Genomic DNA, 71,707 nt, shown 5'->3' on the forward strand with positions numbered 1-71,707 from the left:
AGATTTAAAGTCTTTATTTTTTATTTTTTAGTCAGAGATAGGTGTTTCGCTCTCTAAAAAACCATTCTAACATTTGAATGTTTGTTATCGATATATCTTTTCTTTTAATTTAACAACATGTGAGAATTCGAACCCCGACATTTTAATTGGAAATATAGTGTTACTAGTTGAAGATAGCTCAACTTATCGAACTTTCTCAAGTATGTCTATTGGACAATTTGAAAGCTCATACCAAGGTGAATAATTTTGAAATTTGAATATATATATTAGCAAAAGTTGCATGCAAGTAGTTGTGTGCAGTAGTAATTTAGAAATATTTTGAGAAGAAACTGAGAAAAGTTTGAGAATTTGATTTGATTTTTGGGGATGGAGTTTGAATTTGAGACCTTCTTTTGGCAGGTGAGTCCCAATGGCTTCAACTCTTTGTTCACCAAATCAATCTTCTTCCGGATGAACGATACTTCCTTCCTCATTGGATCCGCCATAGCTTCAAGTTCCTGTAATTTCATTCCATTTTCCTTCATCAGTTCAAATCCAGAAACCCTAAACGATGAACGATGATCGATGCAATGTAGCATTGAATCTTACTTCGCGAATCTCCGCCAATCGCTTGGTGGCTTCCTCGGCTCTTCCAAGGCGTGCCTCCACCTTGTCTCTCATCTCCATCTTCTTCCTCTCGATCTCCTCTTCCTTGGCGCGGAACAGAGCGAACGCCGATCGCGAAAGCTCCTCGTCTTGATCCTCCTTCAACGGACTCCCAATCGCATTCACATGGCTTATCATGCCCGAGTTCCTCACTCGCTGCATCTGCGATTGTTGCGCCTGCGCCTCCCAGCTCTGTTTCTGCGTCGTCATGCCCTGCCCTGCTGATCGATCCTTCCAAATGATGATTCTCTTTCTCCGTTAGGTGGCCATATACGCAAAGCGCCGCAAGGGCTTTAAAGGTATGTATCCTTATTACTTTATCAACAGACATCGTAATCAATCTGAAATTGACCTAATTGTGTCTAGCAATAGAGAGATTTCACCTGCGCTGTGCACTCTGCTGCTGATTTTGTTGTGAATTTTGAACCAAAATACACTTATCTTTACTCAAACGCCTAATTGATTAGAACTGAATTTACAGATTTTTTTGAAGTTTTTTTCTTATTTTTTTCTGCCGTTTGAAAAGAGTTACCAAATTGTGATGGAGAGTTTACTTTTGCTTTGGGTCAAAGAAGTGGAATATTTTAGTTTTGGCAATGATTTGTGGGGGTCTCTTAGGAATTGAATTGGAGGTGCTTGGGATGGAAGTTTTGTATTGGAGTGGTGAGTAAGCTGTTACCTGCACTGAGTATGAAATGAAATGAATTGGGGAAAACCTTAAGAAGCAAGGCTGAGTTGGAGAGATGGGTAACAGCAAAACTTTAAAAAAGGCTGCTTCTCTTTTTGTCCCCATATCATTACTTTGCTTACTTGCAAGAAAGATCACTCACCTTTTCCTTTCTTTTTCCCATTATTTCATTCCTTTTTGTGGAGCTTTCTTTAGCAGTTTGCAAGGAATCAATTCTTTCCTCTTTCCTGTTTTGAAAACAGTTTTCTGTTTTTGAGAACTGTGATAGTAAGAGATATGTATATTAATATTATTGTGTACCTTGAACTCAATATTTCAAGATCAAGAATATAGCAGATGGAGATTTAAATCTTTACCTATAAAAAAGATTATTGATGTCTTTACTGTTTTAATGACTCGTGTTGTGCCACTAAATTTAGATTAATTATTTTTTTTATAAAGAAAAAGTTTCTCTCTCCCCTCTCTACATTTCTCTTCTTATGTGTAAAAAATTTAATGGTAGATAGCAAGATATTCATGTTGCCCACACATTAAGGAAGCACCGTCCAAAAGTACCCAAAACACGCAGCAAGAACTCTTAATAATAATTATAAAAGAAAATATAGAAAAAAAAAAAGAACAAAGAGGGTGAGAGGGTTGTGTAGAAAACTGTGGTAACTGGTAAGTAACTGTTACCTTTAGCATTTTTTTTTAATATGTAAAATCTGTGTGAATAGTAAAATTTTAAAAGTTATTCTCGATTGAACGAAAGTTGGACATCTTATGAAATTGTTCTAGAAACATACACTCTCAAACAACACCTAGTTTCCTTATATGCAAAAAGAAATAAAAGCTCTCACAATTTAACTCAACTTTACAGGCATTTTTCTATTTCATAGTCTAGGGTGAATCCTCTCCAAACTTGATAAAATTAGAGCACCCAAATCAGAACCCAATGGAGACTAAAGCCAAGAAATCTTGTAATGCCTACTTTTGAATGCATAAACTTTCCATACAAAAGTCAGTGTGAAAACATCTCATTTTATGTTTTGGATATAAATGGAGCATGCACTTCTATCAAAACCTAGTCATTCTACCTTTTCTCTTATCATATATTCTAAAACACTCTTCTCAATTTTCAATCTAGTCAAATAGCCACTAATTTTCAACTTTTGGTATCATTTTTACATGAATTAACAATACCCACTAATTGCTGTCAGCCAAAGCCATTAAGAAATATTGAAATATTATACGCTTGATCATGGGAAGTTAGATGCGCTTTCTCTAACGTTAAAGTGCCTTTCCCCAATTTAATGACTTTATCTTCTTTCCCTTTATTGGTGATATCCATTGGAGAAGTAAAGTTTAAACTACCACTTGGATTTACTTGGAACCAAACTGAGTTTTGGGTTATATAATTGCAAATTGGAAGAAAAATCCAAATTTTTGGGTGCTAGATCTCTGTCTCAATAAAGCTGAAAGAAGAAAATGAGAAAAGTGTTGCAAAAATAAGGAAATTTTGCATGATAAGTGATCATTTTAAGAACCAATTGCAATCACCTCTCACTTCATATTTGGAATGAACTTTTCAAATATGTATATTTCTATATGAGATGATAAGATGAAATAATTATTTATTCAAAATAGAATAAGGCTTGATCCTGTTCATGAGGATTTTCTAAAGTAGATGGATAGTCCTCTAGTTCCCCCATAGATGGAGTGCTCTTTACATAATATTTACAACTGTGGTATCTCTGTTTCCATTCAAGAATCGCCTGTTTTAAGCATAAAGGTCATCTCTTTGGACAAAATCAACCACCAGTTCAAACTTGTCTCAAAATGTAAAACCCGAGAAATTCACTTTGAAGTTCCTAATCAACAGCTAACAATCACCTTCTGGTGAATTTTTTGGACCTATAGTATAAAACTGGCATTCTGGTTTCCCATTTCACCAACAGAAACTAGGCCTCTTATATTTTACATCCCTTTAGCAAGTTATCTTTAAACTTAGAAATCAAAAGATGCTAGCAACCTTGTCAGCCATCAAGGCTCTTGGGCATGGAATTTCTGAATTCTCAAGAGTTGAGTTGAAAAACTATTTTTTTTATTTTCTAGAACAAGTATTTATTAGAAACATGTTAGGGTAACTGTTTTCTAAACTTATGCAGGAAACTAAAAATCATGCCATCGAGAACTCTACAAGTCTGTTTATAGTTCAAGGTCCGTTTACTAATTAATCTTATACCAGCTTTAGATCCAGAATCCAGAACAAGTTTGAAAATCTGCTATCGATCGACCTTCCTGGGCAAACAATAAACACTGGAATCTTGTCTCATACAATACAACGAAAAAGACATCTGTAAATGCAAAACCATTCTGTTACCTATGGAAGGTACAAAGTTGGACACATATCACCGGTTCCAACTACCCAGAACAAGAATCCATGTTACATAAAAGGACCCTTCTACCTGGGACAAAAGATTTGAGAGTTGGAAACACTGCACCCTACATTTATTGTCTATAGAAATTGGCTGCCAGGATGATATTACATAATGATCAATCCAAGCTCCTGCAATGTGAAACAAAATCAATCCCCACTGGCACAACCCCTGCAACCACAATGCACACACTCCACAGCTTTCTCTTCTCTCAAGTGTTTCGGGACTCGGCAGACGCAAGTCGTCCCGAAGTTATGGTCCCGGGGCTGTATGCAACGGAGGCAACATAGACGCTCATACCCCGGCTGTAATTCAAATAGAAGTTTGTTTAAATGCTATCCTGGACTATCACAAGAATCAGAAAGCACCAATGCAGAACTGATAACAAATGAAGGATAAGCATTGTTGTCCAGCAAGACATGTATGCAATGCAGCAAACTGTGGAGGAGAAACAACAGATTTGTTTTTTTCTTTTTAATAAGAAACTTCACTTTCATTGAGAAAAATGAAACAACAGATTTGTTTGTGGTAGTATGAAATGAACAACCTTTTTCCATTTGGCAATGAGGTTGGCATCAGCATAGCCTTGTTCCAAGCAGAAGTCATAGAGCTCCCTAGATATTTCAGTTCTTTTATGGAAAAGGTCAAAAATGTATCGGCTCCTTTGATGGGAAATCTTGAAAATAGGCCACAGTGCTTCACACTTGCGCTTGCCATCCTGTGGATCATTCTCAGCTGCAAAAAGAAGCCTGAAAACATCAGAAAAAGAAAACCCAAAAGGGAAAAGAAATCAGAAGAAGCCTACCTTCTCTCATCTTAGCATCAAGCTCTCGTAGAGTTGGCTCAATCAACTCCCAGCCATTAGGGTATTTGAGATTGCTGGTCTTCACTTTAGGCATTTCTCCAGCTCCTGCCGAATGAACTAAGAACAATAAGCTTCTTCAACTCCTGCGAGTTGCAGTGAGTGGAAATTACAGACGAAAGTTCCAGTGGAAACCTGATGGAAAGCTTAGGGTTTGGTCGTGTATCAAAGGATTAGAAGCTAAATCAGAGCACTGGAGAGCGATTGGGCAGTGCGCACCCTGGAGTTTGAGGTATACTAACACAAGGACTGGACCAAAAATAAAAAACAAGGCGAATTAAATTTGTTTTTTCTTTTTTTGGTTCTTCGTATTTGGGTAGTTTGTCTATTTCGTCGAGTTTCAAAATCCAATACCTTGTTCCTACTTTTACTTTAAATAATGTGACGTGGAGTATTAATAATTTTTTTTAAATATAAGGATTTAAACCTCTTACAGCTCAATTATATCATCGCTTTGGTAGCATAGTGTATTAGAAAGCATTTTTTAAATTAAAGAAATAATAAAAAGAAAGAAAAGAAACATTGTCCTCCTTCCCTTCCCTGCAAGGCTTACTACTGCTACTATCTGACCTCGTACCTTCCATGAAACAAAGAAGGAAGTTTATCATTTGTTTTAGATCTGGAAAAATTTGGAAAAGAGAAAGGAGATGAACACCCTAACCGGTAGCAGAGATAGAGGTAGCTAGCTTGGAGAGTTGTGGGGGTGGGTGGGAGAAAAAGTGTACGATTTTGCCAAACCTCGACGATCAAAAAAGTATTTTTTCTTTTTATTCCTTGATATATAACTAATTCTAATAGTTTAATCTAAGTTTAAGTTGGACTGTGGTTCTTGAATTTTTAATTTTTTTCCATTTTGTTTTTTTAATTTGTAAAAATTTAGAGACCAAAATCAAACAAACCTAAAAATTTAGGAATAGGCAAAATTTCAAGGACCAAAATAAAATAATCTTGAAAGTTTAGGACCAAATGAGAAACTAAATATATGTTTTTCAACTGAGTTCATATTGTTTAAGAAATTTCACTCTGGTTTATTATGCGTTTACACTTTTCAAATTAGCTTAAATACATAATATTTAAAATGTTAAAAAACACATTTGGTCCTTGTATTTTTACTAAAGTAATAACTCAGTCCCAAAACTTTAGTTTGTAACGGTTTAGTCTCTGTCCTTTCATTAAAGTAACAAATGTAGTCTCTAAATTTTAGCTTGTAATGATTTACTTTCTGTATTTTAAAATTTGTAACAACTTAGTCCCTATCGTAACACAATTTATTAAAATTAAGCGTTCAATTTTATCATATAACAATATAATCTTTCTAATTTATAAACATATTTGGTCCTTCTTTAGTTTATCAATCTATATATATAAGAAACTTAACAAAAAAGATTCACGATAATGACTAAATCGTAACCAACTCTAAATTACAATGACTAAATTGTTAATATTAAAGTTTAAAGACTAAATTGTTACCAATTTGAAAGTACATGAATTAAATTGTTACAAACTAAAGTTAAAATGACTAAATTGTTACTTTAACAAAAGTATAGGGACCAAAAGTGTTTTTTAACCTATTTAAAATTGGCATGGAATGATAAAAGTTCTATGAAATAATAAAATTTACGTTTCATCATTCAAATCTCTAAGATATTTGTGGAAATTAAATTTCGAGTTTTCTTATCTTGATGACATTTTTTATCTTTTAAATCCATACCAATTCACCAACTTTTATGTCATATAAGTTTTATCATCGATCAATTTGATCGTTCATGAACAACATGAGGCTAGGTTATGGGTGTTCGTGGGTTGGGGTAAAGTACTTTTTAGATCCAATCTAATTGTTTATAGTAGGTCATATTAATTTTACGAAATGTCTATTTTTTAAAAATATTTACAAATCTAGATTATTGAGATTTAAATAAGCTCTTTGTTCATAAATTATCCTTAATAAATGTCATTTTATTACATTTATTATTATATTTTAAAACGTATTTTTTACTAATAAGAATAGATGATAATTTAATGCAAATATTTCGACAGTTCTTCTTTGATGGAATATATTATTTTTTTCAAATTTAAGGTTTGAGGTTTAGGGGACATGGTTTCGGGTTTTAGTTCAAAAATTATTTATAGAGGATTTGGTATTTTGGTTTAGAATTTTATTTATTTACTAAAAATATATGAATATATGTAGCTCGATGGTTTTCACATGAGCCATCATAATCTGATTTTTAGTTTTGACAAATATGTAATATTATAATTTTTAGACATTTATGTAATTAAGTGCTTAAAAACTCCGGTTGTATTGTTATCCCTAAATAGCAAACTCAAGTTAATCATAAAATATATCGATTCGATTGGTTCCACTTAATTGGGTCACTTATTCAATGTATCATATCACAACATCCACAACCTTTATTTATTATATTGTTTACATTGATAGAAATTATTTATATGAAAATGTACACTAGAAAAGCTTAAAAAATTGTTTTTAAAGGACGTGGTAGAACAAATAATACCTAAAGAATTATTGAATCAAATAAAAAATATATATAATTTGTATAATGAGGAAAAAAATAATAATAAGTTTTTGTTGGTTGAATTCAACTTTTAACCCACTAGATCTATAGAATTTTTATTTATTTGAAACCAATATTAAAACACTGTTAATGAAAAAAGATTCAAATATAGTAATTGATATATATACTTATAGGTAGTGAATTTTATCTCAATGAACCTGCCCACGTCATTTGCTAAAAAAAACCCTAAAAGAAAAAAAAATTGGAGAGTATTGGTATTGACTAATTTCAAACTTTTGGTCCGTAAGTGAATGCCAACCCGTCGTGGGCTCGTAGACTGTAGTTGCAGCTTCACACAACAGCCAGCTCGAAGAACCCTAGGAATACACGAAGATGGAAGATCCTCTGAATGGCAATGGCAATGGCACTGGCAATGTCGATTCCGCAGCAGCAAAGCCACAGCCCGACGAGGAGGCAGCCATCGGCCCCGGTCCGGCCCCTCGCGCGCGACCCAAACGCCCCCTACAGTTTGAGCAGGCCTATCTAGACACCATCCCCTCTGCCAACATGTATTTCTCTCTCCCTCTCTCACTCTCTCTCTCTCTCTCTCTAGGTTTCTCCGAGATTACCCGTCTTGAACTGTTCTAGTGATTATAGGGTGTACTTTAATGAAATGGGAAGTTTAGGTATTGAGCTGATTCGATCAGCTGAATCCGGAGGAGAATTTAATATGGGTTTGTGGGTTTCTGAAGTTATAGTTAATTCCTCATCCATTGTTGTTTTTCCTTTGACAGGTATGAGAAGAGTTACATGCACCGGGATGTGGTTACTCATGTCGCTGTGTCTTCTGCAGACTTTTTTATAACTGGGAGTGTTGATGGTAAAATTCTAATAATGTTATCTTCCAACATGGCTAATTTGCATTCTGGATTTTGGATACTTGTCACTCTGGCACACGCTCGTGTATGTTTGATGTTCGTTGGGACTATCATTGGCTGATGGCAATCTTGATATGCTTAGACAGAAGGATTATTGTTTAGAAGTTGTTTTCTTAACTGTAAAAAATGCGTGTTGGATAATTATTCGTTAAAAGTCATCTTTTCCTACTCTTCTCTCCTTAATCCGATGTTAAGAAAAATAAATTGTAACCACTGAACCATGCCAATGTACTAATTTAACGATCTTTCTGATTATTTCGTCTCTTTCTCTCCCTGCCCACCCCACATAGGGCACTTGAAGTTTTGGAAGAAAAAGCCTATTGGTATTGAGTTTGCCAAGCACTTCAGATCCCACCTTGGTCCAATTGAAGGCTTAGCTGTGAGTAATTTTCTTGCTTTCTGTTTACATGCTTCAAAATTTATTTTCTTTGAGTTATGATATTCTACCATTATCAGTTTCATAATTTGTTTCAGTTTTGCAGGTTAGCATTGATGGTCTGCTTTGTTGTACAATATCAAGTGATCATTCTGTAAAGATATATGATGTAGTTAATTATGATATGATGGTCATGATACGGCTTCCTTTTGTTCCTGGTGCTGCTGAGTGGGTCTATAAACAAGGGGACGTCAAAGCCAGGCTTGCTATCAGTGATCGAAACTCATCATTCGTGCACATATATGATGCACGATCTGGTTCAAATGAACCTATTGCCTCTAGAGAGGTTTGATGGCATCTTTAATCATCATAGAAAGCTGAAGTAAATAATGTTCAATTAGGGAGGGGGTGGGGAGCAGGATTGTAACGCTTTTTAGTACAGTTACACATATGAGTCACCTTATGGTGTGCCTGATCTCAACTACTAATTTGTCTTATTTTGCTTCCAGGTACACTTGGGGCCAGTGAAGGTTATGAAGTACAATCATGTATTTGATGCAGTTATATCTGCAGATGCCAAGGGAATTATTGAATACTGGACCCCTGACACACTCCAGTTTCCAGAAAACGAGTATGTTTTTCTACATGGTTTTAATTTTAATTATATGTTATTGATTAAAATAAACTAGAACAACAATCTTCGGCCATTGGGATGAGAGAATCCTATGCCAAAAAGACTTGTGAAAAGACTTGTGAAGAACACTCTAATTTGAGGCTGTGGTACACGACCATAGATAAAAAAAAATAAAATTATATGTATCTTAAAATGTTATGGAGTTCCTTTCTTTCCAAAGGACCAAAGGATCGCTTGGCTTGCATTGCATTGCATTAGACCAGAGAAACCTAGCATTGTCTTTAAACCACCAACCAGATGACCATCCAATGAGGCCATCTTCCGCCATCTTAGGAGAGCAGCAGGCTAACTCAATACACATTTCACTTTTGTTATACATGACACATAAATGCGATCATCTAATAGTCATAGAAAAGCCCGCCTCCATGGTAAGAAGAGAACTCAAGAATTCATTAAAATAAGCTGATTGAAGATTAAAAAAAAGGCTTGAAAAAGAAATAACTTATTAATTAAGCATGGTGAATCAATACATGTCTTCAATTTTTATGGTGGGTCACTGGGTTGCAGTGGAATAAATTCTATGTTATTTGCAAGCTGTGCAGCCTCCAGTTAGATGTGAGAGTTACAATTGTTTGAAAACCCGAGAGATATAAGAGATGTGTCGGAAAATTGAGTTTACAATGACGTGGTCAAACATAACTTATTCAGTAAGCAAGGTGAATCAATACTTTATACATGTCTTCACTTACGATGGGTCATTGGGCTCCATTAGAACAAATTTTATGTAATTTCCGAGCTACACTTGGACACAAGAATTTATATAAAGATCATGAGAAGGAAAAAGGAATATTGAAAACAAAGGGAAGAAAACAAATTGCAGGTCATACAAAGATTCAGTTCTTTTCAAATGCTGACTGGGCAAAATTTTGGGAAGATAGAAGATTAATTTAATGAAGTTGTGTTTTGGTTGGAGCCGGAGGTTATTTGGTTTCATGGAAGAGTAAGAAGCAGGATATGGTCTCATGCTCTCAATTGTTGAATTGAAATATAATAAAGTCATACAGGTTTTTGTTTCTTATTAAAAAAAATAATAATAATAATAAAGTCATGCATAGTTTGTATGTGAAATAATGTGTATACATCAACTTTTAATTGAGTTAGGTTTTAATATTGCAATTCTAACTAAATTATGCTGTGAAGATCAAGCTGCTCATCCTGCTCTTCATTTTACACCCAACCTAGACAGATACGTAGTAAATGCACTAAAATAATTTCTTGAATGGAAATCCAGTGGTGGGGAGGATATTTAACAGTTGTTGGATCATTGCTAGATTTTTCATGTTTGGTATCTGTCTTTCTGAATTCCATGTATATGTGATAGTGTTTTATCTGGCTTTTGCAGTGTCAACTTTAAATTGAAAAGTGATACCAACCTCTTTGAAATTGTGAAATGCAAAACAACTGTTTCTGCTATTGAGGTAAAATATTGGTGTTAGTTTGTATATAAATTCTCCTACATAATAATAAAGTAGCAATTGTGGATGCGTGCACGGCGGGAATCACTCTTTCACTGTACTACTTCAGGTCAGCCCAGATGGTAAACAGTTTTCTGTTACATCACCTGATCGGAGAATACGTGTATTTTGGTATCGGACGGGTAAACTAAGACGAGTTTATGATGAATCTCTAGAGGTAATATTAAATTATGGTGAAATTTTTGTAATACCCTTGATGTTGGACATTTCTGATCTTTTTAATCCTTCATTAATTAGGTTGCCCAAGATCTACAACGAAGTGATGCACCTTTATACCGATTGGAAGCAATTGATTTTGGGAGGAGAATGGCTGTTGAGAAGGAAATTGAGAAGACAGAAAGTGCTCCACAACCAAATGCTGTTTTTGATGAGAGCTCTAATTTTCTCATCTATGCGACTCTTCTTGGAATAAAAGTAAGATACTAATGTTGGGTAAAGTGATCTCCGCAATTCTGTAACCATCAGTTATCTTCCTCAATTCTGCATCCAGAAGAAATATTTAAATATTACAGCTGGGCCAAAATACAAATTCTTTTGATAATAAGGGACATATGGATATATATCAATTTTAAATTTCCTAAAAAAAATACTACTCTTTCTTCCTCTTCTAAAAGGTTACTGTATACTTGTGTGGACGCACATATATTAGGTAGTAAACTTGCACACAAACAAAGTTGCTCGGATCCTAGGGAAGGTGGAGAACAATGACAGGTTCTTGAGAATTGCTTTGTACCAAGGTGACAGAAGCAGTAAAAAGGTTCGAAAAATCCCCTCTGCTGCTGCAAATGCTAACGAGAGCAAGGAGCCGTTGACAGATCCCACTCTGTTATGTTGTGCTTTCAAGAAACATCGGATATATCTTTTCAGGTAAGAGGTATTTTTCCTAGGACATATTGCTGTGCAGGCGGCATGCAAAAATGCCTTTTACAAGTATTTTTAGCTTGTTAATATCTATGGTTATCTCATCATATCGAAGGTTCACTCTACTCTTTTTTATTTTAATTTTTGTCACACCGTGAAGTTTTGTCCTTTTATTTTTTTGGTTTAAGAAACCATTTCTTTAAAATAAAAAACACTGAGCAAAAGCTAAGCTGCACAAAAAAAAGGCCAAGACTCAAAGGAGGACAAAACAAAAAGAAACGTTAAGTTTACCTCAAATTATTGGTAATCAAGGGAAGACAAATGTCATAAAAGCTGGATACAAAAGTTCATGAGGAGGCATTGAAGTGTGTTAGCACTCCAAACCTCCTCTCACTTATGTTTGTATTTTTTTTTTCTTTTGATACAACACGTGGGGATGTGGGTTTGAACTCATGACCTTTTGGTCAGAGATAGGTGTCTTAACCATTTGAGCTATACTCGGTTTGACACTTATGTTTGTATTGATGAGCATTGTTTTGAAAGTGTGCAAGCGATGTGTGCACTGTTGATACCTCGCCTAATGTTAGGCCTAATTAAGTCACTCTAGCAGTGTGCTAGTTGGGTACAAATTATGTTGAGGTAGATCAATTGAGGAATCAGAAACTCAATTGTAATAAAGCTTGAGGTGTAGACTGTAGAGAATGGGCCATCTAAACTATGTCTACGGCTAAGGAGTAGTAGGTCAAGGCAAGGTATATTTTTATTGTAAAACAAACATATTCTTGATTTGCCAAATTAAGAATGAAAGTCGTGATGCAGGTCTTAAAATTTGATGATGGTAGAAAGTTATTTGAAGATGTGTTCTATGGAAAACCAAGAGTTGACAAGAACACTAGTTGACCTTGAGGAAGGAATTTTACAGAGCGAGTTGACAAGAACACTAGTTAGGAGCTAGTTAGCATTGAAGTTCCTAGCTAAGAGCTTTTACTTGGTTTTTGATTAACACCAATCATGTGCATGTATTCTTCATCTGCTGTTGGTTGGGGAGGACGTCTCATTTTCCCTTTGACCTTTTATAGATGTTTCTTTCTTTAATGTTGTTATACGTTCCTTATTTAAAAGAAATAAAAGGGAAAAAAATTGCGCTGATATATAACTTGACCTTGGAGAGGTTTGAATGAATAACACAGCATTTCATGTTATTTTAATGAGAAATGCCCTCTTCATATTCATTTCTTTCATAGTCACGAGTGTTCTTGCACAAAATATATTTTTTTCCCTTTCTTATTTTGATATGAATTTATTTTATTTTATTTTATTTTATGAAGTCGAAGAGAGCCTGAGGAACCAGAAGATGCAACAAAGGGAAGAGATGTATTTAATGAAAAGCCTCCAGCTGATGAACTGTTGGCAGTATCAGATATTGGCAAGTCAGTTACAACGTCTCTTCCTGATAATGTGGTAAGTGTACTTTTTCTTATCCCTCTACACGGAAGTTTTCTTGTCGCAATGAAACCCTGTTCAAAAGTATTGTTAGAACAAGGTCTTGTGTCATGTGAGAGTCCTAATAGGGATATATACAGAGCAGTGTTATTGAGGCGCACCTGGGCGCTCGCCTCAGGCGAGAGGTGAGGCGATTTTGCCCAGGTGCGCCTTGCAAGGTGCCCAGGCGAGCCCCTTAAATCAGGCGCTCGCCTCGGTGCGCCTCTCGCCAGAGGCCAGGCGATCACCTCATTGAAGCGAGGCGATCTGCCTTATATTTTTTTTGTTTAAATTTTTAGTGTGTTTTTTTTAAAGAACCTTTCTCCCTCGCAAAATACCTCGTCCACAAACCCTAACCATTCTCTTTGCCTCTCCACATTCACCTTCACCACCCTCAATCTCTGGCTATCGCTTGCTCCCATCTCCGACCATCGCTATTGCTGCTTCTGTCTTCGACTAAACTTATTGAATTTGGTTGTTTTATATATCTTGTTGACATTTACTATGACACTATTTTGGTGCGCCTCGCTTCACTCAGGCGTCGCCTTTGTATCGCCTCTCGCCTCAAGCCGATCAAAGGGCTTGTCGCCTTGAGGTGCGCCTTGCACCTTGAAAACACTGATAGGGAGTATTGCTAGTATGTTAGGGAAGGGGCAATATGGTAATTAGTTAGGGGTAAGTTGGTTATAAATAGAAGTAGTAGGGAGGGAAGGAAGGCATCTTGGGAAATAGTTAGTGGGAGGAAATTGAGAGAGTTCTTTGGGAGAGAGATAGCCCTCTCGAAAGGCTACCGATACTGTAGTTTCTATTTGAGATTGCAATATAGTTATCTAGTTAGGTTCTTGTATTTGGGATCCTAACCTGTCATTCCTTCTTTACTATGTTATCGTTAAGCCCATTGTTGTATATAGTATTTTTGTAGATTTTTCTTTATCTGTTGGAAAGATTTTGCCTTTAGGTACACAACGACACTACACATGGTATCCAACTATGTTCATGTTAATATCAAGTGTCATTTTCGAACACATTTTAAGTAATTCATTTATATATATACATATATGTATCTAGTCTCTCGACTATAAAGAAAACTGATTTGTCTGATTCATGCTTCCTCAGATATTGCATACCACGATGGGAGACATCCATATGAGATTGTATCCTGAGGAGTGTCCAAAAACAGTGGAAAACTTTACAACGCACTGCCGGAATGGTTATTATGATAATCTCATCTTTCATCGGGTCATCAAGGGCTTCATGGTACAGACAGGAGATCCTTTAGGAGATGGAACTGGTGGACAGTCTATTTGGGGAAGAGAGTTTGAAGATGAGTTTCACAAGAGGTAACTATATTGATAGGTGGTTATTTTTATCCGTCCTGAGTTACTTTAAATGGTTTAGTGCAGTTCCTAGTGGTGGTTCTGATACCAATGATGCATTTGGGCATGGGTTTTCTGGCAGTAGCAGTGCTTTCCAATCCTTATAATGGAGTATATTCTTCTTGCATAAAGCATCATCATCTTTATTAACTCCTGGCTCCCTTTTCTCCTATCCCCGCAAAAACCACCAACATAATTAATTCTCCCTTTATAACCCAACAAAACGGACTGATTTTTAATCCAATCTATAGTCTATAGAAGTTTAGATGAACTAACAAATTGTAGAAAAGCTATTATCTCTAGTGCCTTTTTATTTTTTTGTTGGATAAGGAAAAATGCTAATATCTAACTTGGAAGTTGGGACCTCTCACTACGTAATTTTATGGTTTTTTAGTTTTGGAGCTACTGCTTAAAGCTTGCTTGTTAATCATATGGTTTGGGCATCTTGTTTCTTTGCAGTTTACGGCATGACCGGCCTTTCACTGTTTCAATGGCTAATGCAGGCCCAAATACAAATGGGTCTCAGTTTTTTATCACAACAGTAGCCACTCCTTGGTTGGACAACAAGCATACAGTGTTTGGAAGAGTTATTAAAGGCATGGATGTTGTACAGGTATGGTTTTGTTGTCATGACCGTTCATTGACCTATCTTTTTAGTGTGCATGGGATTTTTGTTTGTTCGTTCTATTTATTATACTTACTGCGTAGTAACGAAATCTATGAACATATATATGCAAATGTTAGTTAGATGATTTTGAATGACATTGCAAAACTTCTGATATTATGTCTACTAAAGATGAACTAATGAAAACCAGGGAAAGTTATTAACGTTTTTGTTGATAATTCAGTAAAAATGAATATCTATGATGGTAAGTTGAGGCTACCGACAAATATACTGAAGATAGATTATGGTAGAAATATTGATGCGGTCTCAGTCCGTGCTTTTGTTTACATTTATGTTATTCGAGTTTGTGCCCTGCATCTCTTTGTTCATGATCATGGTGAGAGCTGAGAGCTGAGAACTAAGAATATTGTTTAATTCTTCTGCATTTATCTAACAGACAATTGAAAAAGTGAAGACGGACAAGGCGGATAAGCCATATCAAGATGTGAAAATTTTAAATGTATCTGTTCCGAAGCCTTGAGGTTCCGCTCTAGAGATCGTCTTGTCAGCATAGTTGCTAGGCTCAGGACTCTTTGCCCCCCCTGCAGGTGTGGAATTCAGGTAAAATATATATCCGTGTTCATGGTAGTTAGATGTGGTGGGCTAATTTTATCCGTTTCCCCATTTGAATGAGTTGGCAATAATCCACGGTTGCAATTCGATCACTATTTTGTTTTTGTTTTTAGTTTTACCTTTTTAAAAACTATGCTTGTTTTTGTGCAATTTCATTAGTAAATTTTTACCTTTTTTGAAAATATTTTTGAATTCTTAGTCAAATTAATTTTTTTTGAAAACTACTTTTTTTGGCTTTCAAAATTTGGCCCTTTTTAGAAAAAACTATATAGCAAAACAAAGGAACACAATTTTCAAAAATAGAAAACCAAAAACAAAACGGTTATGATCTTAAATTTTAGTATTTTTTGGTTAAACATTTCACTGATATGTGAAATTACAGTAGTGGGAAAAGAAGCCCCAGTGATGCTTAAGATAGTTTTCTCATGAAGTCATATTTTCAAGAATCAAGCTGACTCCTCCCTTGAGATAGTCTGATTACCATTTTGGAATTTAAGCTTTAACAGCAGGCAATGGGTGTGGAAGTTTGAGCTACCCTATCTATTTTAGGAGTATAACAATATGGGATGCAACCCTCGGAGGGATTGAAATATGTAGGTGCCGTTTGATAACGATTTCGCTTTACTTTTCTGTTTTTCAAAATTATAATTGCTTTCTCACAATTTCTTTAATATGTTTTTAACCTTTCTTCTAAACAAATTTGGATTCTTAATTTTTAAAATCTGGCTTTGAGAATGTATCTTATTTTAATTTGTCGTCTTATTTTTTATAATGAGTTCTGTTATCTGCAGGATTGCTGATATATCTCCAAATTTCTACTTCTGAATTGGAAGGACCTGAAAATCCGTCATCCTGCAGGTTTTTTTTTTTTCGAAATGTCCCCGCGAGTTGGAACACGAGATCTTTTGGAGCTCGCGACTCTGAGTTATCTAAAAAGTGAAATCTGAAAGATTGTCTATCTTTTGAGATCTCTCACCCAAAGAATAGAGTGATTTTAATGCACAAGTTAGTTGGTCATTATAGTCATTTTCCTCTTCATATTGTTCATACCATTCCCTCATAACCCTTGAGCTGAAAATTGTAGACTAGTTTATTTATTGTTGTTTTTTTTTTCTCTGCATTATCTTTTGAAAAACATGTGGAAGAAGGAAGATCCGTTTTTTCTTGTTTCTTTGTATTATATAAACCTGAGATTGAGGAATGTATGATTTGAGTAAGAAGAAATAGTAAAAGATGCAGGCAATGTACTATTATTATCAGATTATTTATTTATTTTAAATCATGAAAACATTATTATTATTTTCAATCATATGGTAGTTTAAGTTATTTAATAATTGGTTTACCAATATTTTGTTAGCCAAACTAATCAATCTGTTTGCCTTTTTTTTTGGTGAAAGAATCATTAATTAATTGATCAATAATTAGTAATAAAATTATAAGTGAAAATATTTGCCTTAAACGAATATCAATTTATAAGGGAAGTAAAAGTAGAAAATAACATTAAATAAAGGTAATTTGCTAATAAAAAAAGAGTTCAAACAGAAAATTAAAAATATAAATAATTAAAGAAATGGACATTTAAGAAATATTGATTGTGAGAAGATGACATGATTTATGTGAATTTAATCTCATAAATTTGAAACAAAATTAGATATGTGTGGGGAACATGTCTTGGTACCAACCCTAGCGGATTTGTCTAGTTGAGTCATGTAAGTTTGACACCGAACGTAAATGGGGAATCGACATTTCTATTGTACAGTAAAAAATCAAAGTTCAATTACTATTTTGGTTTTTGCACTTTCAATTTTGGTTATGGTTAGTTTTGGTCTTTGTACTTTTGAAATGAGAACGTAAATGGGGAATCGACATTTCTATTGTACTGTAAAAAATCAAAGTTAAATTACTATTTTGGTTTTTGCACTTTCAGTTTTGGTCTTTGTACTTTTGAAATGGGATTTGTTCGGCCTCTTCAATTTCATTTCTATCTTACTTATTTCGATCATAATTTTAGCATAACGTTTTATTCACAAAGTTAATTAAAACGTAATTATAAATTTGTATCAAAATGCTTTCCATCAAGTATAAAATTTGTGTTAAAATTTTGCAAATATACATAGACTATGGTCTTTTTAGAAGTACAGAGATAAAAACAGACATTTTTAAAGTATAGGGACTTAAAATGAATAAAAATTAAAAGTGTAGAGTTGAAATACTAAAAAAATATAAACAAAATATCAACGCCAACGTCCATCTTATTTTAAAGTTAAATGATTACTTATTAATTTAGTATATATATATTTTATCAATTTCTTGATTTTTATGATTTTCTAGAAATATCCATCTATATTTACCTAGACATTTTTGTAAAATTGAGATATTGACATTTTGGAGGTATTTTGAAGACGAACTTTTGTAATTGAATATGAAAACTACTTTCCTTTGTACATTTAACAGGTGAGATCCCACTTAGTAGTTAACATACATTATAGTACAAACGACGTAAGTTACATCGGAGTAGAATAATGGTTAAAAATAATTTGCTTCGAAACACGTTGGGACGAGAAATCAACCAAATATCGAGGTGATTACGAAGTACAAGGTCCGCGATATTACTCCTTTGTCCTCCTTCCAATCTCCCCTCTCTTATCATATGGAGAGTTGCCTTGCACTACCCTTAAATATAATTTCTTCACCTTTCTCCCTTTTTTTGAATTGTTTTTTTTTTTAAATTTTTTTTATCCCATAACAACACGAACGACTACAAGCATAGCTCCCTCCTGAACGTTGTACTAGAAAAATAATCTATAGAATCAAATTAAAAAGGAAAAGAGAAAAAAAAAACAAATATAGTGATTAAAATTTAACTAATAAAGACTTAAACAATAACTGAACTTTTTCCTCTTTTTTGTTTTTGAATTTTTATAATCCCTGCGAAACCGTAGTTTTTCAGTATAAATAGGAGTCCCCTCCCCTGAATTCTCTGCAACTAATTCTCGTGATTTCCAGAAGCAAAAATTACACGAACAAAAATCGATCGAAAACTGAAACTGAAACTCAAAAATGGCGTCGATTCATCCTCAGAGACTGATGATGGAGCGGTTCACCTATGCCTTGCGCGAACAGGTAATCAATCCTTTTCACTCTCTCTGCTCCGATCTGTAATCTCAAGAACCGGAATCAAGATTGATTTCATGAATCGCTGTGTTTGTCGCAGGGATTTCTTGATCGCACCTTCGATAACTTGACGAATTTGCACCAGAATGAAAATCCTCTGGCGATCTTCTGCGGACATGCCGAACCTAATCTCACGCAAATTCTACCGTATCTGTAATTAATTTTGATCCGTTCAACTAATTTTGCTATTTCTGTATGTCCGATTTCGTCTAATCTGAATCCGTTTCGATTTTCTAGGCAACCGAGTACTTTGAATTTCGGGAGAGTGCTAAACGTCATCGAACAGGTCAAGGGAAACGCCATCAGGTAATTTTTGGAAGTTCGAAAGATTTTTGAATTCCCCGCCAATTTCTTGCATATAATTTGTGAATTCGAAGTCGTATTCATTTCTCGAACGAACTCTCTGATAACTGATTTATGTGAGAAACCTCTGTTTATATGATTCTTGTTCTCTGTTTTGAAGAAATTAGAGAAATTGAAATGTTTTTCATAGTTGTGTTTTATATGATTCTTGTTTCTGATCAGTGTTGGTGGTAGACGAGTGGCCATTGCTTGTGCTGCGCTGCAAGAACGTTGCAGAGCCTATGACTGTGAGGGGTAAATTTGACAAACAAAAATTAGAGCTTTAATTTTTGACACTGCCAAAAAAAAAAAAGAAAAAAAAATCTTCCTATTTTTTGGATAAATTCTTTAAAAGTCATGATGGTTTTTTGTGTGTAGTGCCAATGACGCATATCGGAAGGTCCTATGGGAATACTATATTTTGCGTGACTGTTTCCATCACATTCTGCAGGTAATTATTAATTTGTTTTTGTTAATTCCAATATTATGTCTATTTAGTTCATGAATTTATAAACTTTTAATAACACTGTTTATAAATTTTGAAATTTGGTTAAGATGGTGTGAACTTGTTAGTTAACCTAATCCACTTATTTCATCTAAATTTTGATTGAGACTAAAGATAAATGTAGTTATGAATTAGAGCATCTAAAATAAAAAATGTTAGATTTATTTTATTTTATTTTTGTAACAGGCTGAGAGGACAATCTTTTATAGCCGAGGTTGAAGAAACCAAGTTTAGGAGTTAGAAAAGTGTGTGTGATGTGATTTTTCAGAGTTCGAACAAGCTTTTTTTTTGTTTTTTTTTTTTGAATGTGAATATTCTCTTTCTCTCTCTCTCTCTCCCTCTTTTTTTAGCTTTGTTTTTGTAAGCAAGCTTTTTTGGATTCTAATTCAATTGTTTTTGAAGAAATTCTACTCTCTTTCTCAAATTTTAGTTTCAAGATTGACAATATCCTCCTTTTAGAGTTAATCTTCAAACTATGTTAATCTTTGCAAATAAAAAGATCTTGTTTCAATCCATCTTCTACTGGTTTTTAAAATTCTGCTTAGTTTAGTAGTAATTGGCATCTCTTCTCGATCAAGATTCAGGAATTAGAATCTTCCATCCCTTTGTTGTACTAAACAAAAATCTTGCAACCAAAGTAGATCCGGTCCAAAACCCAGATGGATAATTAGGCAAAACAACAATGGCATATTATAATATACTTGGAATCACAGTCATATATTCATGTGGATTAAAAAAGTCTAAAAGCAACTAATAAAATAGTAGTTAAGAAGAATGGATAAAAAAGGTACTTATAATAGTAGTTAAAACTAAATTATTGATCCAAATATTCACTTTCCAATAATAGGTACTTATCCATGCATGTTTATATTTTATTTTAGCTAGAAATTTGTGCTATAATCACCTGTGGAAAATTATAAGAGTTGTACTTCTCAACAAGAAAGAACAACTTTTGAAAAAATATTGATTCAAATATATATATATATATATATATATATATATATATATATATTTGTGTATCAATAAATGTGGAAACTTGATGGAAATTGGAGATAATAAATAATAAAAATATAAAATAAAAGTATCTATTTAGATCTTAAAATTTAAAAAAGTTCCAATTGTGTTTACAAAATTTTTATAATATTTTTACTTAGGTCTCGAAAATTGACAAATCATTAATTAAATACGATGTTATGACATCTTCTTTTAGATAAATTAACGTATGTGTTTTGTTCATTAATTATAATGTTAAGTTGAAAGACTTTGATAAAAACCTATTCTAAAATTTTGAGACAAAAATAAATGGAGACCAAGTTCAAAATTTATAGACATAAGGTAAAGGTGATTCTCATGATTATATATGAAAGAACAAAAAACCAACCTTACAATTACATCCTTAAATTATAAAATTACAAAAAAATAAATTGTTGGTTAAATATATGTTTGTGGTTAATTAACGTTTGAACGTTTTTTCAATTTAGTTTCTATTATTTAAAAGGGTTTTAATTTAGTACCTTATGTCTTTTAACATTTTTCAATTATACTTTTTCCGTTGATGAAATTGGATGATGGCAAATAATTTGATAGAAAATTTGGAAGAAGAATTAGTAGAAGAGAGAAAAGTTTATAATCTCTCCTCCAAATTAAGACGAAAGCTAAAATATTTTAAATCTGATTTTAAGCTTTTTAGTTATTCTTACTTTATACTTCCAAATTTTTGAATTTTAACAAATTTAGTCTTGATGTAGTCGTAACTAGGTATATCAGTTACAGCTAATTTACCTTATACAAAGTAAATCAATATAATCATTCCCTTTGATTTCTCTCTGCCTTTCCCTTTCATTTTACACATACCCAGCAATCGGACCCATCCTTCCCTTCCCATACATATAGGATTTTAGAAATTTTGACGGTAGAGGCTAAATCGTTACTAATTTAATGTGATAAATTATTTATTTTTTTTGGTAAATCTCATCAAATTTGGGATATTAAAGTCACTATTTAGACTAATGATGAAACATAATTGTTTTAGGCAAAACCCTTGCTATATTTCATTAATGTTAAAGGTCAATATATCACTTCAGCTTCTTTTATTTATTTATTTTTATTATTACATATCACTTGAGCCTTTTTCTAGATAACCTCTAATTAAATATGTATAGCCGTAATTTTGAATAGGAGGTTTCTTAATTCTAAATTATAGAAAATGACAAAAGGATCCTTCCTAGAATAGTAAGAGGGAAATACTTTTTATGATGCTATCTAAAATTTCTAATTTTTAGTAAAAATACACCTTCAACTTCTATAGAATTCCAAATAAAATTTCCCTGTTGATGGGATATACAGTATATTATTGATATATCAAATATCAATATTTGTATAAGGTATATCTATGGTATATCAATATTCAAATTAGGTATATCATTTGTATATAAAAACAAGTCTATCAGTGGTATATCAAATGGGTATGTGTTAACACACACATATATTAATAACTAAATACAATATATTAATGGTATATCAGATGTTCAATGACATGTCAACACACATATATCAATAATTAAATAAGGAAAAAATAATTGGACTTTGTAAAAAATATTTGAAATTTTATTTTCGATTTGTTAGGACCCGTTTGATAACCATTTCGTTATAAGTTTTAGGTTTTTTGTTTTTAGTTTTTTAAAAAACAAGGTTGATTGATAACCAATTCAATTTTCTATTTTTTTTTAAAAACTATTTAAAATTCTATGTAAATTCTAAAAACAAAAATAGTTTTTAAAAATAGATTATTGTTTTTCAAAATCTCATTTTCTTCGACATATTTATCTTTAACAAAATTTTATCACTCCAATCTTTTTTTTTCATACATTTCTCTCCAAAAAAATTATTTTTCTATCTAAATATTTATTATTTTTATTAGATTTTATCCTTCTGTTATTTGTTACTTAGTCAGTCGTTAGTTTTCATGTAACTGTACTTTCTTGATCTATATACATGACCATCTGTTGTAATGCAAGTTTTATTTACTATGTTTTTTCACATTCTCGAGAGTAAATTGAAGGAATTTTTTTTCCCTTCGTTGCCAGCTGTTTTTGCACTTTCTTCAGCCTTGGCGGTTTCTTCCTTGCTAACCGCGATCTGTAGTCCATTTTCTTGCATCGTTCTTCCATGGCCGACGATGAAAATCTTAATCCTACTGCGACTATGTCTTCATCGATGAATCAGCCGCAGATCTCACTCGAGCACTACATCAATCCTTACTTCCTTCATCATTTTGATAACACGACTCTGGTTCTTGTATCAAATTTACTTACCGATGAAAATTACACATTGTGGAGTAGGTCAATGCTCATTGCTCTAACTGTGAAGAACAAAGTCGGCTTCATCGATGGTTCCTTATCACGACCTACTGGTGAGCAATTACATTCTTGGATTATCTGCAACAATGTAGTAATTTCTTGGATTCTCAATTCTTTATCGAAAGAAATTTCTGCACGTGTTCTTTTCTTCGATTCTGCATATGAAATCTGGCTTGATCTAAAAGAAAGGTTTCAAAGACAAAATCGCCCTCTTATTTTTCAATTTCGAAGGGATTTGTCAAATTTGGTGTAAGATCAGCTCTCGGTTAGTTCGTATTTCACTCGTCTGAAGACTCCTTGGACTGAACTAACTTCTTATCATCCATCTTGTACTTGCGGATGATGTACTTGCGGAGGCGTCAAAGATGTTATCAAGTTTCATCAACAAGAACATGTTATGTGCTTCCTTATGGGCTTAAATAATTCTTTTAACCAATTGCGTGCTCAACTACTTCTCATGGAGGCCCGAGCCATCCATCGATCGTGCATTTTCTTTGGTTGCACAAGAAACACAACAAAGAGCGATTACTTTGCCTGTCTCACCTTCGCTTGCTGCCTTGCTTGTTCGCAAAACTTCGAATGGATCTTCTCGCTCATCAAATCCTTCAAATTCTTCCGGTTCTCAACTAAAGAAGAAGGATAAAGCGGTTTGTGTGCATTGTGGAATTGTTGGACACACTGTGGATAGATGTTACAAATTACATGGTTATCCACCAGGCCATCAGTTATACGGCCAAAAGACTAATGCTTCCAACTCTTCTACTGCCAGATCAAGTCCTCTGGATTCGCTTGCTTCTCTTACTACGGATTAATGTCAAGGCCTGATGACCTTGCTACAGTCTCACCTTTTGTCTACTCAACGAAACACTGATGCAGACACTCACACCCCTCATGTTGCAGGTATTTGTCATGTCTCTTTATTGACCACTGATTTAATTCACCACTGGGTTATAGATTAGGGGGCCTCAACTCAGGTGTGTTTTAATCTAGATTTATTCTGATCCATGAGACCAATTTCGGGAGCAACTTTATATTTGTCGAATCTTTCTTGTATATCAGTAGAATTTGTGGGAGATATACAGGTTACTGCAGAATTGTTGATCAAAGATTTGCTGTTTGTTCCATCTTTTCGTTTTAATCTGCTTTCCGTCAGTGCTCTAATGAAGTCTTCTTCAGTTTCAGTTCAATTTGCTGATTCGTATTGTCTTCTTCAGGACAGGTCTTCTTTGAGAACGATTGGCAAGGTCTCTATCTCTTTCCTACTGGAATAGCTTGCACACCTCGTCAATCCTCTGCTATTGTTTGTAACACTGCTGTTATTTCCTCTTACAATACATGGCATGCTCGTCTTGGTCACCCGTATACAAAGCATTTGTTAGCTCTTAAGGACAAGTTACATATTGGTTTTATACCTAAGCATGATTCTGCTGATCCTTGTTCTGTTTGTCCATTAGCTAAGCAAAAACATCTTAAGTTTGATTCTGACAATAATATTGCTGATCATTGTTTTGATCTAGTGCATTGTGATGTATGGAGACCATATTCTTCTTTTACACATTCTGGCTGTAGATACTTTCTTACTCTTGTTGATGACCATTCACATTATACATGGACTTTTTTGATGAAACAAAAGTCAGAGGCTTTGGTTATTATTCCTCGATTTTTTAAAATAGTTGAAACTCAGTTTGGTAAAGTCATCAAAGTCTTTCGATTTGACAATGCACCAGAGTTGTATTTTACTGAGTTTTTTCATTCCAAAGGGGTCCTTCGTCAGTTTTCTTGTGTTGGTCGTCCTAAACAAAACTCCATTGTTGAACGCAAGCATCAACACCTACTTAATGTGGCTCGATTGCTCCTATTTCAGTCCCGTGTCCCCATTCAGTTTTGGGGAGAGTGTGTTCTCACTGTTTCCTTTTTGATAAATCGAACACCTTCGCCTTTACTTGTCTGGACCACTCATTTTGCTTGGTTATATGGCAAAGATGTTGACTATTCCGACCTTCGTGTATTTGGATGTCTTTGCTTTGCTTCCACCTCTCCCAATCATAGATCCAAGTTTCATCCTCGAGCTACACCCTCTATTTTTCTTGGCTATCCATCTAGTGTAAAGGGATATCGTCTCTATGATATTGAAAACAAGAGTTTCTTTCTTTCTTGGGATGTTGTCTTTCATGAGAAGGTCTTTCCATTTCACACAATTACTGCTGATAGTGTTAACTTGGATATATTTTCTGATATTGTCTTGCCAAAACCCATTGGTTATTCCGGATTGCCTTCTACTACTGGTTTTAGTGGTATTGCACCTTTTGATGTTGGTTTGTCTGATGAATCTTTGCTGCTGATCAGAATAATGTTGTGCCTTCTACTGTCATTTTTGATAGTCCAGTGGTTAATAATGAGGTACCTAATGGGACACCTATTTCTGTTGAAACTTCTGTTATCCTACCTATTACCATTAATGAGTCGGCTTCTATTGATGCTACTTTTATTTCGAATACTGAGCCTAGTACTAATGTCAGAATTGATGGGGCTGTTCCTAATTTTCAACCATCTACTGCTCTTGTACCTCGTAAGTCTTCTCGGCAGTCTCACCCTCCATCATATTTGCGTGACTACCACTGTGGCTTACATCATTTGGGAAGTTCTGTTCCTGAGGTTTCTACCAAATATCCTATTCATAGATATTTGAACTATGATTGCTTCTCTTCTACATATTGATCCTTCATAGCCACAATTTTATCATCAAGCTGTGCCTTACTCTTATTGGCGTGATGCTATGGCCTCTGAGTTGCAAGCTATGGAAGTTAACAAGACTTGGTCTGTGGTCCCTTTTCAATCTGGTCATCACTCTATTGGTTGTAGGTAGATATATAAGATTAAACACAAGGCTGATGGCTCTGTTGACCGATATAAAGTCAGGTCAGTTGCTAAAGGTTATACCCAACAGGAAGGGCTTGATTACATAGAGACTTTCTCACCCGTTGCTAAAATGGTCACTGTTAAGGTTTTGTCAATAACACCTTCTTACATGGCGATTTGATTGAGGAAGTCTATATGGAGTTGCCTCTTGGATATAAGCATAATGCGGTTGCTTCTCAGGTAGAGCGTTTAATTTGTCGTCTTCCTAAGTCAATTTATTGTCTTAAGCAAGCTTCTCGAGAGTGGTTCGATAAGTTCTCTCATGTTTTGTTGCTTCTTGGCTATCAGCAAACTAAATCTGATTATTCCCTTTTTGTTCGAGGTTCGGTGTCTCATTTGTCGCTTTGGTTGTATATGTCGATGACATAATCATCACTGGAGCCTCATCTTCTGTTATTGATAGCTTGAAGCTTCATCTTAATAGTGTTTCAAGCTTAAAGATTTAGGCCCTCTCCGGTATTTTTTGGGGCTGGAGCTTGCTCGTTCAGCTGTTGGTATATTTCTGTCTCAACGAAAATATGCTCTTTCACTTGCTTGAAGACACTGGTTTTCTTGGTTCTAAGCCAAGTTCTTTGCCCATGAATCCACATTTGAAGCTTTCTATGAATGATGACACACTGTTGTCTGACCTTATTGTTTATCGTCGATTAGCTGGCTGATTATTATATCTTACGATCTCTCGGCCTGATATCACATATGCAGTCCAGAAGCTCAGTTAGTTTCTTTCACAACCTCGTTCTTCACATTTAAATGCTGCTCATCCTTTGTTGAGGTATTTGAAGGGTTCCCTTGGTCAAGGCATTTTGTTGAAGCCTACATCTTCTTTTCAGCTTAAAGCATTCTCTGATGCGGATTGGGCTTCTTGTCTTGACTCACGTCGGTCTACTACAGGTTTTTGTAATTTTTTGGGAGACTCTCTTGTTTCTTGGAAAGCAAAGAAACAGACACTGTCGCTCGGTCCTCGACAGAGGCTGAATATCGAGCTCTTGCTGGCACTACAAGTGAAGTTGTTTGGCTTACTCAGCTTTTGAATGATCTTCAGGTTTCTTGTTCTTCCCCAGCTTTTCTCTCTTGTGACAATCAGGCGGCGCTTCATATTGCTTCCAATCCTATGTTTCATGAGTGTACAAAACACATAGAACTTGATTGTCATTTTGTTCCAGACAAGGTTGTTGATGGTTTAGTCAAACTGCTTCCTGTTCGTACAGAGTCACAGCTTGCTGACATTTTCACTAAACTGTTGCGTTGTAAATCTTTTGAATTATTGCTGTCCAAGATGGATGTTTGTGGTGTTGTGCCTCCATAGATGGAGGAGTATTAGATGTTATCCTTCTGTTATTTGTTACTTAGTTAGTTTTCATGTAACTGTATTTTCTCCTTGTATTTTTTTTTCCTTTTTGTCCTAACAGATCACACTCTATTTTTTTCTCAAAAAATTTAATATTTTTTTAATTTTTTTTTTCTCAATTTGGTCTCTATAATTAATTTTCTCTCTTCATAATCTATTTTTCCTCTAAAATTATATCTTCTTTTCTCGACTATAACTTTTATTTATTTGTTTTCTCTAAAATGTATATTTTAAATCTCGTTTTTATCTCTAAATTTTTTTTACCATAATTTTTATTTTTCTTTCTATTTTTTTATCTTTAACATATTATTTCATCCCAACTTTACTATTTTTCTCTAAATTTTTTCTCTTTTTTGTTTTTTAACTTCTCTTCTACTAATTTTTTTAAAAAAATATTTTTCTTTATCATCTCTCTTTAACTCACTTTCAAAATTTATTTCCATCCATCTATTTTCATGTCTCTACATTAGGGATGACAAACATTCCCACAAAGTTGGTCTCACCTCAAATAATAGGAAATGCATGTCCCGACCCCGTTTCCGATTCCATTTCTTAAATAATTAATATATTTTTTATTGACATATTTACTAAATTGTGAACAAAATATTAAATATTTTTTTAAAATGAATTATTTATACTAGTAAATAATAATTCTAAAAATTATTAATATATTTATTACACTTTTTTTTTTATCTTTTAAATTCTAAGAATAGTTAAAAATAATTATAAAATCAGTAATTTTTCCCACGAATGTCCTCGTCCCCAAATAATGATTATTTAACCTGGAACTTGATCCCCGAAACAAAAAATGAGGTGGAGATGAGAGACTTAAAATGTTTACCAACACGAAAATGGGAGAGGACATTATCAAATAGAAAAATAATTAAAAATAGTTACCAAACAGGTTTGATTTTCAATTATCAAACATATATGAATTTTGTTTTTTAAAACTAGAAAATCAAAGACTAATATAGCAGAAAACAAAAAACCAAAAATAGAAATCATTATCAAACGGACCGTTTCAAATTTTTTAGATATATCAAATCGGGTATATCGATGGTAATATTAAATAAGATATATCATTGGTACATCAACATTTGAATAAGATATATCGTTGTAACTAATTTACCTTGATGTACTATATATTAGATATATCAATTATAGCTTATTTAACTTGTACGAAGTACATCAATTATAATTGTGTTGAGTTGAGAGTTATTTGAGGGTAAATTGAACTTTTTTCTATATTATGCATGGGCCGAACCCCAAATTTTGCTATTTTTGCAAGATTGAGATGTGGTTGCTAATTTTACAAATAACTATTATTTTTTTTTCTACTATATTTATCTCAAAATTATTGACCTATTATGTAAATAATTGTAATACCCTAGAAATAAAGTGAGATAGTCATTTCTTAAAAAATATTTGAATCCCGAGTTAAAATCTAACATGTACATAAATAGAAGGATTAAAAAAAAATAATATTGAAGTACAAAGTCTAAGATTCCTTGTTTTACTAAAATAAAGAATATTTAATTTAATGTTTTAATATTGTCGTCCTTGGCGTTTTTTTATCATCTACAATTACTATTTTTTTCTTCTCTTTATTATATGTCTTATACATAACTTAGATAATTAATATAAAATTAAGATTCAATTTGTTTAAGATAAATTAATAAAATATTTTATTGTATGATTGAATTTTTTTTATAAATTAGTTTTATAACAAAATTTAATCATAATGTAGTTTTATACCATGCTTAACTTGCATCTCTATTATTTCTTTCTTAAATAAAGGATTATTGAGCTAATTGTTAATTCTGTGTCGTCTCGAACACATTGAGAGCTTATTTAACCTCCTTTTCAACAAATTATTTATCGGAGCACGCGGTTAAGGATCCATGTTGAAAAGAAAATGGATCTTACAATGGTTTATAATAGACATGGGCTACCCCTCTCCTTGCCAATTGGTTTGTAGATGGAACACCTCATGAGTATTCATATAGTATCAGAGTCCAAAAACGCTCAGACGAGTTACCGGTCCAAAAATAGAATCCGACCAAGATTGATGAGCCAAAAGAGCCACGATCTTCTTATCTAATATAGTTCTATTGCATACCACATTATTGAGAATAACTATTTGTAATATGGTCTAGCAATACCCTCGACAAAATTCTTATTGTATATGTACATATAATTGCTTTGCTTCTCATATACATTTGGGGCATCATTCCAAATTAGCAAAATCCCTAGATTGCCCAACTAATTAATACATTCTTGCCTAACTAAAACTCAAAAATAAATTATAAAAACATTACCTTAAATCAAATGTTTGTAGGAAAAGGAAAAATGGGGTGGAAATTGGAGTATGAAAAAAGACACCAAATAAAACCTAACTTAGGAATACAATTGATGTCTCCAAAATATATTATTAATGCAAACAAAACTCAAATGCTTGAAAATGAAGCATAGTGTTTGGTGTCTCGAGAGACTAGGTCAAGTCAACCCCATCTATATTACATAAAGTTGGATAGCATTACAAAGTAAATTAAAGTAAGTTGTTATTAATTAATCCTTCAATATTTAAGGTTAAATTACAAGTGTTCTAATCTAAGTAAAGTTTATTCATAATCCTTATACTTTAAAAATTCATAATGAGTCGAATATATCTCCAACCAAGAGATTGTGAGTTTGGATTCTCTTTCCAACATGTTGTACTAAAAAAAAAAAAAATTCACAAATGAGTCTTGGGTTTTAAGGTTGTCTATTTAGTCCAAGAGTCCCTAGAGATCTAGTTTGGTAATATTTTTCGTTTGTCATTTTTAGTTTTTAGAAACGATATACACATTCGGTAACGGTTCTTATTTCTCCTTTTTCATTTTAAAGAAATGTTTCCAAAATTTTTTAGAAATTTTAGAAACAACAAAATAAAAAATTATTGTTTCTTGTATCTTATTTCAGTTTCTAGCTAGTTTCTAAAATTTCCCAAAAAACATAAATTTATTATTTTCACTTATAAGATGCATAATAAATATTAAAAAATAAATATAACATAAAACTTTTGAATATTGAATTAAAAAAATTTTAGAGAAGGAAAAACAAGAACATTCTAATTATTTGTTAAATAAAGAAATAAAAAACAGGAAACAAAGAAACAATTACCTAATCAAGTTTTGTTTTCATTTATTAAAAAAGAGTAAAAAAGAAACAAAGAAAAGAAGAAAATAAGAAACAAGAAATATAAACATTACAAAACCAACCTTAAACATTCAATTCTTTGCCTATTCATGGCACCCTAAAATTTTATTATAGGATCTCCCCGCCCTTATTTGATATACTAAAAAAAACATTTTATTCTAAGAATTATCGACAAAATGATTTTTGGTACGGTAGTTTATGTCTTTGGATAGTATTATTGTTATACTTGAAGTTTATTTTATACAAAACTGAAAGTTTTAAAAATTTATCAGTTAAGAGACCAATAAATTGCTAAAATGAATATAGCTCAGTGGTAATTGGCATATACTTCAAACCATGAGGTTGAGAGTTCGATCCCTTATCTCCATATGTTGTACTAAAAAAAAAGGGATTTTTCCATTTCCCCATTGCCGAAGGTTGCAGCAAAATGCTTTAAGTTTACAGCAATATAGAAGTTGACTTTAGGAAAGGGCCATGTGAATTGCTTATGAATTAACAACCAAGTAAAGTTGATTCAATGGCCACCCAAAACAATATAGCTAAATTTCAGGCCACACTACTTTGGAAATTCATTCCAAGTTCCTATAAGATGAAGAAGTTTCATGCATTTGATTCAACACAAATTCTTAAAAAATTTTCAATCGTCTTTGTATTTCACTATGGCACGAATCGCCATAGCTCTCTTCCTCTTCATTCTCCTCCTTTCGGCTGCCGTAGAGGCAGCTCCTAAGCCAAAGAAAGAAAAGCCCAAGAAAGTTAAATGCAAAGACAAGAAGTATCCAAAATGTTACAAATCTGACCTCTATTGTCCAGACAATTGCCCTCGAACTTGTGTCGTTGATTGTTCAACTTGTCAACCCGTGTGTATTCCGCCTCCGCCTCCACCGCCATCCCCTCCTCCACCGCCACCGAAACCCCGCAAGCGCAAGTCTCCACCACCCCCATATATTTACTCTTCACCTCCACCCCCGCCTCCCTACATTTACTCTTCTCCCCCGCCTCCTCCATTCATATACTCTTCGCCACCTCCTCCTCCACCAGCTACGGCTGAGCCTACACCACCGTTCCCTCCGGCTCTAACTCCCCCACCGCCGTCTCTTTCTCCACCACCGTCGTCTGAAGCGTCGGGGCAGAAGAGAGTTAGGTGCAAGAGTAGGAGCTTCCCACATTGCTATGGGATGGAGCTAAGTTGTCCAAGTGATTGCCCTAGCCAATGTGAAGTTGACTGTGTTACTTGCAGCCCCGTTTGCAGTAAGTTTCTCACAACTTATCAGTTAGTTAAGCCTAATCTTGTGAAAAATAAAAGAAGGTTAAATTATCATTTTAGTACTCTTGAATTCATTGGGTTCAATTTCCGTCATTGAAGTTTTAAAATTTTTGTTATATGCAGTTCTTAGAATTTGGTTAAATCTTCTCAATCGTTACTAGATGTTAACTTTTGTTACCTGATATGTTTCTTTAGATGTCATAAAGATACGTCACGAACGTTTAAGCTGATGTTTTGGTCACAATCTTCTCTATATTGCGAACCCTAACCCCAAAAACCCACCCTTTTTCTACGTGACAAAATTTTGCAAATCCACATATTTTTTTTCTCTATTTTTACTCAACTCTCAAACCCTAATATAATTCACAAGTTTAATCTTATATATTCAAACACAAGCTGATTACCATCAACCACCCTAAGAATTTCTAGCTTTTCCAACGGTTTTTTTTTTATTACCCAAGAGTCGGTGGCCGCCTTTTGGCCTTTTCGCCTCTATACCTAGGTGTGTCCCCATACCCGTATAATGAGAGTTGCATTCCATGTGTCTTGAACCAAGACCTCAAAGATATTTTTTGAAACTCCAAACCACCTAAGCTATCCCTCGGATACTTTCCGACGGTTTTATTGTCGACACTTAATAAAATAATCCACTCCTTTTCCACACAACGTAATTTCTCTTCATTAGAAAATTCCATTTGATTTTCTTTATTTTGTACTCAACTCAAATCTCAATCCAAATCAATAAGAAAAAGGATTTTGGTTCTTAAAAATGGTTTATTTTGCACATATACACAGATTGCGACCGTCCGGGAGCAGTGTGCCAAGACCCAAAATTCATTGGAGGGGATGGAATCACCTTCTACTTCCATGGCAAAAAAGACCGAGACTTCTGCATCGTCACTGACTCGAACCTCCACATCAACGCCCGCTTCATCGGCCGACGAAACCCCGACATGAACCGGGACTTCACTTGGGTCCAATCCCTCGGCATCCTCTTCGACTCCCACAAGCTCTTCATCGGCGCCCGCAAAACCGCAATATGGGACGACGCGGTCGACCGCCTGTCCCTCTCCCTCAACGATGAAACCATCCTCCTCCCCAACAAGGATGCCTCAACATGGAACTCAACAGGGATCGCCATAACCAGGACTCGGAACACGAACGCTGTCGAGATCGAAGTCCCCGGGAATTTCAAGATCAAGGCGGTCGTGGTCCCGATAACCGAAAAGGAATCGAGGATCCACAAGTATGGGATCACACAAGAGGATTGCTTTGCCCATTTGGATTTGAGCTTCAAGTTCTATGCTTTGAGTGGGGATGTGAATGGGGTTTTGGGGCAGACTTATGCTACAAACTATGTGAGTAGGGCAAAGATGGGAGTGGCAATGCCTGTTTTGGGTGGCGATAAGGAATTTGCTTCCTCAAGCCTTTTTGCTACCGATTGTGCTGTGGCACAATTTAGTGGAGAAGAAACTTCTTTGGAGGCTGTGGCCTATGCCAATATGAATTGTGGGAGCGATTATTTGGGAGCTCAAGGAGTTGTTTGCAAACGATAACTTGTTTCATCTCCAATTGGTGGATCCTTGGTTTGAGGATAAATAAATTGTGTTTGTGATATTTTATATTTATTCATGAAAATATATATGTATTTGGAATAAAATTGGGAAACTTGAAATGGGGAAGGTTTCTTGATTCTTTTTATGAAAAAGAAGAAGTGAAAAGGGTTTGTTTCTAATATGGTTTTCCATCCCGGTTCTTGTGGTTACTTGTAAGAGAAATTGATACTAAAGTTAATTGTATGGTGTTTGATAAGTATATTTATTACTTCTTCCTCTTGAATCAAGTCTCTTCTATTTAACTTCTATTTTTTATGGATTTTCATTGGACTTCCCACTAGGCTTAATGGGGTATATAAGAAAGAGTTTATATAAAATACTTGGAGTTTTTAAGGCTCATTTGGGTAATGTTCTCGTTTCTTTGTTTCTAATTTTCTTAAGAAATCTAAACATTTTACAAATAACTTTGTTTTTTGTTTCTATTTGTAGGAACAATATAGAAATTTTGGAAACAACTAAAACAAGTTTGTCATTTCTTGTTCCCATTAATTTGTTTCAAACGTAAATAAAAAGATTATTTTATCATACTTGAATTATTGGATGTTGGAACCATGCAATTCATTTTTCTTTTTTAAAATTAAAGAAACATAAACAAAAAACACGAACGTTACCAAACGGGCCTTAATTAAGGATCACTGTTCCCGTTTCTCGTTTCTAAATTTTAAGAAACTAAAGCATTTGGTAGTTGTCTATGTTTCTTGTTTATTATACTTTTTACGAACGTTCAAAATTTGTATAGAAAAATTTTGGAAACAATAAATCAATGACCCATTTGATAGTGTTTTCTTGTTTCTTGTTTTTGTTTCCTCCTTTTTATTAACAAAAAAAATATTGCATGACCCCAACACTCACAAATACAAGAATGACACAACTATATTTATTTTTTATGTTTTGGAACAAATAGGAAACAAGGAACAAGAAATTAGCTAGAAACTTGTTTTTGTTGTTTCCAAAATTTCTACACAATTTTGATAATGTTTCTAAAAAATGAGAAACAAGAAAAATAAATAGTTGTGAAATGAATAAAATTTGAAACAAGAAATAAGAAACTTGCATTATCAAATGGGCCCTTTTCTTGCTTCTTGTTTCGGATTCCATGCATTTTGTTCCAAAACATAAATATATTAGCTGAAAAAAGATGTAGAGATTGCTATGGTAGAGTTCATATTATTCCAGCTATCTTTATCAAAAAGAGGAAACAACAAACAAGAAAGAAAGAAAATTATACCACACATGCCCTAATATACTAAACATAGTTAGTTTTATGCTAGCTAGCCCCAAGGGGCGGCTCCGTTCTCTCGGTCACACCGATTTAGAAGGCTTTAAATTCGAATATTCGAATGAGTTTAATAAGAAAATTTTTTAATATCTCCTAGGTCTGAGTCTTGGAGCAGACGTGGGTATATCCGATTCCAGATCATAAAAAAATAAAAGAGAGTTAGTTCTGTTGTTTTCCAATTTCTAATTCTTTTGTGTATTTAATTGGGGAAGATCTCTCATACATTAAGTTATAAATCTTAGATATATCGCTCCTCATTTGTTATTGATTTTAAAAATTTAAAAAGTATATGAGATCAATGGGATTTCGATTTTAGATTAAGCATATAGTTTCATTCAAAGTTTCTTCACTTTTGTAAAGCATAAAGTCTTTTCATTTTCTTATTTTTCCAACAATTACTTACTTATCTTTTATCTTTTATTACTGTTCTAGATGAGTTTAATATTTGCCTTTTTTTTTTCCTTCTTTTTGGTCTTATCATTTTTAGAGTTTTAGTTCAACTAGGATTGTATGATCGAATACAGTTCCTTCTTAATAATTCCTTTTTACTGTCCATATCTGTCTGTATCCTCGGAAATCGTTGAAGGCATTGAAATTTCCTCAACTTTTTGCTTTGTTTTCTTGGTCTGTTGGGGATGTCAAATCTTGCAAGCTATGGTTTTCACGAGTTCTCCAAATGATTGAGTAAAGCCAAATTAAGTAGGTCTATGGAGGCAACTTCAGCTATATCCAAATGGGATGAACAAGATTTTCTATTGAATATATACAATTCAAGGGTTTTTTTTTTAATGTGGATGTATGAGTTTGATATCTATGATTAGAGCTTATAGCTTTTGATGCACGATCCTCGATCAGGTGATAAGTCAATTTCGTATTCGAGGTGGATGTACGTTGAGTACTTGCGCACAAAAATTTTTGCACTGGTAGGGTGTTCGGTCACTTACATTCCAAAGCTTAAGTTAGAATTTAATTATTCCCAGCTAGCGTGGAGTCAAGTTTGATTAGGTTTACTTTTGAGAAAAAGAGACTCCACTTTTTTATAAGAAGAAAGCTTTGGGAAGCGTGATATCCAATTACCTTGGCTTCGTATATATCTGTTGTTAATGATATTTCTGTTAGTGGCATTTGTTTTCCCCATATGTCGAGGATGAGTTGGGTTTTCGTTGGGCTGGTCATACATAGTTCAACCTATCCGACTTTGTCTTGACCGGTTCACGTTTAAGCTATTGAACACTTATTTTTCAATAGTGTGGTCTGTGTGGCTAAGTAGACCCATTCCCTCTAAATTCTTTAGAATTTAACTTGGCGTCATTTGTCAATGAACTAATCTGTGACGGTTAAAGAGTTAGTTGATATTGATTTTATATTGCAATTTAGATCAAAAGAAATAGGCCCATCTTAACTTATCTCGAAACAAAAATATAAAAAAAATTCAAATATTGGACGAAAACTTTCAAATTTATAAATTCACAAGAAAGGAAGAAAGAAAAAAAGGAAAAAAAAGAAACATAGATTAATCTAACAATTAAATAATGGGAGATGACTCTATAGGTATAGAGACAACCTTAGAACTGACCTAAAATATATATTTCTAAAATTAAAGGAAAAAAACTCAATAAACTATTTAAAGTAAACCCCACAAAGAGGGAAATTAATTAATATAAAATTAAACACAATTAATCATGAAACATGGGGCACCGCCCATGCCCACATTATCCATCCATGGCATATGGCCAAACAAGGGCATAGAGAACTTTAATTTGTGTTTAAATACTTTATTATTAATTTAATATCATATAGTATAATCATTTATATTATATTATATCATATTATATAGTTCATGGTTCATATCACCTCAAATTATGGAAAACATGTGAGTTCCCTAACTCCTAGACACCAATCTACGCCCTTCTTAATCACACCCATTATTTACAATTAAAAATTAAAAAATGGGCAATCCTTTTTTTTAATTGAATTTAAAATTTTCTATAGTTGATTTCAGTTGTGATATTTTAGTTAACTAGTTAAATTAAAAATATGTAAATCATTTATCACTAGTTTACTAGTATATTATATGTCTATCAAAATTCAATAATCACATATATTTTTTTTAAATTTGTTTTTGGATCTACTATTTTTCTTCAACTTCATACTTTTGACAAAGGTTATTTTGGCAATCAGTAATTTAAAATCTAGTTTAGATGGTCTACAAAATTTATTTATGTCAAATTTTATTCTCACACAATATACCTCTACTTTTATAATTTTATATTTTTAGTCTTTTTTTTATTGAAAAAAATACATTTAGATTAATGACAACATGGGGTAGTGAACATTAAACCCTCCATAAAAAATTAAATTAATTAAATTTTGTCAGTTAATCATACCATGATTAGTAGATTTCTGTCTCCATCCTCAATCTTTGAAATGTGTAAAAGGTATAAATTTTACCATTCTTGACAATTTTAGTTTTTGTTTGGATCCCTTTGTTTTTTTTTTTCCCAAAAAACAAATCCATAAAATAAGATCAGTAGAATCTAAGGCAGATATTTTTATTAAAAAATGGAAAATTCATAATTGAGGATTATGAAATTGAATTAGGCACATGGAAGAAAGAAAGTAGTAGTTGCAATTATTGAGGATTCAATTCAAGGGGCTAAAGGAATTAAATATTGGGGCTTGGGCTTGCATTTATTTATTGAGAAATAAACAAAATTAAAGCCTAACTTCTACACCAATAAATAGATAAAAAAAAATATATTGGTGTCAGTGTGATCACTTATTAATGAAATTAAAATTAAAATATTATTTTAATAGCTGCATTTTCAAATTTGGCTTATGATCGTCTTTTAAGTTCCTGATAATCTAAGTATCTTGTAAAAGTATCTATTTTGATTCTACTTTCAACTCTCGTTAATTTTAATCTATGTACTTTTAAAGCGTTCGTTTTAGTCTTTTAAAACGGACTATTTTGGACAATCAGGTAAATTTTGTTCGAACATAAAATAAAGATTTCAAAATATAAATTACATTTGTGATGTATACTAATTAACTAGAGGAGGATTAGGTCAATCTATCTTGACCCATTTGATCTAAAAAGCACAAAAATGCTAATACCCCATTTGAAATAATTTATAAAGGTATGTAACATTAATTTGTACATTACAAGTTAAATTTCCTCAAACCGGAAATTAATTTGGTGTTCTTTCTTGAATTCGAACGGGCAACCCACCCCTCCAACTAGCCGTTAGACCGGGAGCAAATCGGGCAACTCGGTCGGGTTTGTCCAACCGGATTTGAAACTTTCGAACCAGAGCCACCGCGACGCTCTTAATATCCATCACCGCCAGTTCCTTGCCCAAACAGACCCTTAGACCGGCCTGGAAAACCGGGAACTTAAATGGGTTTTCGGGAGAGAAGCAACCATTGTTCAACCAACGGTCCGGGTTGAAGCGGAGGCAATCGGGTCCCCAGATCCGGTCCATCCGACCCATGGCGTAGGGGTGGTAAGTTACCCTTGTGCCCTTGTGGACGAAGGTGCCGTCCGGGAGGACGTCATCATCGACGGCAAACTTGGAGTCGAACTGGACCGGGGGGAAGAGGCGCATGTTCTCGTAGACCGCCGCGTGGAGGTAGTGCATGTCTCGGAGATTCTCGAAACTCGCCGCCGCGTCCCGGTCCGGACCCATGACCCGGTCCGACTCGGACAGAATTTTAGCCTCTACTTCCGGGTGCTGGGCCAGGAGCCAGAAGAAGCTGGTCAACGCCGACGCCACCGTGTCCCGTCCAGCCAGGAGGAAGCTCACCACTATATCCCGGAGATATCTGTGCAAAACAAAACAAAATTGTTAATTTTTTAATTAATGGCAGATCTTAAATTCCGGATTTTTTTTTCCTTTTTTTACATTTGGTCGGTAATGCGGAAAATAAAATAACAAGGGTGAAATTGAAAATTTACAAATGTCAAAAAGAGTATAAAATTTAAATCAAACTTAAAACTAATTATAAAAGGCATCCAACTCGAACATAAGTCAATTGGTTTAACCACATACTCTAATCAAAAGGTCGTAAGTTCAAATTCTCACACGGTTATCATACTAAAAGAAACCAATCACATACATTTATTGAGTTTTGATTTTGCTCCCTAACCTATATATTTGGTTTCAACTTTACTTTTCAACCCATGCATTTTTGTTTATTTTGTCCCTAGTATTATGTTTCACTTTTGTCCTTTTTAACTTTTAGAATCTTATAGACAAAATATCAACCTACCCCACAATAGTTTCAAAGGGTACATTGGGTAAAAGTAGTTTGGTATCCTTTCAACATTATTTAACTCTAACTTCACTGTTATAATTATAAATTTGACAGTTATTTAGGGGAAAAAAAACTTATTTTCTATATTTTTCTCTCATGCTTATCCAAAATTTAACCATTGTATATATTATTTGTATTCCTTTTTTATGCTAACGACCATTTTCAATATCTACGTGCTCATCACTCAGCATCTACCATTCAATTTTTTAGTAGGAGAGAGATGTTTGAGAAGAATTTTATTTTTGTCCTATTTTTCTAAAATTGTTAAATTAAGAGAGAGAAAAAAAAGAAGAATGTAAGAAATTAAAAAGGAAGTGATGATTGTTACCGATCATCATGAGTGGAAGCCATGAATCTTGAAAGAAGATCATTCCGACCGGAGAAGCCAATTTGGCGGCGGTGGCGAATGACCTCTTCAGCTAGCCCATTAACAATCTTAATAGCTTCCTTCAGCCTCCTCTCCGACCCCAAATTAAGCGCCCTCTTAATCCTCCACATCACCGGCCACGTCCCCATCGCCCTCTCCGCCGACACCCTCGACGCCACGTCGAACGCCACCGCAAACTCCGACACCGGCATCGACAGCCGCAGACATCCTGGGTCCACCCCGAACGAGAATCTACAGATCACGTCGAACGAGAACCGACGGAACACGTCCTGCAAGTCCACCGCCGTCGCCATCGCCGCTGCAGACATCACCGGGATCAGCCTTGTTCGAATCTGGGCCCACACGATCTCGAAAGCGTGGGACCGGACTGCCACGCTGCCCAGCTCCAGGCTGGCCATCTTACGCTGGAAGCGCCACGTGTCGCCATCCACGTTGAAGATGCCGTGGCCGAGGAGGTCGCCTAGGAGTGAGGAGAATGGCTGCCCCTTTGGGTAGTTTTGGAAGTTGGAGCTGAGGATGTGCTCCACGTTGTCCGGATTCGCGGTGACGAGGTTCGAGAGGACGTGGAGGTGGATCGTAGCAGAAGGTGAGCGACGTAGGAGGTCTGCGTACCAGTCGGAGAGGTTTGGGAACGACTCCGACCAGGCTGAGGAGAGATAGGAGCGGCAGAGGTCGCAGTTGCACCACGGCCTCAGCCGCAAGATATAGAGAGAGAGAGAAAAGATGGAGAAGATGAAGGTAAAGGAGAAGAACAAGAGGGAGATTGTGGATGGCAAAGAAGAGGATTCTTCTGTAAAGTTTAGATCAAAATGAAAATCCATTTTCAATGTAATAATAGATTGATAAATTAGAGAGAGAGAGAGAGTGAGAGGAAATTGTGAGGGAAGGAGGGAGGAAGGAGAGTTGGATTTTATATCATTTGAAGGGGACTCTCATGGAAACCTACGTGGATATAATTTTTTGGGAAATAAAAGATTTTCGTCTTTTTCTTCTTGATGCAAGTTCAGAATCTATCTGCTTTTAATAATACTTGTAATTGTATATACGACGGTTTATAATTGTTAGATACATTGTTCTAGAACCGTTTCAGGTGATCTTCGTGTAAATCGTTCTTTTTTTTTTCTCGTCAAACCGAACATAATTCAAAGAGTTAAAGTACCTATTTCTTACCAAAAGGTCATGAGTTCGAATTCCCACCTCCACATGTTTTACTAAAGAAAAATCGTTCTTTTTTTTTAATTAGTTTCTTAGAATGAGGATTCGAACCTCCGATGTTTTTCATCGAAGATATTGGTTCGACTCTAATCAATTGAGACATGTACAAATCAATTTTTGGTTACTACACTATAGAAATAGTCTTTTTTGTATTTTATTCTTTTTGGAAAATACTTATGTCTGGCTATTCTTGAAAAATAGACAAATAAGAGAGGAAAAGGTGTTTATAAATTTTCAAATTTTTTGGATAAATAATGAATTGTCAAATTTTCAATAATGATGAACAAAAAGTGTTCACGAATTAACACATAAGTATTTTCTTTTTAAGGAGATTGTTTTTGGTTTCTAGTTGAAAAATATATTACATAAATAATGGTACAATAAAAATTCTAGAATACAGCATCAAATGATGACGTTTTAAGGAGATCGAAGTAATCCTTTTATAAAAATACAAAGGTAAAGTTGAGATTTTTAAATAATAGAAATAAAATAAGTTGGTTAAGACACATACTTCCATCCCAACTCGGAAAGGTAAGTGGGAGGATAGACTATATTATTTTTCTTAATATAAAAAGAGTTTGCGTGGGACCCACTTCTTTTCTTTTTTTCATTTTTGTGGCCGCTGTTTTGACAGAAGGATTATTGATGGGGACAAAAAAAAAAAATAAATAAATAAATAAACGGCATAATTAAAGCGTGCAGAAAATGAGAAAAAAGAAGGGGTTGGCGATGGATGTGGAAGAGTTCAAATTTTCACCGATCAATTTGACCATTTACACCACGTGCTTTTTTCTTTTTTGTTTTGTTTAAGTTATTTTAAAAACAGATACCCCAGTTTCTTGAATATTATATTATATTGTTATTCTTATTTCTTTATTTTCAATATTGCTTGGGGAACTGGAGTCTATTAAAAACAATTTTAATTTTCGCCTAAAATTAGTATACATGGAGGACCATTCTGATTTGACTTTCTTCTTTTTTTTTTAATAATATTTTCACTTAATAGTTAATACAACCATCTATTTATGTCATTTGACATGACATCAACATGAGTTAAATAATATTATTTTCTTTACAAATTGAGTCTAATTTACGTCCAATGTTCTCAGCTTACTGAAAAAATAAATATTTAAATAGGGAGTGAAATCAATATCTTTAATTAATTAATACCTGGTCTAATAATTATTTTAACTTTCTACTTTCGAAAAATAAGAATTGTCAAATAACCGTTTTTTGTTACTAGAAAATATAAAACAATACTTCTTGATAGATTAGATGTATTTGGCTTCTACTTTATATAAAAGTAAAAAAAAGAAAAGAAAAAAATACAGAGATATATATTAGAGAGAAAAAATAGGTGGGAATTGTCTTTGACAAAATATTATGATTGAAGTTTGTCCCACATCGAAAAGATACAAGGTGGAAGGGTGCTCCAACTACTATAAAATAAGTCCCATGACCTCGGGTTTGATTCATGCCAATTAAAATACTTTAGGCCTTGTATACCAGTTCTAGTTTACTGAACGGTATTTATTTGAGATAGTATTTTGTGTAATTATGGCTGGGGAGAGAAATCAATGTGACTGTATTAATTTTTTATATAGTGGATTCTCCTCTACCGGTCGTGATTTTTTATTGCCTGCGGTAGGAATAAGGGTTTTTTTTTCTCATTAAGTGGTATTAGAGCTTTAGGTTTGTAGTTTCTTGAATTTCTGAGTATGCTATATGATTGCAACATTGTCTGGACTTCCAAATCAGAAAATATTTCTTGAAACGAGTTACAATTTTGTGAATAGTGTGTGTGAAGCGGATATGTCATTCTTTATGAGTCTAGTGAAGATTGGAATGATAAAATTTGACAGAAGGATCAAATGACATCTCAAATAAGTTATACCTAAAAGAGCAGTTTCACATACTGCGAATGGAGGAAGGTACAAAAATTTCAAATCATCTAAGTAATCTCAATAGCAGCATCTTTGAGCTGAAGGCAATCAAAATGAAGATAGATTATGAAGATAAGACACTGAGACTCATCTTCTCACTTCCACCTTCTTATGAACACATGAAATCGATCTTGATGTACAAGAAGAATGCTTTGAATTTTACTGAGGCTACTAGTAAACTGTTGTTATAGGAAAGAAGGCTGAAGAGTGAAGGACGTAATTCACATGAAGATTCAGCACTGGTAGTTAGCAATTGGAAGAAGAAGAAAGACTTTGTGTAAAAGAAAGGTTGTAGGAGATGCAAAGAAAGTCTGGGCACAATAAAGAAAGATTGTCCTAACAGAGTCGTTTCGTCAAAGGGCTTTGTATTGGATGCTGATAATGTTTCTCTCGTTAGAGGAGAAGATGATCAGTTCCTCTGAAGAGAGATAGAATTTGTCCTCATGGTATGTCTCCTTTACCAGGATGTGATATTAACGGTTCCACAAGATTATGCATGGACATTTACTTGACGGTTATGCAGGGTGTGTATAGTGAAAGTTATGTGGATAGCTGAAGAACTTCCAGGTGAGCAAAGTAGGTGGAAGTTGCACTATAAATTTCAGTACGATTTATCGACATGTGACAAGGAAGAAAAATCTTAGAAGACAACAATCTAAGTGGTTTATTTTTGTGGTGAAGTAAGTTATAGTTCTCTGAAGACAATGAATATAGTAGAAGCTGTGAATTCTTCCATAAATGAATTCATGTTTAAGATTTTACACTTTTGTCTTAAAATTTACGTGCATAGAGTAGAGCCCCTTTTAGAACTTTGCAAATTTGCCTCTTAAATATATATTTAATAAACACATAAAATAAAAAATCAAATTTACAAAACCGATATCTTGGGAGATATAAAGCAAATATCCCTAAATAAACTGAATATTTTAAATCTCTTAATTATAGTAAAGCATAGCTTCTCATTACAATGATGGAAACCCTAGGAGCCACCTTAATCCCTTTCTCTCCTCCATATCCACCACCATCAACCTCTCCACTTCCTTCTTCATCTCACCCTAAATCTCTCCCTCTTAAACTCACCCACAAGACCTAGATCGGTGACCCGAGGGCAGTGAACGGTGGGTGATCGGTCTCTCATGGCGTCCATGAGGTCCAGCGGCAACCATGAACTCTAACGGCAGGGCAAAACCCTTCGGCGGCCACGAACTCCAGCGCCAGCATAACCGATGGTGTTGCAGTAGATTTTTGACGGACCGACATTGCATGACTCAAGACCTTCTTCTCCATGGACACCGATGACCAGCTGCGTGCAAACCAAATTCGGTAACAATCTTCTACGAGTAGTGGCGGCCGACGACCTCAGACCAACAGCGACGATCAGATCTACAACGGCCCAATCGGACCCACAACGATTACTTCCTTCTGGCTAGAACTATGACGACCGTATGAGTTTTCTTCAAAGAGAAATTATACGTTGGGTATATATTTAGGTATATGAAGTATATGTTTGGTATATGTTTCTTTTAGTTAAATAATGTATATGCAACATACATTGGGTATCTTATGGAGTATATGTTGTGTATATGTAACGCATTGGGGGTAATTTATTATAAAACTGTAAGTTCGATAAAAAATTATATTATATAACCTACGAGATTCATATATAACAATAAAAAATATATATTATATAACATTTTGGGAGAATATAAGTTTATCATACTGTATATCATAAGATTAGAATGAAAATATATTATATAATTGTCGTTGGAATATATTATATAATCTAATAGTTTAGTATATACCAACAAAAAAGTATATATCATATAACATTTTGGATGGGTATATATTTATCATACTATTTATCGAAAAAAAAGAATTCAGAAAAAAATAATGAGGAGAATAAGATAATTAAAATATGGAAAGAATATTTTAGAGGAATATATGTTTATAATAATATTAAAAATAAGGCGCCGAACAAAGAAAAGACGTTGGAAAAAATAATCTGCATAAGAAGAATGAAAAAAAAAGGAGAACGAGTTGTTTGAATTTTTTGACAGGGTCTAATAATTTCAAATCAGACAATTTTTTAAATGGAATGATTTGAAATTCAAATAGGTAAAATTTGAAAATATAAGCCTTTGTGAAATATAGTTTCTAATATGACTCACATAAGACATTTTTTATATTAGAATTAAAGTTTGTCTCACGTCGAAAAGATATAAAAGAGAGTGCTCTAACTACTGTAAAAAATTCATAAAATCAAATAAATTAGACAGCGAAAAATAGGATGGGAAAAAGAGAATAAAATTACGGAGAAAAAAAGTTGAATGAACATTTAGCTCAAGTTTAAAATATTTTTTTAGAAGTTGTAAGTTGGATTTTTTTTGTAATTCATGTTCTAATTAATTTTTTTTTATTTTGATTATAAATGTAGCAATCGTGATGAAGACAAATAAATTCCACGTGGAATTAATAAGTATCTTAGCTACAAAGCATCATATTTTCAATTATCTAATTTTATGTAGTATCCAATAATTAATGTTGAACCATTGTAAAACCAATTTAAACATAATTCAATTGATTAAGTTGAACATTTTAATAGCAAGATTGAACACCGAGATCAAATTAGAGTTCAAGTTGCCAATCCTAGATACCTATTTTTGATTAGAAGGCAGTTCAAATTTCAAACTCACGTGTTATACTCAAGAAAGAAAATGAAAGCTAAACAATACTTTACCCATTAAATCCCATCTACAAATATTTTTATCTAATTTAATAAAATTTATGAATAGAATGATTAGGGAAAAAAAAAGTTCAAAAGTCGTCCCTGAATTATGGAGGAATTATAGATGTTTTTCTTTAACAAGTACAAAGAGACGAAACTAGGAAAATAAAAGAGAACGATTAGAAGCAAGTAAACTAGAAATTTATGAAGGACTCTCTTCAAGCCAAATGCAATCCAAATGCCGAACAGCAACCATTTGCGCCAATTTATGAGCCACTGTTTTGCCTTCACGGTCTGTGAAGGTGAAACGAATCAAACCCAACAGAGAACAACGTCGGCGAATCTCAGTAAGGAGGCACCCCACCTTAGACAAATCCTCAAGGTCCTGAGTAAGAAATCGGAAACATCGGAGAAAGTCCGACTCAAGGAGAATGATTCAAAAACCTGCCTCACTCGCTAGCAGAAGGCCACGATGAAGCATCAGAGCCTCGACCAAATCAACTAAAGCACAATGAGAAAGCGATACTAATGATGATCACCAACATTGTGAATGACCTATAGAGGCTGTTATTGCTATGATATTTGTTACAAAGTAAATATAAACCAATTGAAAAAACACAAACTATTCTTCAACTTACAATTAAAATTTGAACTTATAAAATTACAAAATTTTAAATTCAAGAAAATATGAAAACTCTACGACATTGACTACAAAAAGGATTATTTCAAATTTAAGATTAAAGTAGCATTTTGATTCCTAAACTTTTGCGACTCATTCTATTTCAGTTTCTATACTTTTATAACGTACATGTTTCTAAAAAGACAATTCCTATACTTTTAAATGTCCAAATTTAGTCCTTGTATTTTTAATAATTCTTTTAAGATAGTTCCTATTCTCAGGTGAGGCTAATTTACCCGGAAAAGAAGAAGGCACCAATCCTATAAATCTTCCCTCTAAAATTTTGAGAAACATTTTTACAACGTATTTTTCCTTTTTTTTTTTTTTTGAACGGAGGTTGTTATTATCATTTATTTATTTACTTAGTAAGTTAAGATGCGTTTACCTCAAACCAACAGAGAGGACTTCAAGATTTATTGAAAGTATATTGATTAAATTTGGATAATTAAAAGTATATGAATTAAAAATAAAATAGTTCTCAATATTCAATAACCAAAATAATATCTTAACTTAATTTTAATTATGACAATTATGTCAAAGCGAACATAGCTGAGCGGTAATTGACATATATCTCAAACTAAGAGGTTTTTAATTCGATCTCCCATACTCCACATGTTGTACTAAAAAAATTATGACAATTACACACTCAAATTCTGTGAAATTATTGTAATTCAGGTTTAATTGCAACAATTTCATATAAATTTAGGGAGTCAATTATTCAAATTAAAAGTTCAAAGTTCAAAGATATAGTAAATATGATGATAGCTCAACTGGTTAAGATAAAGTATATATATCATCAATTAAAAACGTCAGATGCATCCTTGAATATAAGTGGATCTCCAAACGATTTCTTCGTTCAAGAATTATATTACATCTTACATATTATTGAAGTAAAAATAATAATTCAAAAGTATAAGTGTAACTAGCATAAAGTACGAGAATTTCAATATACACAATTTGATGTCTTTTTTAGATATAATTTTGATGTCAATTAATGTAAATTGAAATTCTAATTAAAATTTCAAATATGGTGAGATTAACAGGAAACTTTTAGAATTAAATTAAATTTGCTGTTCAAATAGTTAATGTCGTTTTCCTTTGCCGGCTGTTGTAATCTAAGGCAGTAGGTTGGCATCCTTAATTTTCACCTTTTATTATTATTATTTGGAAAAATATCTTAATGTGCTCCACATAAAGGAAAATTGGGGGGAAAATATCAAACATATTTACTGATTTTTTCTTTTTTCTTTTTGCTTTTTTATTTAATTTCCCCCCCTTTTTGTTTTCTTCAAATTGGGCACTTTGATATGTTTCAAAAAAAAAAAAAAAAAAGGTACTTTGATAAACATTTTGCTGTAATTTCCCTTTTCTTCCACCACGTATTTATTTGGGATTTATTTCTTATTTAGGATTTCTAAAGTTTCCAAAATTTTTTGAACGGTTGAATAATTAATATAATTGTAAAAAAACAAAAGTTTTTGGCCAAAATTTGAAAGTTGCTAGAAAATGGTTGAAAATGTTTAAGTTTAAATAGATGTTTTCCCATTCTCAATGATTAAATAAAATGAAGGTTTAAATTTAATTTTGACCCTTGAACCAGTAAGATTATTATAATTTGAATTTAAACATTTAAAATATCTGTTTTAGTTTCTAAAAGTTTACTCTATTTTGGCCTTAATTTTTAAAATGTATATTCTACTAGTTTAGAAAAAAATATATCTTTTAAATAACACAATATTAGCTATAATCGTTGTGGCTTCAAATATATGTATATTAATGTATTAAGTCGGTCATGTTTTGGGAGTTACATAGATAGACTAAGATAAATGCAATAACCCTAAACCCCAAAACTAATAGACTCCTATCTTTAATTAAAATATAGTCTAATGTCTCTAAAAATTAGCTAAGTAGCTATAAATTAAAAACTTCATCTCCTTCTCGATAACTAACGTATAGATCATTTTAATAATACGCAATGTCGTAAACTTAAAGTGTATAAATAGTTGAAATTAGACACTTGATCTAGCTTAAAATTGAAAACGTACGCGTATTAACTTGGAATACTCTCAAAGAACTATATGGTAGAAAATCTGGCTTTTACCACTTGGAACACCTACTATATTTACGTTACATAAATAAAAGATTGATGATTGATTACTTTGTCTGAGAGTGATGGTAGAATGAGTGATCTTGAAACCAGAGATTTAAATATATAATTGATTTTCCAAACTGATCATCCAAGTGATATCTTAAAAATCAATTTTTTTTTAATTTGCGGAACAAGATCAATTGCAAGAGAAGTGATTTTGACAATGAAAAAAGCACGACCTTGAATCTTACTACCCTAATAGCATTGATAATTTTTTCGTCATTTTAAAATTCCTTTGGGGCATATTAACAAAGATTCCATAATTTGCTTACTAAAGGTAGTCATGGTACGTTTTCCGTCACTTCTTTGTCTAAACTCATTTAGACGCGCGTATATGTATATATATATATATATATATATATATATATACATACATATTTTAGTACAACATATGAAGGTGGGGATCAAACTCACAATCTCTTGATTGGAGATATATGTCAATTACCGCTAAGCTAGGCTCGTTTTGACTCTAAACTCATTTAGATTATTTGAGCTAAGTTTAGGGGATGTATCAATTGTTCATTATTGAAAAGAATATTAGAGATAATTTAGGCAATAAAAGTAAAAGCTTCTTTGGTCTACAAAGAGAGTGCATATGGAGATTTATCCGAACAGGAGAATTAACTATTGCTTTATTTTGTGACATTCATCACTTTATTTTACTTTTGTTTTTTTGTTAGAACATTCATGTGCAATCACTTAAGACATTCATGTGCAAACTTATTGTAGCCACCTACAATAAACATAGGCATTTTGAACTTTATTCTTCTCACTTCTCTCTTCTTATTTCAAAATCCCTCTCTTGAGCCTTTTTAATTCATGTACCTTTTAAATTTCATAGCTCAAAGAGAATGATTCCTCATTTAAGCTTCTTTTTGTAGGGCCCTAACAACCATTTATTTCTTCCCCATTAGGTTCGAGAGATTTTACAATATGATCTCCGTTGAAATTTGATCTAAAATTTTACATGCTTTTATTACAACCGTTGGGTTTTTCCCAATGTTATTCATAAAAACGTCGAGAAAAGTTGACCTTTTTCAACGTTTTTAGATGCGTTGGGAGAAGTGATTTTTTTCGACATTTTTTTTTTGTGTAAGAAAAATCCAACTTTCTTGTAGTGACTTAAGCCTAAACCTTTGTCTTCTTGAAAAATTTCCCAATTGAACCATTTAAAAGATTGATTGACTATATCTCCACTGAACTATTAAGAGATCAATCAACCATATCTTAAATCATGAAACATCTCACCTAAATTCATTAACATCTTATATGATCCTTTTACTGATTTTGAAGTTCATATGGTGATAATCCAAAAGTTAATTAGAATATTTTTTATATTGTGTGTTAGTTTTTGGGTGTCATTTTGAGGATGTCCCAATATTCATGGCATGTTGTCAAGTAATTCTAATAAAACATTGACACAAAATAATTAATCAAATTTAAGACTTCAAAACTATTACTATTAGTTCTTCCTTAAACTAGGCTAGAAAAAATTTGCCTATGTTTTTATAAGCTACTTTCTCTTTCCAATAAATGTGCTTTCCAAAACTATGTTCTCTACTTCTGCAAATCCTTTTAAGTTTAACTTAATTACAACAATCGAAAAAATTTATTTCATTCTTATCTCCTAATATATAAAAGTTGCTTATATTGAATTATATGAAATGAACTATCGTATTGAAATTGATTCTTTTTTTTTTTTATACAACATGTGGGAGAGGAGGATCGAACTCACAACCTCTTTGGTTGTGGTATTGAAATTCATTATTAAATGGTTAGTGCGGAGAATATATATTTATTGAAAGAAAAATAACAAATTCCACCAGAGTTGTCACTTTTTAAAATGAGAATTAATCCAAGGAAATGAATGAAGACTTTAGACAAGATTTTTCACTTTCAAACCATTTTTTTAAGGTTAGTGGTGTTATAGGTCTATTTTTAAAGTTTTTTCAGATATGTCTCACAAAATTACTTTTAAATAAACTATTTTTTTTTTACAAGATCATAAATTATTTTACTTAACCATTCATGTCTTTGCTAGCTGGGAAGAGGACTTCCGAAAAAAAAAACCCTTCTAGAGTGTAGCAAAACATTCATGTTTAATCGTGGTAAAACTGCCAACTTGAATATAACTCAGTTAATTAAAGTACCTATCTTGGACCAAAAGGTCGTGAGAGTTCGAATCTCTACCCCACATGTTGTATTAAAGAAAGAAAACAAAAACATGTGAAACTAATTAAAGACACTTTTTATTTTTTATTTTTTTGTTTTTTTGCTTTTTCTTCTTCTTCTTTTTCCTGTTCTTAGCTTTATATGCACACCAATAGCTAGAGTTTCAAAGTTTGACACATGGCTTTACATGCATACCAATAGCTTTACATGCACACCAATAGAATCAGATTGACACATGGTGGATAAAGCTTATTAAGAAGTGGCTATAAAAACAACCATACGTTGAAGTTCAAAGTTTGTTTCCAACCTACATCATATAAATTAATGAAACTTGTTAAGGAATTGTGTCACTTTCCCTTCCCTCACTGCCACATAGCACTTGCATGCATTTATAAATGTAGTTTCTTTTTCTTTTTCCCAAATTTAAGTGCTCTATGAAAAGGTTCCCATGTGACATGTATCCTAGGGCTCATTAGGTTGGGAATTAATCTCATCTCTTTTGTTTGAATTGTATTATAAAAAAAAGTTATAAATATAGGTATATTAAAAGGGGAGTTGCACCTATAATAATTTAGTCCAAAATTATAACAAATCTAACCCAAGCTACAAATATTTGTAAATATAGCACAATTTTTTTAAAAAACCATTGATATCTATTTCAATCTTGCACGTCAATTAGTGACAGACGTCCTCTATTAGTAATAGTATTGATAGTCCTCGGTGTCTATTACCTAACAATATAATGGACATGCGATAGACTCTATTAATGAGATATATGATGATAGACACTTGTACGTGAACATAGATGTATGTGTTACAAAATTGACATATTTGATAAAATCTTATTACTTGTTCGCATTTGATCAACTAGTGATGGATTATGCCAAAGCGAGCATAGCTCAATGGTAATTGACATATATCTCCAATCAAAAGGTTGTGAGTTCGATCCCCACCCACACATGTTGTACTAAAAAAAATTAGTGATGGATTATAAGTGACATATTTAATTATCAATTACATAGATCAATTATGACTTTAAAAACGTAAAAAAAAGTCATCAATAATTAACAAATTTAAAAAAATATTGTATATTTAGTTACTTTTGTGAATAATATGTTATTGTTGGTGCCAAAATCTAGTCTGAGTTTGAGTTAGCAAAACTTCAGGTGGCAATAATCTCCCCTACTTGCAAAACTAGACTCAATACTGGTGTGGTGTGTTTTTCCTAACACCCTCCTTTACCCAAGTTTAGTGCTTGGATCAGAGTAAAGAATAGCGTAGAGGAGCAAGAGTATTGAGTTCTAGAAGTTACCGTACCTTGGTGAAGGGTTTTTGTTCCCCTTTTATTAGAAGGGATACTCGAAGACGTATCTCCCAATATCATGTTCGTACTATCAGCTAGAGAGTCGTCTGGCGATCCTCAAAGATTGTCCGACAGCGAAATCATTTCTTTGCTGCCAGTTGGTTATCACTTTGGAACTCTCTTCTCGAGGTTTTGACAAGGGTTAGTTGTTATGGTTGTATGCCAGCTACACAGACTTCTACCCCGTGGGTACATTGTATTAATTGGATTGTACGGGGCCTACGTGGTCTCTTCGGGGTGACCACATCAGAGGTGAAATTTGTTGGGTTTTATGCCCTAAACTCGTGGTTTATAAATGTAAAACAAATATTTATTTAATAAAGCTGTTATTAAAGTTCTTTTTTCGAATTGTATTAACCCAAATCCAACAATCTAACATCCGAGGTTATGTCATGTAACTGGAACAGTATATAACTGATATATAGTATATAATTGATGTACAGTGTATAAATTTCATATATAATATCTAATTGATATACATGATATATATTCGATATACAAGTGTATAATGTTCTAGTAATTAATCTAAAAGGTCTATAGTATATGGGTAAGGTTGGGTTTGTATAACACCAGACCGCGAAATAATTAATCTTTAGCTGTAACACTTTAACTAATAGATTATTATTTCATAGGAAGATCAGGTAACTCAATCTCAATCATGAGTGAGTTATGGACTGCTCCCTATAAGGGATCGTCCTTTGATTTGTATGGGTGAGAGTTGGGTCGAGTCGTCGACTCAATATTCTTACCATTTTGGGGACAAGACCGAGTGGGGAGCTAGAAACATAACTACACAAGATGGAATTCACTCATTCCAGACTTTAGGGTAGGTAGATGAGTGTTCTCTTAAGTGCTGACTCCGAGACTTGAATAAGGGGTCCCACCCTCTCATTGGCCTAATAGGGACTTCTATTTAATGTTAGACCATAAACGAGTTGTCCATTAAAAGATCAGTGGTACTTAAGGAGAAAAGAGGTAACTCAGGGGTATAACGATAATTTGACCCAGCTGAAGTTACGAATACTCGTGAATGATTGACTTACTAATGGTCAATATCCATGGATGAAAAATATTCTACAGTGTGAAGAGTGCAGCTGTGAGTCTTTAGTGGAGTGCCCCACAGTTAATGAATGTTAGTTATTTTTGTTAATGAGTTTAATTATTTAATCTTGTATCGTTGGAGCTTTGATCTGTAGGTCCATTACATCCTCTGCTAACTCACAACGGGTAAAACAATGATCAAGACTTGTGAAAGAATTTGAGGGATTCTATTTATTTAAGGAAATGTGGGTTAATTGTGTAAGATACAATTAATCTAATGTGTATAGATACGTTATAATATAAAGTTAATTAGGAATGACTTCCATAATTAAACTATATAATATGAGAGTTATATTTGAATAAGATTGATATAATGATTAATATGAATTAGATTCATATTAAAATTATAGGTTAAAATTAATGTGAATGATACTATAGATTAGAAGAGAAATATACCTTGAATATGATTCAAATAAAACTTTAATTAAATATATGATATTTAATTATTATTAATTAATTAAATTAAAATTATATTAAATTAACTTTAATTTAAATAACAACCCACTTGCAAATTCGAGGGAGTGAGAAGTTAGTGAACGAGGAGGTTGCTTTCTCCCTGCTTCTCTCACTCTCTGTAAGATGAGAGTAGCGTTGTTGTTTAAAGATTTAAAATACTCTCTCAAAAAGTAGCGTTTTTGTTCAAAGGTTGAAAATACTCTCTCAAAAAACTCTCTCTTGAATACTTCCTCACTCTCAAAAGACGGTTCCCACAAACGACCGATCCTTGCCAAGAGGATAGTGGGAAAGACTTTTTGGTGGTGTTGGTGTTTACATTGAAGAACGGTCTTCAAAGATAGGTTCTCGTTCTTTGTATTATTGCTTTCTTTTTTTAGTAGTTCTTCCTAAAACAAAATCAAAGCACAAGCGTTCACGCGCTTCCGCTGCGGGATTCGATCCCTTCGAAATTATACCCATAACATTTATATTTACAACTTTTTGTTTCTTTTGTAAAATTATATATTTACAAATGTTTTAGATTATGAAGCTGTCCAGTAGAATTTCTTAGATGATATAGATAACAACAATCCAACCCAAATTTATAAAACCTTTAGGAGTGTTTGGTTCGCATGTTTCAAGTTTGTTAAACCTGGGTTTACTAAGTATGAGTTCTTAAGTTTGGATTTGTTAAGTCTCGATTTGGCTGTGTATAAAATAGGTTTATTAAGTTTGGGATGAAGGTTTGTTAAGTTTGACATTGTTAAATAACTGTGTTTGGATGTTATTTTGTTAAACTTAAATTTATTAAAACTTTGTTGATTAAATTGGTAGATATTGAATTTATAATAAATGATTGATAGTTCATATATTAACTATTTGATTGAAATAATTAAAATTAAATTAAAATTTAGTTTTCTTATGAAATTAGGAAGTATACTTTTCAATATCAATAAAAAAAAACAACTAATACATTTTTTTTCTTAATTTTTTTCAATAATTATTATATACAAATTTATCCGATATGTAATTTACCACAAAATAAATGTTAACGATGGTTTATTTAATTTTTTTCATTTCTCGCTATACTAACTAAATTTATTTACTCATTACCATCAATATTTCCATTAAACTTTAACTCTTTTTATTTATTTATTTTTTATCTTTTACCTAGCCAATGCATTTGATTAAAAAAATCACACATTTTAAATAACAATTATTTAAAAGTTATTAACTTCAACACAAACTAACCAAAATAGTTAAATTCATTCATGGAATAAAATACATTTCTTTAATTAATTATGCTAATGACTTTTACATTGTACTAGGTTTTTCCCTCAATTTGAAAGCAGGTTCGTGAGTTTGATAAAACTATGGATTTAGAAAAATGAACTTATTAAAACAGACAATTTAGATTATTTATACATATGCTTAAAAATGTAATAATATTTATTTAGTAACTAATATTTTAAGTATGATTAATTTATTTTTAATACAATTATTAATCTAAATTCTTGTTGAATAATTATTTTGTGATATAAATATTTAATTAGTTTTGTTATTGATTTTTTCTTTTAAAATCTAAGAGTGACGAAAGTGTACATAAATTATTGCATATATTGTTTCAAAAAAAAATTTATGGCATATAATTAAATTTATCATTATACTTCATCTAAAACAAGAAGTTTATAATGTGTATAAATGAAACGGTTAGATTGGTTTTTGTAAAATTGACATATAAGTTTAAGAAAATTGAACTAACTTACCAGTTCCAATCGATCAAATTAACTCGATTTGACTAATTTCTCCATCTTTTAATTTTGACTTCCACTCATAAAGTTTACGATTGAATTTTTGTTTATCGATATATAAATTAATAATTTATTACATGCAATTTTAATTAAATTCATTTAGTATTTATTATTAAAATTATTATCAATTAATGTTTTTTATTTAGTTAATATATTTTATTAAAAAGTTAATGTATTTTAGAAGATATATGAAAGATAAAATATGCAATAGGAGTGTTCACGGATTGGGTTGAGTCGGGTTAGGAGGATTCTTTGGACCAACCCGAATTTTCGGGTTGATTAGATTAGAGACCGGACGAAATCGAACATAATAGCTAACCCAACGTAACCCAACCCAAAATTGGTTACCAGGTTGCTCTTAATTTCATCTTCCAGATCCAGACAAACCAATAGAAAGAAAATTGAACCGAACCCAACCCTTACGGTTTGGGTTGGGTTACTCAAGTTGTTCGAGTTGTTGGTTTTTCTTAACACCCCTAATATACAATGTAGGCACAATTCAAAAGAGCAATGATAAAATAGTGTAGTAACTTGGAGAGTAATGATAAAATACTGTAACAAATTGGGAATGGAATAGTATTTACTGAACCAATTAAAAGTAGAATAGTATTTAATGTAGCAAAACTTACTGAAATAAATATGGGTTTGTCTCGACAAATCCTACACCGTGCTTTGGAAACAGGAAACCAAATACATCCTCCACGGTAGTTTAGAGCACCAATTAATAAATGATTGATGTATGAGATCTATGTACGCTATTCAATCAGAATTATTTTTTTTTTTGGACAAAAATCAGAATTAATTGGTGATACACTTTGTAAGTAATTTATATTAAATATAATAAAAAAGTGATTTTCTAAAAATATAGTGGATTTTAACATTTTTCCCACTAGATGTTAGAGGCGGAGAAGCCAACCGCTAGAGGCCGAGTTGTTCCCCAAAAGAAAAAAAGACTCTGGGCCAAGAGGTCGGGCGGAGACCCTTGAGCAAAGGAAGTAAGCCGTGGTATCGACCTGACCAAGGTAGCGACTCCCGTCATCAGTACAACCTATAGTACTAAGTAGGTCACCTAACTCTAGAACAATGAACTAAGATTGATGGGACAGAAAACTATCCATTAACCCACAATAAATACATCCATATTTTATCCAGTCAAGTATGAGAATCTGTTTGAAACTGATATGCCTAGCTCGGATTCTAAATTAATTTGAGTTTCGAAGTGTTCTACCTATTTTGCACGTCTTCCTAAGCAACTCACTCGGAACTAGTTCGCAGGACTCCACCCAAACACTTAGGCAGATTATAACATCAACACTAGATATATACACAAATTAATAAGTGATTGATGTATTGTAATACACTTAACAGGTATGAGATCGAGGTACGCTATTCGATTAGAAATTAATTGATGATACACTTGCCATAAATATAATAAAAAAGCGATTCATCGAATGAGACTCTTTGTTAAGAGTTGTTGTTGTTTCTTGTTTTTGTTATTATTGGGTTTTTGTTTATTTTTCAATAAAAAATATAATTATTTATTTTTTTATTAAAAAAACAAAATCACGTTTCGTTACCATTTTTTTTTTGTTTATTGCCTTGAAAAATTTAAATTGAAAAGTTTTATATAAAAATTTATTTTTTTAAATTAAAATTTCAAAATTTATATGTTTTTGCTTTATGTTTTGATATTTATTATACATTTTTTTGACATAAAAGAGTTACGTTGTTAAGTTTTGTTATTCTTCCTATAATATCATATTTTCATATTATGAATCACATGTTGTATTTCGTGGCACGATCTAATTGTTGTTGTGGTTGAGTCAAATTCTAACTAAAACTTTGACACTAATGAATATATTATATTCAACCTAGAAAGTATCTAATTCTATCCAATATTGACTAATGGTATATCCTTTGAAAATGCTATTTACAACTGCACTAACTAATGACAACTGAAAATAGAAAAAGTTTTCTAAAAAAAATGAAAAAAAAAAGAATATGAGAATTTTATTACAAAAATTCAGAATCTTTGTAGCTTTCATGCTGACCTGGAAAAAAAAGGGTAAAGAGAATATATTCTTGGTAAAATCAGATTCAAGCATCAATTCATTTAAGAAAATCTAGTCAGATTACATTAATGTTTTATTTGTGAATAATAATCTTTCCTTATCTAGATTTTCTCTGCCACTTTTATTTATTTTTCATTATTTCACCCTTTTTTGGTGGTAATTAAACTTAGGACATGTTTACTTAGGAAGAATGGGAATGAGAAAGAAATCAATTAAGTATTCAACATCCTTATTTTTAACTAATTACAAATACATTATTTTGCTAATAATTTGTTAATTAAAATAATAATAAATTTTAATAAATTTAATTTTTATAATAAATATTTTTTATTATAACAATTTATTTAATATTAACAAATAATTAAAAATTAAAATAAAATTACATTATTTAAAATATTTTTTTATTAGAATAACCATCCTTTGATAAAAAGTATGTTTAGACTTTTTTGTTATAAAATTTAATAATGATGAATTTCAATTTTAAAATGTATTGGTATTAATTATTAATAACAAAGTAAAATTAATTAATTAAAAAATTAAATAGAAATTTATAAAACACCGATTTTCAATAAAGGGCAAAATCGGCATCAAGGTAGGCCCAAAAAAATCTGCACAGAGAGGTAATTTCCATTACAAATCACCTCTAAATATTATAAAAATATGATATGTGGATTTATAAGCAGCTTAAAAAATATGGTTTCTAAGCAGAAAGTAATAGAAAATAATATAACCGAGCTCCTTTTTCACTTGTAAATAAGGGAAAAAGTAGGAGCCCACGAAATCAGAAATGAGAATGAAATTGATGAGGTTGTAAGAGATGAATGAGATTACACCTTTTTTTTAGGAAATGGGATTATAAAGTTTGAGGTGGGTCTCGTCAATTTGCATTCCTACCATTCAGCAAACACCATCAAATGTAATGAAAATTTTGATTTCCATTCTCTTAAAGTAAACCGGACCTTATAATTTAGGGACAAATTTCTTCTCTACCTCTTTATTTTGAGTTTATATCTTTTTTGTTATATTTATTATTGGCCGGATAAATATGACTCAATTATTTAGAACTAAAACATATAAGATGTTTATGAATAGAAAGAGTAAACTTAACTAAATATATATATTTTTTGACGGTAAATTTCGGAGAGGTCCACGCATTTCTCGAATGAGCAGATTCATCAAGGAGCAAATGAGCTTGCAACCAGAAAACTCGACTCTGGTGCGGTGTTCCACTTAATATAATTCGACGCTCAAGTTAGTATTCAAGGTAGAGAAAATAAGAGTAGACACCTTTAGCGTTTCAGTGACAAGTTTTTTATTCTTTGGCAAAGGTCGAGATCCTTCCCTTTTATAGGCATGGATATGGTCACCAGGAAGGACGATGGTTATGGTGGCAGGGACATGCCTCAATGTACAAGGCCTTGACAGTGGGGGCTACGCCCCGACAATCAGTGAGTGGCGCCTCCGCTTGCAGATTTGTAGCATGCAGTTTGTGAACGCCAGGTCGCAGTGCTCAGCACCCTCTTTGTACAGTAGAATCGCCTGATAGTGCAGCGTATGATACATAATCGTTTGTGGTCCCACACCTTGTTGTCGTCTTCACCCGATGCGTGTCCTACTCAGACTTACCCTCAGCAATATTAAACAAAATTGTTGAAGTTATTCTTATTAATTTTTTTAGTACAACAACACGTGAAGTTATGAGTTATGTCCTAAACCCAAAAATTATTTACTGCAATTACTCAGAAATGGGTGCGTGGGAGAGAATGTTGATGCATGATTCTAGCTGAGGTGATACGTGAATAAAGGATCACAAGTGGACTCTAAATTGGCAACCTACACAAAATCTTACACCAGTGTATGGTGCTCGACCAATGTACAATCTCAAACTTAAGTTAGTATATTTAGTCCGAGCTAGTGTCGAGTGGAACTTAGTTAAATACATGAGATTGTGTACTTTTAGAAATATGAGACTATGCCTTTTACAATGGAGCATTAGAGAGCGGTGCTCTGCTATTACAATGCATATACTTGTCATTTAGCAGATATGATGCTAGTCCTCTGCCAGCGATTTAATGTCCTATTGCTTGTCAGAGGATTTTCCATCTGTTGGAACCTACCCAAGTTGGAATTGAACTAAGCTCTTTTCTCATGCACTTCAACCACTACCCCTTTGACATCGGCATGTTCTACATGTTAGGGTCTGAACACATGTCTCAACAAGAGAGGGTGCGAGGGTGCGTGTTTACACTTAGGCCACATTTACTTCAAGGGAATGAAAATCAAGAAATGAGAATGAATTCCATTCCCTTTGATAAATTGTAGGAATTGAATCAATTGATGGATCAACCTCAAACTTTATAAATCATCCCCCAAAAAGTGTAATCTAATTCATCTCTTACATCCTCATCAGTCTCATTCCTTATTTCTGGCCCCAAATCTTTATAATAATTATTTACAACTTTTACCTTTATTTCTCATCTATTATTTATTAACGGGACCCCATGACTTTTTAATTAATTGTTTTTTTGAGATAGTAATTAATTGTTTTACCCTCTTATTATTTACTGGTTTATTTATACTACTAACAAATAAAAATTTATGCAACTCTTGTGAGTTGATGTGATTTTATTATAAAATACTACAAATTTTTGTTTAATTATTTAATTTATTTAATTTCACTCTGTTAGTGTTATTTAATATCAATAAATTTTTGAAACAGAATTTATTATTATTAAATAATAGAAAAATAAAATTTATATTAAACGATGGTTGGTGTTCTAATAAAAAATTATTTTAGACCATGTAATTTCTTTTAATTATTTATTATTTTTTAATATTAAGTAAGTTGTTATGATAAAGAATATTTACTATCTAATAAATTAAATTAAAATTTACTATTATTCTAATTAAAAAATATTAACACAATATATTTGTAATTGACTAGAAATAAGTAAAGAATATACTAGTAATCATATATTTCGATTCCAATCCGTTTTAGTAAATAATCAAGAGAAATCTAATTCTAATTCTAGAAAAATTCTAGTGAATAACATCAGACGAATAAAATTTTCATTCTGATTAATTTCATTTTAATTCATTCTCATTCTGATTAATTTTATTTTGATTCATTCCCATTTCGATTCCTTCCCAGTAAAGGGAGTCTTAATTTTTACCCCAACATAGAGTATAATATAGGAGTAGCATTATGATTTACCTTGCTTTATTCTAACCAAACTCTCTTATCTCCGGTTGGTTTTTCTTAGACTTTTGTAATCTATCAAGTTTCACACATTATTGCGTTGATAGGTCAGCTTCATAATATTCATCAATTTTTTTAATTATTTACGGCCCGTTTGATAACCATTTCTATTTTTGGTTTTTGGTTTTTGGTTTTTTATTTTCTATTTTTAAAAAACAAAAACCATATATGTTTGATAACCATTTTTTGTTTTTTGTTCTTAAAAAACAGAAAACCAAACATGTTTGATAACCATTTTTAGTTTTCTGTTCTTAAAAATTTAGAAAATTAAAAATACATATTAGAGAGAAAATTCTATGTAGAATAGAGATGACAATGATGTGGGTGAGTGAGGATGCTCCCCCATTCTCGTGCTAGTGAAAATTTTTAGTCTCCGTCTCCACCTCATTATTCGGTTCAAGAGATGTTCTCGAGAAAAATTATCGGTTTTATAATTATTTTTAATTATTTTTAGAACTTAAGTATACAAAAGTGTAATAAATATATATTAATTATTTAAAAAATGGAATCGAGGATGGGTCGGGAGATCCGTTTCCTATTTTTGGGCTCGACTTTGCAGAAATTTTTGTCATCCCTGTAGAGACATGAAAATACAAATTTAGAGAGATGTAAATAAACGTTTGGAAGATAAATTTTAGAGATAAATAAAAAAATTAGGAAAAAAAAATTAGTGAAAGAAAAGTTAAAAGAAAAAGAAAAAATTGTAGAGAAAAAAAATAAAGTCGAGAGGACAAGATATGTTAAAGGAAAAAAAATAGAAAGAAAGAGAAAAATTATAGTGGAAACAAATTTAAATATAAAAACAAGATTTAAAATATAATTTTTAGTGAAAATAAATAAATATAGAGATAAATAAAACTACAGTGAAAACAAATTGAAAGAAAAAAGAAAATATAATTTCAGAGGAAAAAATAGATTCTGAAGGGAAATGGAAAGTTATAAAAAAACAAAAATTTAGAGATAAAAATATTAAAATTTTAGAGAGAAAAATGAAACTATTAGGAAAAAATAAAAAAATAGAAAAGTTGGGACAAAATTTTAAAATAATCAAATTTAAAAAAGAAATTACAAAAATAATGTTAGTTTAAAAATAATAACTAAATAAATATAAATTAAATAAATAAATACAAAAGTAACTTAGGTTTTTGAAACTATTGACAAAAATAGGTTAGGTCAAAGGAGGGGTCAAAACTCGTCTACAATGGACACTACTCTGTGCAACGTGTATTGTCTATGTGGCGGTTGAGGTGGTCAGTGATGTGGAAGTCGCAGGCGATGTACACGACTTCCTACTGAATTCGCCACCTATTTTCCAGTTTTTTTTTAAACGTACGTGACTTTCATCGGGTTTTCATATTTTTTTATTATTACTTTTATTACTATTGCGAAATTTTTAATTAAGATACAATTAAATCATTTTCCTCCAACCATTTTCCACGAAGACAAAATTGATGATGTGCTCTCGGTTCACTCCAACCATTTTCCTTATTTTTCACAGCTGTCAAAATATCTCCATGTCGATCAGAAATTAGACAAATTTCATCTCGTTCGGTAACCAAATTTCGCAAGACACGCAAAACCACGACCAACTAGGAAATATTTTCCTCTTCCACAATAGTAAAAGCAATAGAGAATATATGTCCATTTGCATCAATTGAGGTGGCAATAAGTAATTTTCCCTTATACTTGCCATACTGCCATACAGATGTGTATACCATCAATCTGGATTAATGGTCTACAATGTTTAAATCCTTAAATTGTAGGACCAAATGACCAAAACACTCGCCCAAAAATAAGATTTCCAAGTTTATTCGAAGGTATCAAGTCTTAGAGTACTTGAGTGTCGGTATTGTAATGCACCAAAGCATTCAACCTGTATGGGAGCTCTTCATACGATTTTTCCCAATCTCCAAAAACTTTAATTAGTGCTTTTCATTTAGCTTGCCACATACGTCTATAGTTCACACAATATCCAAAATCTTTTTTTATGACTTCTTGTAATGAAGCTACAGACGTACTAGGATCACGTCGTACAATATTTTGAATTTCATTGAACATACAATTTGAGTCTAATTGTGAGTGATCCTGTATAAGTTCGACATATAAGCACGAACGAACCTCCTCAAGTACACTGATTTCAAACATTCCATGAGATTTACGTTGACAAGTGCGAAGTCTCCACTTGCAACCATCATTCCACTGTTTTCATTTTACATACCACATATCTTGATTCGATTCCATTACAACAATTTGATAATGTTGTGCAATACAATATTTCTTAACAGCAAGTTGTAGTTCTTCTTTGGTCCTAAATTTTGACCCTATATATGTTATCCACATTCATTTCTAGAGAAATCGACCCTTTTTCCAACTTTGAACATTCTTCACATATAGAGCCTACAATCTCAAAATCTATTTGAGTAAATATCGGTGAAGGTGATTCCTCATTTGGGTGTGGAGGATTCAAATTTACTGGAAGGTTCACACACGATTCAGTTCCAAACAATTCATCCACTTCCACCTCAATATCAGATGCAGACCCATTTTCAGGTTCAAGTATCACAATTTCATCACAATCTAATGACCTAACTGTACAATATTTATAACTATATTAACAAATTATTAAAAAAAACATATAACAATATTCATAACATATAACATAAATCTAAAAAAGTTACCCATAATCCAATGTTAATCCATCTATGCCTACATTAAATAATTCATGACAAAAAATATATATACAAACAAAGAACGAGATACAAACAAAATAAAATTAATAAAAAAACAAAGACATATACATACAAACAAACAAAAAACATTAATAAACAAAAAAAAATATAGGCAAACAAAACAAAATTAATAAAAAAAAAATACATATACAAACAAAACAAACTTAATAAAAAAAACATTTGCCAACAAAATCAACTTAATAATAAAAAAGAAAAAAAAAGGTATATCGGCAGTCGACATACGGTCACGACGGCGGCAAGAACTGGAGCTTTGGCAACGGAGGAGGAGGCAGTTGCAATGGAGGACGCGGTGGGTGGGGAGCTCGGACGGCAGAAGTCTGGTCAGCGGCGATGGGGAGGAGGGGGGATGAAACTGGGGGGGGGGGGGGGGGGGGGGGGGGAGGCCACGGGTGGGGACAATTTGTCCCTACCAAAACCCTACCAAGTCGCAGCTGTGTCAGAAAGGAAGTCGTAGCCAATCTGAGATGTGGCTACATGTGGAGCCACGTCAAAGCGAAAGTCGCAGCCACGGCTGCGACTTTAGTGAATTGGACGTCATGGACCGCAATTTCGTACTAAATTGCAAGCGACAGTCGTGATTTCACTGAAATCGCAGCCATTGGCTACGATTTCCCTACCCTACTTTTGGAATAAAGTTGAATCCTACCCTACTTTTATCATTTGTTTTTAAAAAATAATTATTTAAAAAAATCCGAAAAATTTGGAGTAAGACCAATAATAATAAATATTCAAAATTTGAAAATTTTAGAGAGAGAAAAATATATTTTGCAGAGAGATTTAGAAAGAAAAAAATTTTAGAGTGAGAAAGAAATTTTTTAGACATAGATATGAGAAAAAATTTGAGTATTAAAAAAAAATCAAATTTTGAAAAACAAAAAAAAACTATTTTTTTACAAATTTAAATAGAATTTCAAAATGCTTTTGAAATTTACATTGAATTTAAAATGATTTTTGAAGAAAAAAATAGAAAATTGAATTGATTATTAAACAACACGGTTTTTTTAAAACTAAAAATCAAAATCCAAAAACCACAAACGAAAGGTTATTAAACGAAAATTTGATTTTTTCTTTTCAATTTCTCAACTAAGTTTCATCGTCTTTAGTAAGGAATTTTATAAATTCTATCATATCTATATATATATATATATTTTAACAAAGCTTAAATTTGAAGACTTCAACTCTCAAACCTTTTTGTTCATCTTGGAGTTCAAGTAAAAGTTCACAAAGCTTTTCTCTTCTTTTGGAGGAATTGGAGATAAAACACATGGGATAAAACTAATGATAACATATATCACCAAGAGCATATTAATTTTTCTTTTCATTAATAATTAATGATCAATAAACAATAAAATAAACAACAAGGATAATGGAAAACATGTTGAAAATTGTTTACAACTAATAACAAAAAAAACCAAATTAATTTTTTTTTCAAACGTAAATATATTAAAAAAAAACCGAGGATCTCACAGCGTGAGATCAAGGTACACACTCCCAGGGCAAAAACAAGACAAGAAGACAGAGAGTGAATCAAGAAAACAAGTCCCAAGCCGAGATAAATATAGGATCAGAACTCAGACAGCTCTCAGGCCTGGTTGAACAATGATAATGAGCTCAGCTTCAAAGCACGCAAGAGGATAAAAGGTGACCTACCCACCCCACCTGCATGAAATCTAGCATTACGCTCCCTCCAGATAAAAGAAATCGCCAAAGTCCAGGCCAAGCGCCACATACGACGACGGGCAGATTTTCCAGCACTAATTGACAAATCCAAACAAGCTCAGTTGACCAATATGAAACCCGATGAGATGAACCAATCCAAGGAAGCTCCTTACCCTCCCATAATAAGGGCTCTATTGTCTTGGGGAGGCAATCATGCCAGACCAGACCTCCGAACTAAAAGAGCACTCAAAGAAAAGATGATCCTGAGACTCCATGCCAGCACAAAACACACTAGAAATAGGAACAAAAAAAATCCAAACGACATAAAGGATCCCTTGTAGCAAGTTGATCATGCAGTGCCAACCAAACAATAAAAGAATGCTTGGGAATGTAAACCAAATTACATCAAAGTGAGTAAAGATGATCTACATATATTTCATTGAAATTGCTCCACAATTAGAGTCCATTAATTATCTTCACATTTTAGATTAATTATCAACTTTCATCTTACAAAGAAAGCTTTATTTGCCCTATTGTCTTTCTTTTTATAGAACTCCCTCCAAGTTTTATTCCACAAAGAGTGTGCTGAAGTCTTATTAGCAATCTAATAATACTTTACACTAAATATATCATCAAACCCCACTAGCAATATAATAAATTAGCTTAAGCTTTTAAATTTTGTAGTTGTTTAAGTTGTTTGTTGAGTTTGTGCTAATTTTCTAGCTTCTTTATAAATAAGAGATCCTCTATCCCCGATAATCTTTATATATATATATATATTTATTTGTTTATTATGGGCAAACACTTTTGGTGTTATCCTTTGGCACATATGGCTGGAAAGAAACAACCGAACTTTCATGAGAGCTTCTTAGGATGATATCACAATTGCTGCTTCATCTTGGTCAACTAAATCTCCCCTTTTATATAATTATGATATCTCCACTATTGCTCTAAATTGGAGTATTTTCATATAGCCTCTTGCTTTTGCTTTTGTGGTATGCTAAGCATACCTAGTGAATAGAAAAGTTTATGTTTCCCAAAAAAAAAAATCTATATATATACATTTTCTTTTTTATTATGAATACATTTTTTTCCAATAAAAATAATTTTTTTCTTCTTTTGCAATAAAGTAAGCCCTCGATTTTCTTTCTCCTTTCTACCTAACTAATCAAACCATACCCATATGAACACCAAGGTAGTTTAAATATGAATATGATCTCATCAAACATAGATCAACTTGGCCAAACTTTGGAGTTTTGTGGGAGCTGTTTGTCTGGCGACAGAGGGAGAGGAGATTGGCTGGACACAACACAACAACATCATCATCAACAAAAGACAAAACCCTAAAACCCCACAAATGAATCCAAATTAAAAACGACCAATTTGGCCATTTGGTGTGTGTGTCATAAATAAGTAGGTCAAATGCCCATCAAAATTGCGGCGCCAAATTGACAAAGCATAACAGAAAAAAACACAAAAAGAACACAAGAAAAAAAAAAGCTGCTTTTGAAGGCTAAATGGTGATGGAGGAACAGATCCATGCACGTGTTTCTCTCTTTAGTTTTCTTTTTCACTCTCGGTGTTTTTTATGGACCATTCGTTGTAATTGAATTGATTTGTACTGTGCTGTTGTCTTTGCCTGCCGACATCCCCTTCTCCCGCGCCCCGTGTCATGTGCTCGTCTCATTTGAGAAATTACTGCAGTAAGCTGGAATAATGTAGCTAACGATTTTCTAGGCTGTCGAAGTTTTGTTTGGGATTCATTTTGCACGTGTTATTGGTGGTTATTGTGAGAGAGTTTTAATTACTTTTAGGGCTTGTTTGAGAATGATTTTAGAAGTAATGATTTTAGCAAAATAGATTTAATGGTAATTGATTTTGTGAAAGTGATTTTTATAAATTATTTTAACGTTTTTAAGTAATTTTTATATAATTAAAAATGATTTTTGAATGATTAATATTAAAGGTTCAAGGAGAGAAATTGACAAAAATTTTAGAGAAACAAAAGTTGGAGAGAAACAAAAATACTAGAGAGAAATTTTAAAAAGTGAAGGATACAAATTTTAAATAGAGATATAAACTTAGAAAAGAGATGATAAATTTAGAGAGAGAACAAAAATTCCAGAGGAAATAAAATTAAAGAGAATAAACAAAATTAAAGATAAATAAAGTTAACAGGGAAAAATTTTAGAAAACGAAAAAAAAAAACTCAAAATTTAAGGTGAAAATAAGAAAAAAATATTTGATAATTAAAACAATAAATATTTTAAAGAATAGTTTTCTATTAGTTTTTTGGTTAAATATTACTTGGAGAATTACCCTCGAAGTGAATGATCGGGATTTACATAGAGTGATTTTGGATTTTTCTTATCACTGCTATAAAATTGGACTAAATTGGCCTTCTATGACAGGTATGAACAGTAAAAAAATTTGGGAAAAAAAAACTGTCACAAATTGTGGGGTACATTATTAAGGGTAAAAAATGCTACTTTTCAGATTTTTTAAAATTTACGACAATTAAAAATTGTCATGAAAAATTAATATTTTTTTATTCAATTACAATGAAAAATGGTCACGAAATGGTGGAGGGACGATTTTGACAGGAAAAATGAAGATTTACAAATTTTTATAGGTTTTATGATATTTTATGATTGCCACGAAAGGTCATAATTGTTTTTTAAACCGTCATTTATGACACTTTTTAATTGTCCGAAAAAAACCATATTGATATTTTCCTTTTTTTGAAATTTGATTTTTTTATTAGATCCTTGCACAAATTTCTAAGAATATTAAATTGAAACTTTTTGAAGAAAAGTAAAAACAATTCATAACTTTTCTCAATAAAATAGAAAAAAACTTAACAGATATATCTTTTTATAAAATAAAAAAATAAAATATATAAATGAAAACAAATTTAGTTAGTGAATCCAACTGAAGACTAATGAGGCTTATAAACACATCACACAAACAAATTAAGATGGTTTTATGAAATTCCAAGTATTAAAATACAGTAATTATTTTTTCAATCTAGGTAAATCAAATTAAAATAAATTAAATCAAACGGTGTCCTTTTGCGATCTACATTCTTCTTCCTCTATTTTTTTTTTCTTCAAAAAACCTAAAGTTCATCATCTTCTTTGTGCTCTGGTGCTGTTGCTATTGTCTTCATCTTCCCTGCGCCGTCGTTCAAGATCGGTTACCTAGATGACGCAAATTCACATAATTTATTACCAGCACTATAAGAATTATGAGTTTTTCCGACGCTTTTATTCCCAATGCTGGACAAACATCTTTTTCCCAAGTAAAAATAATAGTCGGGACTTTGTTGACTATTGACTAAAATAATCAAGAAAGGAATACATCTCCTGACTCTATTTAAAACTCGTCGGACTATATTGTTCTTTTGTATTTTTTTAAATAACATAACTGTTGACTATTTTAAAAATAGTCGGATGAAGTTACTCTTATGACGTTTTTGCCTAATAGTTGGGTAAAATTTAATTTTTATATATAACCACTCCCGATAGTTTTTGAAATAGTCGAGAGAGACTTATATTCCCGACTATTTTAATATATTTTAGACAAAATTGGTTCTTAATTTTTTTTTTAAAATTACCTCTCCCCACTACTCTTAGAATAAGTCGGCATAAGTGGAATTTACGCCAATATTTTAATAAATTGTTTGGCGCTATTGTTTTTTTTTTTCAAATATTACAATTCCTGACTATTTTCGAAATGGTCTGGAGATATTAACATTCCCGACTCTATTAATTGTGACATTTTATAGATCTTTCATCACAATGAGTTTTTGTTACATTATATGAATTCGTCCAACTGCAACGCTACAAGTTGGTAGCGCCATAGCACTGTAGAGTTAGAGTGAGAGTTATTGTATTGCCCATTGTAGCTTGAACCCAAGATTTCAAGGATATTCCTTGAAGTCCCACGACAGCCAAACTATCCTTTGGGGACGTATTGCCCATTGTATTATCCTAACATCGTAGTAGAATTGGAATACTACACCTAACCCTCCCTTGGGTGAACCAGTATAAATTCCTTGTGTCGTTTACTGCGCTTTCTCTATATTTTCTCTTATTGTATGTTGGATTTAGTTTTTATTGAAGAACGGTGGAAGGGGAACATTTTCTTGATAATTAATTTTTCCCAGCAACATTCTATTTTGAAATGGATGTGATTTTGACACGAGTAAAAGTGATTCTAGCCATGTCAAAATGCTCATGGTCCTTGTCAATTCACATGGGATTCTACATGCTCTATACTACTTGGGTCAGAACTTAAAGCAAACATGGCTTTAGGGTAGAATTTCAAAACTGTATTTCAAACTAACTATATGGAATAGATATCAAGGGTAAATAGATTTTGTACTTGCATCTAATGATTAGTAAGGGCGTTGAATAAACATTTTGTCTCGTGGGTTTATTTCTTTTTCATTATTATTTTATTTTCATATTCAAACGAAATCAATCCTTCCAATATTTCATATCATGTCTCAATTTTTTAACGAGGGTCATCATCATATCTTCTAATAATTCAACTGTTGGATTTTGGCAAAATATTGGAATTAAAGTTGTCCCACATTGGAAGAATACAATGATGGTCTCCATGTGCTAGAAGTTGTCCCACATCGAAAAAGTACAAGAAGAAGATGTGTTTCAACTACGAGCTCATGGGCTTGGGTTTTAATCATCCCAATTCAAATACTTTAAGCCTGATATACTAGCTCTAGTTAACTGAGCGATTGTAATAATTTTCCCTTGTATTCCTGTGGTAGAAGTAGAGGATTTTTTCCCAACATCAACGTCCTGTTGAATTTAGTCTATATTAATAATAATCAATATTAGCAACGTATTAGTGTGATAGACCTTAATTAACAATCTATACTTAATTGCCTATCATACCAAATTAACTCAATCAAAGTTTATTTAAGGGATATGTTACATGCATAAGTGTTTAGTTAATAATATTAACAATAGAGTTATGCCAACATGAGTTGAGCTCAATGATAATTGATACAGACCAAAAGATCATGAGTTCGATTCTTCATACCCTTTTTGGTTCTAAAAAAATAGGATCCTAAGTATAGAACAATAATTCAAAATAGGGATGTAAAATTAAACATTTTTAATATTCAAGGATTAAATATACCAAAATTTTAAAATTTAAAGTTATTTTGATCGATGAATTTTCATTGTTTAATTTGTTTACCTCCCTAAACTTTCAAAATAATTTTGTTTGTCAACTTTGTTCTTGCGTAAACAATAGTCTTTTATTTGTGATCTCAACTTACTTGTAATTCATGTAAATATATTTACTCATATGATTAGAAAGGAAAAAAAATACTTGTATAATGTTTGAACAAAATAAAATATTTCTAAAAAGATGGTATTTTATGCAAATTTGAGAGATTAAATAAAATATTCAGTCACGATAGAATTTGAATTTATAATAGTCATAAAGAAAACGTTTGACCACTTAAACTATGTTTAAGTCGGCACATTTCATTAAATTAAATACTTTGAATAAAGTATTGTTAATCAAAGATTTTGTGGGTCGAAGAAGATGGAAGGAATTAGATGTGCGATGTAAAAGAATATTGTATGTGTTCAATGTATATGCCAAAAAACAGAAAAAGAAGCGTTTTTTGGCAAATACAGAAACATGCAATGAATCTTTGTTAATTTAAAATATGATATTCTTAGCTTAGCTTAGTCTTCACTATGGCTCTGATTTTATATAAATATTTTTCTTTGCGTGAAATATGGGTATTTTACCAAATTTGTAGTGAAATTTTGGTTGACTTTTACCATATATATTTACCATTTTCCTGCATTTAAATGTGTGTTTGTATTTGTTATTGCCTATGCTTTATACCAAATGCCATTTGACTTATTTTGTTAAGTTTTAGGCTTTGAGTTATATTTTAATTAATCTTGTAATATTTTGATTATTGATGTATTTGTTGTGTAACAATTTAGTCTCTATGTTTTTACGAGTGTCATATAGAGTTATATATTTTATTATTGAAACTTGCCCCGTGACATTAATTGAGGTGTGCATAAGCAGTCCGGACACTCACGGACATAAATTTTTATTTTTATTTTTTTATCATTGAATCTTAATTTGTCTCTTTTTTTTCGCTTGATTTTGTGGTTTGCTTTAGGATCATATTTTCATCATTGGGTTTCTCGTCCGGTTGAATTTTATATGATCTATGAGGTGGTTCATTAATAATTTCCTAATTTAGCTATGAAGATCGGAAGGTACTAATTGTGTAACACTTATTAAAGTTTAAGATATAATTTATGAAGTTAAAAATTTAAAGTTAAAATTGACTCATTTAATTAAATACAGAGGCATAAATGATTTTTTCCTGAGATTAAATTCGTGTAAATCATTGATTTATTTGTGGGTATTAGTTTATAAGCATTATTAAATTTCACATCTAATTCAAAATTTGAGATCCAACTCAATAAAATTGAAATTTTTTAGCTTAAAATTGACTTTCGAGGTGTAAATTTAATTTGCAAAGTCAAAATTTTTTTTTCCTTGAATTATTAGGTGACATTAATCATTTCAGTAATTATGAAAAATGACTATATAATGTATATAAAGAGCCTTAGATTAGGTTTGACAATTTTGTAACTATGCATAGGTGTGCCTGATTAAAAATATTGATTTTAGTGAAGTGTTTAATTTGATCTTTTCATCTTATATTATGTTTTCTAATAAAAAAAAAAATATGCTTTCAAATAACAAAGGCCATAATTTATAGTGTGGAAAACCATATTATCAAACCGTATTGAACGGTCTTTAAAAACTTGTTTATGTTATTTACATATCGAAGGGATTGAAGGGTTAAACTCAAAACTTAACTGTTATAGATTAAATTCTAGAGCAATTCGTAATTTCTTGATATTTGGGAGTGAACAATGATAATGATAATTATATTCGTTGATATAAGAACTTTGGCAAAAATAAAAATCAGAAAAACTCATTCAAATTGACAATATATCATACCATTATTATGAAATATAGAGAGGTTTGTTATCGTAACACTAAAATGTCAGTTAGTCA

The 71,707-nt window shown here is 32.4% G+C and overlaps 6 protein-coding genes and 1 pseudogene across 10 annotated transcripts in view; 4 read left to right on the forward strand and 3 right to left on the reverse strand.

Annotated features, from left to right (window-relative positions):
- The window catches only part of LOC111012700 (RAB6-interacting golgin (DUF662)), a 2,579-nt gene extending 1,682 nt beyond the window's left edge, over positions 1 to 897 (reverse strand). The window contains exons 1-2 of the mRNA XM_022286945.2: positions 589 to 897; positions 387 to 497 (exon numbers count right to left, since the gene is read on the reverse strand). Of these exons, the coding sequence (XP_022142637.1) occupies positions 387 to 497; positions 589 to 855 (378 nt within the window). The 5' untranslated portion in view covers positions 856 to 897. The remainder of the gene's footprint in view (positions 1 to 386; positions 498 to 588) is intronic.
- A 2,688-nt stretch (positions 898 to 3,585) lies between these two features.
- Positions 3,586 to 5,019, reverse strand: LOC111012701 (protein BUD31 homolog 1). 3 transcript variants are annotated; one of them, XM_022286946.2, is made up of 4 exons: positions 4,748 to 4,978; positions 4,556 to 4,660; positions 4,298 to 4,485; positions 3,586 to 4,055 (listed from the first exon to the last, which is right to left on the reverse strand). In XM_022286946.2, exons 2-4 carry the CDS (start codon positions 4,647 to 4,649, stop codon positions 3,900 to 3,902), a joined length of 438 nt encoding a protein of 145 aa, XP_022142638.1. In that variant the 5' UTR covers positions 4,650 to 4,660; positions 4,748 to 4,978; the 3' UTR covers positions 3,586 to 3,899. The 3 variants fall into 3 exon arrangements, with proteins under 3 accessions (XP_022142638.1, XP_087978022.1, XP_087978023.1); XM_088121896.1 differs by having other exon boundaries at positions 4,556 to 4,975; XM_088121897.1 differs by having other exon boundaries at positions 4,051 to 4,188; positions 4,556 to 5,019.
- Positions 5,020 to 7,424: 2,405 nt separating this feature from the next.
- On the forward strand, positions 7,425 to 16,826 carry CYP71 (cyclophilin71). 2 transcript variants are annotated; one of them, XM_022286788.2, is made up of 15 exons: positions 7,425 to 7,697; positions 7,923 to 8,008; positions 8,357 to 8,445; positions 8,549 to 8,788; positions 8,952 to 9,073; positions 10,479 to 10,554; positions 10,661 to 10,768; positions 10,849 to 11,025; positions 11,261 to 11,478; positions 12,801 to 12,933; positions 14,071 to 14,294; positions 14,790 to 14,943; positions 15,392 to 15,555; positions 15,950 to 16,160; positions 16,359 to 16,826. In XM_022286788.2, the coding sequence occupies exons 1-13, from the start codon at positions 7,522 to 7,524 to the stop codon at positions 15,473 to 15,475; spliced, it is 1,887 nt and encodes a 628-aa protein (XP_022142480.1). In that variant the 5' UTR covers positions 7,425 to 7,521; the 3' UTR covers positions 15,476 to 15,555; positions 15,950 to 16,160; positions 16,359 to 16,826. The 2 variants fall into 2 exon arrangements, with proteins under 2 accessions (XP_022142480.1, XP_022142479.1); XM_022286787.2 differs by lacking the exon at positions 15,950 to 16,160.
- Positions 16,827 to 18,531: 1,705 nt separating this feature from the next.
- On the forward strand, positions 18,532 to 22,781 carry LOC111012585 (histidine-containing phosphotransfer protein 1). 2 transcript variants are annotated; one of them, XM_022286778.2, is made up of 6 exons: positions 18,532 to 18,690; positions 18,782 to 18,894; positions 18,979 to 19,047; positions 19,267 to 19,338; positions 19,462 to 19,534; positions 22,675 to 22,781. In XM_022286778.2, exons 1-6 carry the CDS (start codon positions 18,628 to 18,630, stop codon positions 22,717 to 22,719), a joined length of 435 nt encoding a protein of 144 aa, XP_022142470.1. In that variant the 5' UTR covers positions 18,532 to 18,627; the 3' UTR covers positions 22,720 to 22,781. The 2 variants fall into 2 exon arrangements, with proteins under 2 accessions (XP_022142470.1, XP_022142471.1); XM_022286779.2 differs by lacking the exon at positions 22,675 to 22,781 and adding an exon at positions 19,775 to 20,001.
- On the forward strand, positions 22,628 to 27,211 carry LOC148212467 (uncharacterized; annotated as a pseudogene).
- Positions 27,212 to 31,008: 3,797 nt separating this feature from the next.
- LOC111012681 (uncharacterized) lies at positions 31,009 to 33,518 on the forward strand. The gene is made up of 2 exons (XM_022286913.2): positions 31,009 to 31,663; positions 32,475 to 33,518. Exons 1-2 carry the CDS (start codon positions 31,015 to 31,017, stop codon positions 33,233 to 33,235), a joined length of 1,410 nt encoding a protein of 469 aa, XP_022142605.2. The 5' UTR covers positions 31,009 to 31,014; the 3' UTR covers positions 33,236 to 33,518.
- A 4,033-nt stretch (positions 33,519 to 37,551) lies between these two features.
- CYP94C1 (cytochrome P450, family 94, subfamily C, polypeptide 1) lies at positions 37,552 to 40,173 on the reverse strand. Its single transcript, XM_022287014.2, has 2 exons — positions 39,220 to 40,173; positions 37,552 to 38,399 (listed from the first exon to the last, which is right to left on the reverse strand). Exons 1-2 carry the CDS (start codon positions 40,098 to 40,100, stop codon positions 37,766 to 37,768), a joined length of 1,515 nt encoding a protein of 504 aa, XP_022142706.1. The 5' UTR covers positions 40,101 to 40,173; the 3' UTR covers positions 37,552 to 37,765.
- Between the last annotated feature and the right edge of the window lie 31,534 nt (positions 40,174 to 71,707).

The sequence above is a fragment of the Momordica charantia genome, assembly GCF_013281855.1.
Source record: "Momordica charantia cultivar OHB3-1 chromosome 3 unlocalized genomic scaffold, Mcharantia_2.0 BLBB01000003.1, whole genome shotgun sequence".
Taxonomy (NCBI): Eukaryota; Viridiplantae; Streptophyta; class Magnoliopsida; order Cucurbitales; family Cucurbitaceae; genus Momordica; species Momordica charantia.

Coding starts and splice junctions, on each gene's coding strand:
- CYP71 (XM_022286788.2), top strand. CDS start 7,522: ATGGAAGATCCTCTGAATGGCAATGGCAATGGCACTGGCAATGTCGAT. Junction 7,698..7,922: donor ACCATCCCCTCTGCCAACAT/GTATTTCTCTCT, acceptor TTCCTTTGACAG/GTATGAGAAGAGTTACATGC. Junction 14,295..14,789: donor GAAGATGAGTTTCACAAGAG/GTAACTATATTG, acceptor GTTTCTTTGCAG/TTTACGGCATGACCGGCCTT.
- LOC111012681 (XM_022286913.2), top strand. CDS start 31,015: ATGCATTTGATTCAACACAAATTCTTAAAAAATTTTCAATCGTCTTTG. Junction 31,664..32,474: donor TACTTGCAGCCCCGTTTGCA/GTAAGTTTCTCA, acceptor ACATATACACAG/ATTGCGACCGTCCGGGAGCA.
- CYP94C1 (XM_022287014.2), bottom strand. CDS start 40,100: ATGGATTTTCATTTTGATCTAAACTTTACAGAAGAATCCTCTTCTTTG. Junction 38,400..39,219: donor GCTTCCACTCATGATGATCG/GTAACAATCATC, acceptor TGTTTTGCACAG/ATATCTCCGGGATATAGTGG.
- LOC111012701 (XM_022286946.2), bottom strand. CDS start 4,649: ATGCCTAAAGTGAAGACCAGCAATCTCAAATACCCTAATGGCTGGGAG. Junction 4,486..4,555: donor TGATGCTAAGATGAGAGAAG/GTAGGCTTCTTC, acceptor TTCTTTTTGCAG/CTGAGAATGATCCACAGGAT. Junction 4,056..4,297: donor TCATTGCCAAATGGAAAAAG/GTTGTTCATTTC, acceptor TTTGAATTACAG/CCGGGGTATGAGCGTCTATG.
- LOC111012585 (XM_022286778.2), top strand. CDS start 18,628: ATGGCGTCGATTCATCCTCAGAGACTGATGATGGAGCGGTTCACCTAT. Junction 18,895..18,978: donor ACGCAAATTCTACCGTATCT/GTAATTAATTTT, acceptor TCGATTTTCTAG/GCAACCGAGTACTTTGAATT. Junction 19,339..19,461: donor AGAGCCTATGACTGTGAGGG/GTAAATTTGACA, acceptor TTTTGTGTGTAG/TGCCAATGACGCATATCGGA.